Source organism: Indicator indicator, chromosome 1, assembly GCF_027791375.1.
Source record: "Indicator indicator isolate 239-I01 chromosome 1, UM_Iind_1.1, whole genome shotgun sequence".
NCBI classification, from domain to species: domain Eukaryota; kingdom Metazoa; phylum Chordata; class Aves; order Piciformes; family Indicatoridae; genus Indicator; species Indicator indicator.
In genome coordinates this window covers 126,962,369-127,034,091 of record NC_072010.1, presented here as the reverse complement: position 1 = coordinate 127,034,091, position 71,723 = coordinate 126,962,369, and the positions used below count along the sequence as shown (strand labels likewise).

The following is a 71,723-nucleotide window of genomic DNA, read 5'->3' as shown; positions in this document are numbered from 1 at the left end:
CAGCTGTAATTGCTCAGCAGCCTCAGTCTCAAAGGTCCCAGCACACCAGCACTCACTGAGACACCAAAAGAGGCTGGAGTTTATATTCAAATATAGTTCATCCCCATTTCATTTATTCTTATTTTAGAGGCTGTAGTACTATACCTCGAGAAGGAACTGAATTCTACTCATAAAGTCAAAATCATTGTATTTGAGATCATTCTGCGCTCTGGTTAGAAAGAAAGAAAAAAAAAGGAATATGATAAAATAAATGTGTGTCACCCCCCTCCTTTTTCCACATTTCTTCATAGATGAGGAAGTGAAGGCAACACCCAGACGGCATGGCAGTTATCTCACAGATGACAAAAAGATTGTCACTGTTGAATGCTCAGTGACTCCAACAAAGAACAACTAAAGGCTGAATCCACTCGCTCTTACCTTCTCCAATAACCAAATCACCAGCAACTGCGGTTGAAAGTGTTCAGTGTAACATCTGGGACCTGCAGATGTTCTGGAAAGCACAAACCCCTCCTATGTGCAGGCGCTGCAAGCAGTGACTGATCCCTAGCCAGTGCTCAGGCCAGCAGACGCCAGTCACTAGATGGCACACTTAGACTACTCACAGCATCTTCTCACCTTGCTCTACAGGTGCTGGGGTCTAGCAGAGGGTTACTCCCGCGGGAGACAAGGGATGATGCATAGTCTCGTTCAGTGTGTAGTGTATTTTTACTGCAGTTTCCTGCCTTCGCTGGGAAGCTTAAAAATCGTTATTAGCACAAAAAGCTCAATTTCTTCACCTTCACAGCTACAGTTAAATTGAGAGATTCACAGATTGCATTGGGTTGGAAGGGACCCTCAAAGGTCATCTTGCCCAACCCCACTGCAGTCAGCAGGGACACCTCCAACTAGAGCAGGCTGCCCAGGGACACATCCAGTCTGATCTTGAATGTCTCCAGGGATGGGGCTTCAACCACATCCCTGGGCAACCTGTTCCAGTGTTTCACCACTCTCATTGTAAAGAACTTCTTCCTGATGCCCAACCTAAATCTCCCCTGCTCCACTTCCAAACCATTGACCCTTGTCCTATCACTCTAAGCTCTTCTAAAACAGTCCTTCCCCAGCCTTCCTGCAGGTCCCCTTCAGATACTTATGTGTAGCTCTAAGGTGTCCCTGTAGCATTCTCTTCTCCAGGCTGAATATCCCAAATTCTTTCAGGGTCTTTAAGGCCTCTTCCAACCCAAACCATTCTATGAATCTGTGTGGCAGTTTCAGTTGTTCTTGTTCAGACCCTACTGTATTAAACCTGACAGTTGGGCACCACTCCTTTACCACACAGTACCCCTTTGTGTTGCAAAAAATCACAAATTCAGTGAAATTACTCCTGTCACATCTTTTGCTCTGACCTTCAGCCTTGCCAACACAAGACTGTGTATGGCACATGAAGCTATATAGACATAGAGCTCTTGAACACTGCCCTCCACATGGAGGCACTGGTACAAGGACCTTGGGCTGGTTCTCCAGCTTGTATTGGGAGTCCACAAAGCAAACAACTCCTGGGGGTGCATTTTTACAGCTTGCTAGACAGGATGTATCTACAGACACGTTTTAAATTGGATTACCATTTGTGAAGCAAATCTCCTTATCGTGTTTCTAATGATGCTTTGGGCTGCCCAGGAGGCTGATCTCCTAGCACTCAGGAAGGATGTCTTTGTGGGAAGCTCAAGGGGAAAATGTTCTTCAGGAGTGTCCCTAGTGCTCCTCAGCTGCCAGCAGGCTTTCAGCCCATGGGACTAGTCTAGAGCTATGCCAAAATGTGAATAATGGAGACACCAAGTCCTCAAAACAACCTGTTGCACTGTACAGATATACCCCTGTGGTGCCACACTACCTGCCAAATGTACATGGAGACACTGTTCCAGTCTTCCCATGAAAACAGTCTTTGCATTTGTCCATCAGCAATCTCTATACTGAATGTTGTTTCCTTCAAATTAAAACTTGCAGAGAATTTTGCTATCAGTTAGTAAGAACATGTCTACTATGTGATTTTTTTCTTTTCTCCTTTCTCCTTGCCTCTATATGAAGTAGCAGTCATGATTGTCACAGAATCACAGAAACATTCAAGTTGGAAAAGACCTTGGGGATCACCAAATCCAACTGATAATCCTAGTCTACATGGTTCACCCCTAAACCATATCCCCAAGCACCACATCCAAATGACCGTGTCCCATGTGTTTGTTCTTCTGCAGTGTTGATGGGCATTGCACCAGACACAGGAAAAATTGTGTTTCACAAGTAGCACAACCCACTGTCCTACTCCACAACTAGCAGTGCCTAGGGGTTGGTGCACTTTAAAGGCATGCTGCAATCTGCCATCCAGGAGGATTCAGACATACAGCGGGGCTGTTTGCAGCCTTGTTGTTTTTCTATCGTTCTGGTCTGGAATAGGATGCATAAAACCCAAGCTCAATGTGCCCTCTAGTGAGAACCTATCCCTTCCTTCTGGTTAAAGTGGCACTGTCAGCATTTAAGGTCCTAGTTTATTCTCCCTTTAAATATGGCTACAGAGAGCCTGCTGATACCACTTACTAGTGGAAAAAAAATCTTCTCAGCACCCCTTTTTGTTAGACAGCAATACCATCTAGTGATGCATGTTATCCATCTCCATTTTAGTTGGTAGTATCGACTTCAGGCCTTCAAGTCTTACAGTGTGGCAAGAAGAAATGAAGAAGGGGCAGAGGGTGAGGAGAAAGAGGACAGTACATAGGTACAACACACAGGATACTCAGCTAAGTATTACTTAAGCACATAAGTACAGGCTACTCAGGTTAAGTATCAGAAGCATTACCAGGCAGGCAGACAGCTGTTGGTCAGGAGGGGAAGTTGCTGTCTACTGAGTTTCTCCCTTCTTTCTTAGGATACTACATCTTTCCCTCTCCCTTCCTCCTCCTCCTCTTCCTCCAGCTAACTTCTACTATCTCTACAGTTTCACTTCTGCCTGTGTACTTACTTTCACATGGCTTTAGCTTACAATCTTTCTTGCAGCTGGACAACAACTTTATAAGCAAAACTCAGCCAAGGCATCTCAGCTGTGCCACTGTAAAAACCAGCCTTGGGTCACAGGCAGCTGAACAGCTGAGAGAGTTGGGGCTGTTCAGTCTGGAGAGGAGAAGGGTCCGAGGAGACCTTCCAATATCTTAAGGGGGCCTGCAAGAAAGATGGTGAGGAACTTTTTAAGGATGTCAGGTAGTGATAGGACTGGGGGGAATGGAGCAAAACTAGAAGTGGGTAGATTCAGATTGGATGTTAGGAAGAAATTCTTTACCATAAAGGTAGTGAGACGCTGGAACAGGCTGCCCAGGGAGGTGTTGGAAGCCCCATCTCTGTAAGTTTTGAAGGCCAGGCTGGATGTACCTCTGGGCAACCTGATCTAGTGGAGGGTGTCCCTGCCCATGGCAGCAGGGCTGGAACTAGACGATCCTTGGGGTCCCTTCCAAGCCAGACCATTCTACAATTCTATGACCTGAGCTGCTGTTTAGCATTTGAAAGTTAGCTGCACATTCCCACCAAAACAAAGGTGCATGATACTGCTCTCTGTCATGACACTAGACTGATCATTAACACAGGGGTTTTTAATTATGACTGGGGCAGGTTAGACTACTAGCTTGTGGGATATTTTGCTACCATCATGAAGTTCAGCCTAGACAGCTCACCATAACACCAGCAAAAGAGTCCTTGAACTAATTATTGGTTATTATCACAAAAAGTCTTTCAGATGAAGACACTGGTTTTGATTACTAAAAAAAAAATATTCTAGTGATAGAAAATGTCCCACAGGCTCAGACAGATTGTCCTGGTGGTTGCTTTAACACCTTAAGAAGGACCAAGTGCACCAGAATGTTTTCAGCAAGATGTGCTGGCTTTGAAATAGGCTTTAAAAGATCTGAACAGCAGATTCCGTGGAGGAGTCTTTTGTAGAGAACACAGAGAATATTAAAATCCACCTTTTGAAAGTTCAGACACACAGGAAGAAGACCAAGGATAGCAGAGCAGGAAAGCCCCCAGCTCTCTGATAAGTAAAAGAAGGACTTCTCAGAAGCCACACACACAGAGAATGAAGAATGAAAAAAACCCCACAACAACTCTGATTTGCTGGTTAATCAGAATGTACTGCAGAGAAATCAATATAAGGATAATCTCATTTGCTATTTATTTCTGGCTCCTATTTTCACAGGCCTGGAAATATGCATTTCATCAGTCATCTACTCTGGAGAGGAATGGCATGAATTTCAACACCTCTGCTATTTTTGCCTGCAAAAAAAAAATTCAAAATTGTTTCTGCAGAAGCTATGGGCAGCAGTGGGGGACATTTATTTAAAGAAATTGGAACAATGGATCACTGGTGATTAAAATAAAAATGGAAATTACATTCTGGATGCAGGAGGCAAATGAGTATTGCATTTACAATAGTCTGGCATTTAGCATGTATGAACCACCCCTGAGTAGTTGCATTTTGGGAATTTTTAAACCTAGCTGTCTTTTGAAGGCTATAAAAAATGCAGCTTCAAGCTCCTGGTTTTATGCTAATGTGAATAGGTGAAGAATACCAGTTTGTTGAAACAAGGGAATTAGCATGTGAATGGGGCATATTGGACTTCTCCCTCTTGAAAAGGCAGCTTTCAAAGTAAAACCCAGGATCTAAATCTCACACTGTGATTTTTCTCTTTTCATATCCCTAAATCATGTTACTTGTAGTGCATTAACAGTCTTTGAGCCTGTATCCATTGGGGTTACAGGTGCTGTCATTTTAACTAACAGCCATAATCTACACATCTAACAATAAATGAACCAACCTGTTTTCTTTCCCTCTTCCTAAGTCTTCTTTTGGATCTCAGTTCCAGTTTTTAGGACTGACAGTTACAAATATATTTGCAGAGTAAGAATCTTACTAGGAGGCCAGCCTGGACTCTCTTCTTCCTCATCAGATTATTTTTTTAGAGGACTACATTATCAGCCTCACCAGAGAGATTTGCCTTCAGTGCTGGTGTATTCCTTGCAAACATTGAGGTTGCAGAAGTATGTTGCTGAGTAAGCTAGATTGCAGTGACACCAAAAGAACTGGTGCCTACTGAAGGGACAAGGGAGATAGTCTTGGGACTGTTTCCAGCAGAAGCAGCCATCCACATTTCCAGAACTGCACAGCTCAAACAATCTAGTCCATACTCAAACAAATCAAGCCACTTTCAGCAGAGACTACGATGTTCTTTGCTCACATGAAGTCAAAACCCAGGAATCTCTGCTGTGAAGGCATTCCTTCAATGAAAGCAAATTTTTGCCTTCTCATCTTCTCTCCTCCCTCTCCCCCACCTCCATTCTCCTGAACCCATCCTGCATTTCAAACACATGTTCGCATTTGTGCAATGATGTGTGCTCTCTTTCCTTCATTGCATTTTATTTGCCTTTGATTAGTTATTAAAGCTGATTTTAAGTGCCTCCTTCAGCAAAGAATAGAGCTTGCAGTAAGCCTGCTCTGGTGGCATGACTCCTGCCGCTGCTAGCACCAGAGGGGTTACTCTGGACTGCTCTTGAGCTGAATCCTGAAAATATGGCTTGATATGATGCTCTCTGCCCCACCCAGATTGTTTTTGTCTGCAAATACATTCACAAGACTTTGAAAACAACATTTTATTTAACATTATATGGAGATCTTTCTGGTTTGGTCCTCTTACTTGTTTGGGGTAATCATGTAGTCTTCTTATGAAGTAACACTAGTCTGAGCTCCATAGCAACTGGATGTTCCCACTGCAATACTAGAGAGCAGTGGCTAAAATCCACTTGTGCTGCATTGCCATTTGGAAAGGTAGCAGTAGGTGTAGTTATATTATGTAGCTTTAAAGGTTATAAAGATCTTCTTTCTCCTAGCAATGCCAGTGTTTGCCTTTCAGACTACATGACTGAATCTGATGCAATAGCTGCTTCACTCCGTAAGTCTCTGGACCTGATGGAGCAGGTCCAGAGAAGGGCCATGAAAATGATCAGGGAGTTGGAGCACCTCTGATACAAAGACAGGCTGAGGAAGCTGGGGCTGTCCAGCATGGAAAAGAGGAGGCTCTGGGGAGACCTAATAGTGGCCTTCCAGTACTTGGAGGGGGCCGAGAAGAAGGACGGAGAGAGATGATTTAATGTAAAAACACAAACTACAATAAAATAATCAAAGTCTAATCTTACACAGGTGAAAAATTATACAACAGGTGCAAGGTGACAAACAATCTGGAAAATACCACACCTTTATATATAAATACCACATGTGCCTTATGAGGAAAGGCTGAGAGACCTGGGGCTTTTTAGTCTGGAGAGGAGAAGACTGAGAGGGGATTTAATGTCTATAAATACCTGAAGGCTGGGTGTCAAGAAGTAAGGGACAGCCTCTGCTCACTTGTGCCCTGTGATAGGACAAGGGGCAATGGATGGAAACTACAGCACAGGAGGTTCCACCTCAACATGAGGAAGAACTTCTTTATTTTAAGGTTCACAGAGCACTGGAACAGGCTGCCCAGAGAGGTTGTGGAGTCTCTTTCTCTGGAGACTTTCAAGACCTGTCTGGATGCATTCCTGTGTGACCTGTACTAGAGTCTATGGCCCTGCTCTGGCTGGGGGTTGGATTGGAAGATCTCCAGAGGTCCCTTCCAACCCCTAACATCCTGTGATCCTGTGATGCTGTGATTAGAGCCAGTGAGTCAGGAGACAAAAGCAAAACATGGGGAAAATGCAGCCTTACATCTAGTATTGTTAACCTTCTGTTCACGGTGCCTGCCTCAGAAAGATTATTTTTCATGTTAACAGAGCTAGACTCCAGCTTTCACTTACATATATTGGAAAAAGATAGTGAGGAGTGACACTAGTCCCCTTATGTCACACTCAGTGATGTGAAAATATCAAGCAAAGGACAATTTCTGAGAGCAGCTCCCTCCAGCACTGCTCTATCTCTGGTGTTTGCTCATCCCCAGGCTGCCTGGATGCTTTCTGCAGAGAGGTCCAGCTCATATTTGATACCTATCTTACCTGGTGCCATGAGAGTCAACAGTTGTGCTCCTCCAAGAGTAATAGCTGTAGCACAAACCAGACACAGTCCCTAGGAGCTGTAGGTTATAGTAGCTTCAGTCATAAGTGCACCTGATGAACTTTTTTTTCCCTTTCCCTTCACTTAGAAAAATAATTTTTTACTTGCATCAGACTCATTATGCATGTGTAACATAAAACTATCAGAATTCAACACTGGCTAAATGGTTAAGGGTTGGTGAATGCCTGCTGAACGCAGCTGAAAATGGCTTCTAAAAGGTAAGAACTCAGCAACCTTAAAAATGGTCTGGGCTTTATGTTTTGCCTTTCAGTGTGCCTAGCACACACCACTCCTGGCTTGAGGCTTGACTCCTCTTGAGCCAAGAGGAAAAGCATTAAAACTACCCAGATGTGGAACTTTTGCTTATCGAGAGTGACACCCTCATGTTTAGTATTCAGTTACTTAATGAAGTGTAAAGATGACTTTGGACCACCAGTGATTCCACTCTAACCCATGTCCACATCCAAATCCATATCTAATCTTTCAAAAGTAATCCATCCCATGACATGTAGACCTGAGTGATGGTGCCACATAGAGAAAGTAAGATTTCCAGGCAGTCAGGTGTCTGCACAGAATCCATTTTTCACCTGAAGAATGGCATTTTATTACTCCTGTTATCTCAAAGCACACATCTACAAGCAAACACTGAAACAAAAGGTTTCTGTCCACCCATGAAGCTCTCAGGCTATTCTTTCCTACTGCTTCAGAATAATGTACAAAACAAACTGCATTTTATGTTTAGTAGGTAGAACACTTTAAAAAAACCAAACTTTTTTTTTTTCTCCTGCTAAACGACAGAATTTTCCAGTCATCTTCTTGGAGGAGGCTGTGTAAAGAGACCCAGGATATTTTGCCGTGGGTACTCCTGGAAAAGCCCCCAGGTGTTGGCAGCAGGCCTTCGAACTGGAACTGAGGCCTAATAGATTTAGAGGCATGGATATGCCAAATTAACATGATGAATTTACTTCTCTCTTGGAGTATGTATATAAAGACAAATTCAAATGTGGTAGGATTCTTATTTGGCATTGGTCTCAAGCGTGGTCTGAGCAACCACACTTGCATCCTGATGTGACTCCTCACTGTTACAAGGAACTAGAAACTAAAGCTTATCCTTAATCAAAAACTAGTGCTACTGTAAATCTGACAAAGGATTCTTGTATTAGCGAGGAGCCACAATTTTCCTTTGAATGTTTTTCTTCTTTCTCCTTGAAGAACGTCATCTGCTGGAAGTTAAACTTAGGACTAATTTATTAAGTCACTGCATACAGACATAACCACTGCGTTTGCCTGATTTCTCATCTAGAAAGCTACAGTTTGCAAACTACTACAGAAAATCAAGCAAAATATGTCTTGCTGTTTACTCTGCAGTGAAGAGGAACTCCAGAATCCGGCAAAAGGCAGTATCAGCAAAAGGTGCAAAAGTATATTTGAAGTCCAGGACGTTACAAAGAGGCTAAAGATTACATTCAACTTGTTCTATGCAAACCATTCCAGTTTCTGCACTGTGCATTTCCAAATCATGAATAAATACATGAAAATGGGAACAATTAGACATTTATTGACCAGGCAAAAAAATGTAGAAAAGTCTTTTTTTTTTTTTAACAGAGAAATTGGAGAAACTACAATCATTAGTTTCCACAGGCTGAAGCTAAGACTAAAAAATCCACCAATTCATGTGTAAATCTATAGAGTGAAAAAGCCTAATGAACAGTAAGAACCAAGGGTTAATAAAACATGTCAGGTCAGACAAAACCCAATACTGAAACCCACTGTAATTGTCTGTGTGTGTTATATGAAGGCGTTCCAGTGCATGTAATGCTTATTGATTTCAGAAAAGCATTTGATATGATACTGAATTATAAAACCTCCAGCATTTGATGCATGAGATACAAGGAAATATCATAATGGAGTGAAAAGGAGAGACTGATCAATGTGGAGGAACAAAGTGATGTTTCACTGCACCTTCAGAAGGCAGAGCTCCTACTGGAACAGAGACTAATCTGTCAACCCATTTTCTATTGCTCTGGAAGAGAAGGCAATCATAGAATCATAGAATTGTTAGGGTTGGAAGGGATCTCAAGGATCATCCAGTTCCAACCCCCCTGCCATGGGCAGGGACACCTCACACTAGATCAGGTTGCCCAGAGCCACATCCAACCTGGCCTTAAAAACCTCCAGGGATGAGGCTTCTACCACCTCCGTGGGCAGCCTGTGCCAGTGTCTCACCACCCTCATGGTGAAAACCTTCTTCCTAACATTCATCCTGAATCTACCCATTTCTATTTTCTTTCCATTCCCCCCAGTCCTATCACTACCTGACACCTTAAAAAGTCCCTCACCAGCTTTCTTGTAGGCCCCCTTCAGATACTGGAAGCCCACAAGAAGGTCTCCTCAGAGCCTTCTCTCCCAACTAACAGCCCCAACTCTCTCAGTCTGTCCTCATAGGAGAGGTGCTCCAGCCCTCTGATCATCCTCGTGGCCCTTCTCTGGACATGTTCCAGTACATCCATATCTTTTCTGTAATAGGGGCTCTAGAACTGGACACAGTGCTCCAGGTGGGGTCTCACCAGAGTGGAGTAGAGGGGGAGAATCACCTTCCTTGACCTGCTGGCTATGCTTCTCTTGATGAAGCCCAGGATGTGGTTGGCTTCCTGGGCTGCAAGTGCACATTGCTGGCTCCTGTTGAGCTTCTCACACCCCAGCACCCCCAAGTCCTTTTCTTCAGGGTTGCTCTCGAGCCAGTCACTGCCCAGCCTATATCAGTGCTTGGGATTGCCCCAACCCAGATGCAGGAGCTTGCATTTGGTCTTGTTAAACGTCACGAGGTTGCCATGGGCACACCTCTCCAGCCTGTCAAGGTCCCGCTGGATGGCATCCCTTCCTTCCAGCCTGTCTGCTGCACCACACAGCTTGGTGTCATCAGCAAACTTGCTGAGGGTGCTCTGAATCATAGAATCAGTCAGGGTTGGAAGGGACCACAAGGATCATCCAGTTCCAACCCCCCTGCCATGGGCAGGGACACCTCACACTACATCAGGCTGGCCAGAGCCTCATCCAGCCTGGCCTTAAACACCTCCAGGGATGGGGCCTCAACCACCTCCCTGGACAACCCATTCCAGGCTCTCACCACTCTCATGGGGAAGAACTTCTTCCTCACGTCCAGTCTGAATCTCCTCACTTCCAGCTTTATTCCATTCCTCCCAGTCCTATCACTACCTGACACAAATGCACTTGTGCTTCCCTAAAATGTATTACAAAGGGTGGATTTGGACTCTTAATTTCTTTGTCTCTTGGCACACAGATATCTCTGGAAATTGAAGCTCAGGAGCAGAAATTATTTTCTGAAGGATTTTTAATAAGCAGAAAGCTTCACAAGGACAAGCATGACAGCTCCTCTTCCCAGTTGTTTTTGGAGGTGAACTTCTACACTATTTTATTTAAAGAATCTCATGAAATGGGCAGTAAAGATACTCCTCCTAGACAGTTTCCTTCTTCCTTTCTCAGAACTAATACTTTGCTTTATCCTGAGGAAGCTGGGTCTCTTTAGCTTGGAGAAGAAGAGACTAAGGGTTGACCACATTCCTGTTTATAAATATGTAAAGGGTGAGTGCCAGGAGGATGGAGCCAGACTCTGCTCAGTGATGCCCAGTGACAGGCCAAGGGGCAATGGGTGGAAGTTGAGGCATAGGAAGTTCTACGGAAATATGAGGAAAACTTTTTCACTGTGAGGGTGACAGAACACTGGAAGAGGCTGCCCAGGGAGGATGTGGAGTCTCCCTCTCTGGAGATATTCAAAACCTGCCTGGATGTGTTTCTGTGTGATCTGCTCTGGATGATCCTGGGGGGGCTGGACTTGATGATCTTTCGAGGTCCCTTCCAGCCCCTAACAGTCTGTGATTCTGTGATCCTACCTGTTAACATTAAAGTGGGACTTTCCACCCTCACTGATATTTTTTCCTGCCACAGAGGCATTGGGTTCAGAACTCTGCTCATGCTTTTGAGGTGCTGGCAGGGCACAAGAACAAAAACAGGCTCCTGCCCAGAGCCCACAAAGGCTTGTCCTCCTTCCCCTAAAATGCATTTGAGAACGGGGCAAATACTCTGTTGGGGAAAGAAAGAGAGACAAAACAGAAGAAAAAAGCATGGCTAATGGAGTAGCATTAAATAAGAGTGGGTAAACTCATAAAATGAGCTTTCCTCACTGCTGAGAGATGTGGGTAAATTCTTTTTTCTCTGCGTTTACTCTCAATTATCTCAGTGGCAAGGATTTTTCTCTCCTGCATGCCTGAACAATTTCAGAAGACAATCACCTTCTCGTTTTTCCTTAGAGACTAAATTTTTTTTGGCTATTAAAGAATAATGTAGCTCTGTCCATTAAAATTAGACACAGATGGTGTCATCTGACAGGCAGCCAACATAGCCACCATGGTGGCACCAGCTCTACTTACTCTGTAACAAATTACTGAGGATAGCTGTGTAACTGAGGGAATGATGGAGTGACTACTCTAAAAAATCCTAACATATCTGAGCCAGTCAGTTATAAACAATTTGATGAGCCATGGTATATTTATCTACAAAGAGAGTCAAGAATTTCTTTAACTTCCGAACTCTTAGATTTGCTGAACATACTTTGTGATAGCTGCTGATGGCCCTGTTAGAAAGATTGCTGAACTTTGCTGGTCAACTGACTAGAATGAGGAATACTAAATGCAATGACTACAAGCTTTTGCTGGCAAAAAACCAACCTCAGTAAAGGAACTTTGTTTTCTTAGGTAATAGATAAAAATAGCTGAAAATTAAGACTGATAGTAACAGAACCTAGCATTACAAGTGCATTCCCAAATGCAATGATCATATTTACTGCAAACTTTGAGTGCCTTTGAGTGCTATCAATCTTCTGACCATTACAAATTTAACCCTGGGCATAAATACTAGGAAGACAGAAATTATTAAAAATAAAACCAGGTAGTTTTAACTTTAAAAAATTACCTCTTTCTAACTCCATGTATTCCCAGTGTGGCTACACATGACCCACTGCTTGAAAGCATATAACAGCAGGTAGGAAAATATAGAGGTGTTTTTGAGAAAAACAGTATTCTCAGCAGAGGGAATTTGTATGAAACATTGCACTACCCTATACCATTTTTTCCTGTTCTGTGCTTTTTTTTTTTGCTTTTTTTTTCCTGTCATCTTGTAAAATGTTCTTTAGGTCTATAATTCTCTGTGTGAATTTTCTCCAAATAACTGTTATTGGTTACTGTTAGTGTTTCACTTGTATTATACCCATTCTCAATGAGTGCCTCTGAACTTTAAGATACAGGGGTTTTAGAAAACTTCAATACAGGAGGTTTTTTTTTTGTAAAAAAAAATTAAATCACTATGAATTCTGCAAACTCAATGTGTCTAGAAAACACTAACAGCCATATTTTCTTCATTTACTGTTTAACATTCCTCTTCCTCTCATCTGACATCCATACAAAGAAGTTCATTATGCTGAATCCCCTGCAGCTAGTTTATAGAGCTACAGAGTATTCAGCAGCAAAGAAAAACAAGCTTTGTTAAGGAGGTTATGGCTCTGGTGTTTTAATGATTTGAAATGCTGGCTGTAAATAAATCTTAATTGGATGGAACATCAATTGCAAACCCTTTGATTCTGGAAAACAGAAGTGCAGATCAGAGGGCTGGAGCACCTCTCCTATGAGGACAGGCTGAGACAGTTGGGGTTGTTCAGTTTGGAGAAGAGAATGCTCCGAGGAGACCTTCTTGTGGCCTTCCAGCATCTGAAGGGGGCTACAAGAAAGCTGGGGAGGGACTTTTTAGGGTGTTGGGTAGTGATAGGACTAGGGGGAACAGAGCAAAAGTAGAAGTGGGTAGATTCAGATTGGATGTTAGGAAGAAATTCTTGACCATGAGGGTGGTGAGACACTGGAACAGGTTGCCCAGGGAAGTGGTGGAAGCCTCATCCCTGCAAGATTTTAAAGCCAGGCTGGATGTGGCTCTGGGCAACCTAATCCAGTGAAGGGTGTCCCTGTCCGTAGCAGCAGGGTTGGAACTAGACGATCCTTGGGGTCCCTTCCAACCCTGACAATTCTATGGTAAAATATAGAGGTCCAGAAAGAACAAGGTCTGAAAATGTGACAAAAATATGTCTTCTAAATTGTCCAGACCAAATTCTGCCACAAGCCGTGAATCTCTAATTGTAACTGAGGGCTAAGTAAACTCTAGCTTAGGAAGACTTCTTTTTTTTTAAACAGTAACTTTATTTTCTGACTACTAGTCACATCAGTGTCCTTTCTTCATCCCTGTGGCTCCACTGAATTAACATAGAAGAACTAGTCCTGTCTGCAGAGCAACAAAAGCTCTTCCATGTACACTCTGCCATAAGTGTACACCACCTCACCTCCCCACCACAGACAAAACACAAAACTAGGGGAGGCCAGTTTTTAAATACCAGCATTGAATTCAGTGGGAAGTAATCAGCACTCAAACTTTTTGAGAGTAGGAAACAATAAAAAGCTTTTGATTATGTAATTATGCTCTACATCAGATCCCATTTTAGGGAATCACTCTGCAGCAAACCCTTGATGTTACTACTTCTCTCACTCTCAAAGTTTCTCTGGTTTGTGAAGTGAGAGCATTGATTTTACACCAACTCCAATACAAAAGCTCAAGAAAAATAATTAAGGCAAGACTGGCTACTCACATTAAATTATCCATCTCCTTTCTCACAGTGATGACCCTACAAAAAATGATGTGTCGAGGTGCTGCAAAGGCTGAGGATCCTAGGGTGGCTGGCCCAGGGCATGAAATCAAAACAATATCCTGAAGAGTATCCAACAAAAGTTTTAAAACACTTGTCTTCATTTGCCAAAAAGGCCTCAGAATTACAGATGTTGCTTTTTGTCAGCCTTGGTTACATGACATGCCTCAAGGTGGTCATTTCTATGACCTGCAATTGGAGAGATTTTAAAACGTTTTCCAACTGTTCTAAGCTATTTTGTACGTTAGGGCAAGATTTGTCAGTCTCAAATTCTGTAAGGACAATCACAATAGGAATGATGGAGAGAGGCTTCCAGTAACTGAAAAGCAGCTGTTCCTTTTGTGAGTCTGTTATGAAATTAGAGTAATATTATCTTGTACATGATGAAGTTTATATTGAATTAATTGGAAAGAAAAAAGAGGGTTTTGTGACCAGTTATTTGTCATCGGATGCCTTTGTCACGAAGGTACCTAAACGACTGCAGAGCAAAGCAGGAAACGACAGACAGGAATTTCACTTGGTGGTACATTTCAGCTCACAAATACCTGGCTTCACTTTTGATTTTAGCAATCAAAGTTAATTTCAATTGCATTCAAGTGCTTTCTCAGATAAAACTGGACTTCTCAGGAAATGGTAAGAAATACCAGAGTAGAAACTTGACAGACACTTGACACAGGCTGTCTTCCCAGGGAGGATAGGGTTGTAAGATTCAGCAGGGCCCCCATCTACAGCCATGGTAGGCATAGCATTACAGCAGGGTGGAGTCTTCCACATTTAACCCTTGTCCTCTTCATTGCTTAAAACTTGATTTGCCATGTAAAGGGAAGGCGGCCTTTCTTCCAGAGGCCTTGCAGAAACTGCAAAATTCGGTGAATCCTCACAGCACGAAGACTAAATTTCAGGCTGAGGCCAATGGTGCGTACCCATTTCATGGCCCGGTTGAGTCAAGGCTAACCCATCAAATCTCAATGCTAGCCCAACGCTTGCAGCGGAATGAATGTCACAGGCTGGAAAGGGACTACACGCAAAAGACGCTGGGGCACCCCACCACGCTGGGACGACACCCTGCCTCATTATTTATTTTGGCTATGCCCCGCTCCCGCCCTGAGCGCCGGCTCCAGCCCGCCCTCCGCAGCCGCCTCACGGCGTGCCCGGCGCTGCCCCGCCTGCGCGTTAGAGCGCCCCACCCGGCGGGAAAGGGCGGCATGCCAACTACACGCGCCAGTCGCTCGCGCTCGCCCTGTCCGTCCCCCCGCGGGGGCGGATCCCTCCGCTCGCCCCTCCCACCGGGCCGGGCTGGGCTGAGCCAGGGCCGGGCTGCAGAGAGGCCGATGGGCGCCGTCGGGCCGGCCGCTTCCCTGGCATGAGCGCGGGTGGCTGCGGTGCCGCCGCCACTCCAGCGCCCTAGTGCCACTGCCGGGTAGAGGAGGAGAGCGTGTGCGGCCGAGAGGTGCAGGGCGGGCCGCGCCATGCGGCTGTGCGGGGCGCTCCTGAAGAGCCCCGTCCCCAAACAAATCGAGTACTACTCCCGCTTCTCCCCCTCGCCCCTCTCCATCAAGCAGTTCCTCGACTTCGGTGAGTAGCAGGGCCGTCCGCCGCCGCCTGTCCCGTCCTCCCCTACACCCGCGGCTCGGGAAGGGGTGATGGGTGAGGGTCATCCCAGCTGGCTTTCCCGCCGCGCAGGAATGGCGAGGGCCCTCCTGTGGTGGGGGGAGCGGCGGTGGAGGCCGGCGCCTAGGCCTCGTCTCCTCGCCAAGCATCTGGGCTGCGGAGCCCGCCCCTGCCTGTGCGGCCTGGGGAGCCCGGGGTGCGCAGTCACGGTGAGGGCCGTTGCTGGGGGCGGCTGGGAGATCTGCGTCGCAGCGCTGGGGCTGCCCCGGCCCGGCCTGGCCTCGCCGCGGCTTCCCCACCCCGGGAGGCCCCGCTGGCAGTTGGGGACCGTCTTGTGTGAGGCGGGATCCTATGGTGACAGCCAGCTGTGCCTGCACGTCTGCAGCCGGTGGTAAACACCACCTCTGCTCTATCTGGCAATCTCGGCCTCCTGAGTTGAGGTGCCGGGAGGCAGGAGAGGCAGGCTTACCATTCTTTTGCGTTATTGCCAAACAGCAAGCTCCGTGGGAAAGAGAGTCAAAATAAGAGTTTCTGACCTGAAAATTTGTGGGTTTAGCGAGTGAAGGAGAGATTAAGTTACTGATCTTGAATACGAACGTTTTAACCTGCCGTGAAGAGATTGGCTTAAACCTCACGTGTAAACTCTGACGACACTTACGTAGGAGACCTGTTCATGGAAGTTCCATGTGCATTGCTGATGAGTGAATAGCTTTTTTCCTGTCAGAAGCACTGGACTGAAAACTTGTATTCCTGTTAGAAAACTGACGTTTTGGTCTAGCTGACAATAAACTTCTCATATCTGTATCAGAGGTTATGCGGCTCCTGCTCTTTGACCCAATATTTCTTTACATTTTTATTGTCCTAAGAATGCTGCCAGTTGAGTAAATATAAAGGCTGTATGTAATACTGTGAAGCTGAATAGAGTATTCCTTCATTCCAGCATTACAAGAAGACAAAAATGAGTCAGAAGTGATAAGCCAGAAAGTAATGAAAAGTGGAAACAATTGCACATTTGTGGCAATGGTATTAGTGAAAGAATGCTCTAAGTATAAAGAACCAAGACTGGGCTTGCTACCACATCTCAGTGAGACACATCTTTATACCATTAAAAAAAATACCAACAACGTTGCACCTTATCCTGTGTTTCATTTAAAGGAGGACCTGACTAGAACCCATGCTTTCCTTGTATTTTCTGCTGAGTTTCTTCTCACTTTCCCATGCCTGCCTTTTCTGTTCTTCTACCCTCACTCTAGTATTTCTGCTACTTTTGCCTTGTCTTTCTGTACTGGCAGAAGCAGTGGCCTAAAACTGAGAATATCTTTACTTCAGTCCGGGCACTAAACAAATAATTTTGTCATTGTCTGTTTGAAAGTTGGGTTTGTTTCTGGGGAAACAACGCTTGTGAGACTTTTCAGTTGTGATGTGAGATATAAAGATTTCAGTCTTGATTTAATGATTTGGCTGTTCTGGCAAAACTTTGCTTTTTGGTAAGGTTTTCTACCATTCTAAGTTGCCTCTGTATTGCTGCTTGCATTTGACCACCTGTCATATGGCAGCCTTTTAATAATGCTATTTTTCTGACTTTGTAGTATCTGTATTACTGTATGGTTTGAAAAGTGGCTCATGTTTTTCAAGGAAGTAGGAGTCCTATTTGAATGATTTTAAGGCTTATTTATGTTAGTGGAAATGAATAGAGTAAGAACAGTATGTTACAGCCTGGCCAGCCTGGTTCTTTGGATGTGCTCCAGTCTGTTGTCACTGGATATAGGCTATTTAAGCATATTCATGTATTAAGACTGACAGGAAACTATATAATTGTTAACATTTAAAACTTCTAGAGAAAAGAATGCCTCTGGTTTATGCTTCTAAGATCAGGGTGGGGAAGGACTGTTTGGAAGGACTTATAGTGATAGGAAAAGGGGCAGTGGTTTGAAACTGGAGCAGGGTAGTTTTGGGTTGGACATAAGGAAGAAGTTCTTTACAGTGAGAGCAGTAAAATACTGGAATGGGCTGCTAGGAATGTGTTTGGGATCCCTGGCCCTGGGGACATTAAAGATCAGAGTTGATGTGGCCATGAGCAGCCTGATTTAGTTGGAGGTGTCCCTGCTGACTGCAGGGGGATTGGGCAAGATGACCTTTGAGGGTGCCTTCCAACTCAATGCAATCTGTGAATCAGTAGTCTTACATCACATCAGCCTTGCTAAAGCTATCAGACTTATAGTCCACTTCACACCTCCTCTTACTTTCTATTTAGTGCTTATATTGTGTTTACTTAGGAAACCTCAACTAGGAATATTGCAGCAGTTTAATCAAATAGATTAAAAGTAATGTAGGTACTTAATTTCTGGATCCTAGATGTTGACAACTTTGGGTAATTTCTAGTTCCGTTGGGGACTTCAGAGGCTAAGAGGAGAAATTGGCAATAAAATGAAAGATGTTGATGAAAAAGTTTACCACTCAAGGCATGGAAAGACTAGATAGAATGCACCCACTCTATCAGGGAGCTACATTATTTATACCTGAATTAGCCAATGAAGAGTTTTCTGGTGGCACAGGACACAATGTTCAAGAGAGCAAATAAGCACATCATATGGAGCATGATATTCAAGGTGCTTGAGTTGTACTTACAGTTGTTTTAAAGAGTTCTATTGACCTAACCTGGATGTTTGATGGGAAGAAGACAGTGTTTTGTAGTCAGCTTATAGAGGCTAACTCATGCCTCAATAAAAAATGGTATTTTTGATGAGCAATGTAAATGTAGAACTTCAGTTATGAAAACATGACAAGATTTTCATCACGTGTTGCAGAATAAGCTTAATGGAAGTGTGTGAATAATCCTCTTGTGGCAGTCTGTGATTTGGTTTCCTAATGCATGTCTCTTGCATTTCAAACAAAAAAATTGCACTTACTCTAATGCAAATTAATTTGGAGAAGATTTTTTTTCCTGCTGACAATAATGATATTACAGTATGGTCTTCATGTGCTTTTGTTTTGGTATTGATCATATTGGTTTAGACTCAACTGACTTCTAAGTTTGTCTAATTGTGAAATCCTGGTGAGCAGTGAAAGAGAAGCTTTATTTTTGTGGGCTGAAGAGTCTCTTCAAACACAGTTGATGGCAATGTATATTGACATACAGCTTAGACTGTTACTGAGTAACAGTGTGGGCTGTATGGGGTACAGTTATGTGCATAGTGGAGATGTAGAGTCTCTCTTCTTTTCCAATGATAGAAACTAATGAAGTTTATTTTGAAACTTTCTCAGGTAGCTTAATTCAGTTAATTCAACCAGTATAAAAGACAGTTTGGCTGTTTACTCACAAGCAAAAAACCTGTGAAACAAACCAGAGGTTGTCAGTTTGTTCTTACAGTTGTTTATGTCTACATAGCATGTTCTGTTATATGCCTGATGTACTTTCCATGAAGTTTGCAGCTGTCTTTGTACCTGCTGCAACTGTGCCGGAGGTTACTGTGTCACGGGCTTGGGACCTTTATGTTGCAAAGTATGCTCAGATTGTCTGTGCTGCTTTTTTTATTCTATGTTATTTTTCTGTTTGCACACTCTTCTTGAATGCTGTTCATCATTTTCTTTCTTGCAAAATGCACTTCCCAGGGTTCTTGTGCAGTCTCATTCTTTTGTAAAAGAATGACATTCTGTAGGTGTGTTTTAATATAAAAAAGTTTTGACCTTGTTTCATGGCAGCGTGTCACTCCAGGTTTATCCAGATCTCCATAACTGTTTTGGCCGGAAAAAAAAAAAAAAAGCCCTCAGCCAACCAACTGGATTCAGCTGTATACTTCCAAACTAGGTAGTTACACTGGAAGTTGTTTTGGTAGATTTCCAAGTGCAGACATTCCTAAATTAAGCTGAGGGAGAGCAGGTTTAGACGGGGTCTTAGAAAGAAGCTCTTCAGTATGAGGGTGGTGGGACTCTGGAATAGGTTGCCCAGGGAAATTGTGGATGCCTCGTCCCTGGGGGTGTAACAAGGCCAGGCTGGATGAGGCCTTAAGCCAGCTGAGTCTAGTTGAGAGGCATCACTGCCCATGGTGGGGAGGTTGGAGGAGATGATCTCTAAGGCCCCTTTCCAGCCTAAGCCATTCTATGATTCTATGACCCAGTCTGATAAAATTAGTAAAATATGGCTTCTGTAATGAACTTTCAAGTGGAATTGTAGTTTAACATTTAGGTACAAAATACTCAATCTTCAGCGGCAGCCATATTACATGGGTACCCAGTTTGGTCATGTGTGCCTGGAACAAGTAAATAACACATCAGATAGGTCCATCTGAGGAAAGCAGGCTTCCTATATCTAGGAGTGCCCTAGCATTTAAAAAAAGACAGAGAGACTTGATCTCATTCTTGCCTGTGCTACAACCTGGGTGTGAGTGCTGGGTGTGAGCCAAAACCCCTTACTGAAGCTGTACTCTGCCCGAGCTGGCAAGCTCCATGCAACTGCTTGCTCTGGGTCTTGTTGGGGTACCTCAGTTGACAGTGCAGATGTTAATGAACATTTCACAGAATGGATGGTTGTACTCAAAAGCTTACATGTAAAACAATTAAGCACAAATAAAAACACAGGTGAGATATAAATCACGTAGACCTTTGATCATGCAGGAAAGAATAATTTGAAGTGGTTCTAGTGCTATATTGTGAGTATATGCCAGTGTTCTGTACTCCTGTAATGCTCAGCTGTTGGAGTGCCTGACTGAGACATTTGTGAGCCTGAGGTTTGTGATATCAAAAGCAAATACTGCCTGCTTTTGGAGCTTGTTCACTACTAAAGCTGTCTTGCCCAGTTGTACTTGGCCATATTCTAGCCTTTTCTGCTTTTCTGTTTCAGATTAATTTTGTTCCTATGGAGTTAAAACTGCTTTTTGTTAGATCTTTTGTGCATATATAGGTAAAACTTAACAAAATGGCAGTTCCCTTATTTGTCATATGTTAGTGTTTGTGTACCACATAGTTACTAATGAGTTTGAACAAAAAAGTCATGCATATATTTCAGATAAAAGGTTGTGAATCATAGTGAGTTCTTGTTGTGGAGTGTGGCTTAGGAGATCCTGATTTCATAGCATATAATCAAAATATATGTGGCAACTGTTACAGCTACAGAGATTGAAAAATATCCCAAAGGTTGTAATTTAGTAATTTTACTGTACTGTGAAAGCTGAGCATGCAGCAGATAATTGCAGTGAGCGCACGCAGTTTGGGAGCTGTGTCCTGAGCTATATCTGAAAGAAAAGATGAGCAATGGATCCTCCCCATTCTTAAATGCAAATTTTGGTATGAAATTGCTTTGTCAATGTGGTACCTATTAAACTTAACTTGTCTTGAGAGAAGCTTGTAGGCCTCTTCCTAAACTGATATAGAGAGTAAACAAGCTATCAGCATTGCAGTCAGTTGTATGTGCAGCATTAGATCAGGTTTCTGCAAGTGTTTACACTGCATGTTGTCTTGTTTGGATCAGGCATGCATCAGCATTGGACTGAAAACCTGCCACTGAAGAAGTAGCCGGCAGATACAATTGGAATAACAAGGTGTGGGGGGTAGGGAAGTAGAGATCAAAAGCTACCTTATATCTCCAAACCTAATGGTTAGTTTTCTGATGGAAGATTTTTTTTTCTTTTTAAACTCAAAAATACAGTAGAAGTTTTGTTATTTTATTTTATTTTTTATCTAATTTTTAAGACCACATAAGTGGAGAGAAACTGTGCGTCTAAGATATTCACAACATTTAGGGCTAAAAGATACTATTAAATAATTGCCTGCCATTTGTTGTTGCCTGCAGCTCTGTTGTTTCTCTTGCTGTTTGTGCATTGACCTTAAAACTTCATGCTTGATTTAAATGCATCTTCAAAAACATTTTCCTCTTCACGTGAATGTTAACCATTCGGATGCTAACCACTGAATTGAATCAGAAAGATGAACGCTAGTCAGACAATCAAAACATGTTTTGTTTTCATCTGACTGGCTTCAGCTTCCAGACAGTAATTTTGTTACAGCTTTCATTGGGAGGTCAGCATCCTTCGATGCCTGAATTCTTGTGAGTGTAAGGTACTTGTACATTGCGATGGAGTATTTTGGCTTGGTTTTGTAAAGCTAAATACATCATTAAATGAGTTATTTTAAGCCTTATGAAAATACCATGGAATTTTTGTTTTTGGCTTTTCCAGAATTTTAAGTATTGTTTTCAGATATGTCTGTTAGAAGTTTAAATAGAATCCTGATTTTTGTCTAACATGGGAATAAAATCAATTTGCTGTTTTGTTTTTACCTTGAAAGGCTAGCTTTTTGTCACAGTGAAAGATGGATGTGCAAGCTTTTTGTCCTTGCATTATTTTTGGGTTACTGCTTTTCTGTATTCAGACCTTCATTCTCTAGGTCTGAGCATGGATAAAGTTTGCATTTCATAATATCAAAAAGGGGTGGGTTGGTGTTTGTTTTTTTTTTTTTCTTTTTCAATGATCTGTTGCACAGCAACTAGCTGGAAGCCTTTGGTTGATGCAAGTTGGTGTTATTTATAACCTGTTACTATTTACAACTCTGCCAGTCCCTGGCCGGCAGTAATATTCCAATACTATGTAGAACATTGAAGGGTTTTATAAGGCATAATATTGATTGTTGTGAAGGTCTGCTAGAGTCATTGTGGTTAGATAACAGCAGTCACTATTGAACTGTGGTATGACAGACGTTTTTTATGTGGGAGTACTGTTTAATATTAGATCATGGTACATTTAATTTATCTGTATCAGTCACCTTTGGAGGCTGTTTCAGGGATTAAGTGTGCTTGTTGAGTAGTCACGTTTTCAGAAAAGGTTTGTTTTCAGGTTTTATGCTGTTAGTTAAATCTCCTGTAGTGCAGTTCTGCTGAGTTTTCAAGGAAAATGTTAATTTCGGTTTCAATTTGTAACTGTTTAGATCATGCAGTAAAAACCCCACTCAATTTCTATGAGTGATTGAGACTTTATATTCTGAATTCAGTATTTTAGTATAGTTATAGAACAGGTTCCATAAATGGATGTGAATGATCAAACTGCATCCCCAAAACCATAGATTTATTTGGTTTTTGGCCTACTTGCTGGGGTAGGAGCAAGTGCAGGATAAAGGGAGAAAGCTTTCCTGCTGTGCAAGGAAATAGGCAAAGCCAAAACACAGGTGTACCATCAATGCTTTTAGTCACAAATCCAAAACACAGCATCTTATAGGATGCTCTGGAGAAAGCTGACTCCATCCCAGGCAGACACAGTACGCGTTTTTGAACAACATTTCATTTTTGCTCTACATTTCACTAGAAGTCATTATCTTCACAGTACTGTTCTGTGGAGAGTATTACTGCAGTTCTCCATAGCTCAAAACAGTATAATACATAATAGAATAAGCATAGTTTTAGGAACTGTTTTATCTGATTCCATAGTTATAACATGAAAGCAGATTTTCTTGATGCTAGTTATCCTTAATAGTGATTTTTAAGAGCTACCTTTTCCCCAAAAATCACTAAATAATTTTTCAGATTGCCTCTTACCCTTTAAAAAATGTTTATGATTTTTGTGTGTGTTCCTGGGATTCAGTTAAATGTGATTTTTCTTCTTGGAATAGATGAAAAGGTTAGATTAGAGAACTGAATTATGACTTTGAGAGATAAAACTATTCTTTTTCTGAATGCTTTGTATGTTCTTGCATTTGACTTTTTTTTTTTCCCTCTGGACTTTTCTGTGTAAATGTGACATTGTCCCTTAGATGTCTCTTTGCCCAATTTGTTTGAATTATTTTCTTTGCCTGGGAAGAGGCTACTCTGTGTCTGTGTATATATCTATGTCTATACCTAATCTATGTCTGTATCTCTCTATATAATACATAAATTTTTTTTAGCTGGCACATTCATTCCTATTCACTGTAAAATAAGTAACACAGTATTATAAATACTTTTACTGATTTGATTCCTTAAAATAGTAGACTGGTGCAAATTTTTGTTGGTATTTTTCAGAATTAGGTTTAAGAATGTGTAAATAGAGAAGGAGACAAAAAGTGACAAAACAAATGTTTGAAAACAAACAGAAAAATCCCACCCAAAAATATTTTAGTTGCTGCTTTGTTTTAGTCCTTGTTTATGTTTTTCTTAAGTATTTTGTAGATTTCATAAATTTGAATCCTGGTAGCTAGCAGTGGCATGGAGGAATCCTCTAATCTTTTTTTTGTCATGTGGTTTGTTAATCATCAAAAGCATTTTGTAATGAGATGTTTAGGAGTCTAAGACCTCATGGAGACTGGAAAGGGAAACTAGACCATGTGGTATTGGCAGTATTTTTACGTAATTGATATTAACTATCTGTGTCTTTCCTCATAAGTGTTGATTTTATTTATGCTGGAGATTTGTAATAACTTTCCCTTTGGCATGTTTCTGTAACAGCTGGTAGGAATTAGGGAAGTTTTCCATAAAGATTAGGGAGGATAATGTTAAAGCTGTGAGAGCTTAGAGAGAGTGTTAAAAATTTGGAATATCTAATTACAACCTTCAATGTGAATTAGGTTTTCATCTTTTGTGAGGGGAAAAGGTGATGATCAGCTCAAAGGATCAAAATTCAGTCTTTGCGAGTCTGTTTATTGTAACAGAATCTGACCAGCGAGCATTAAAGGGAGAATAAAATTTCTTTGGCTTGGTGTTTTAAGCCCCATCTACATTTAAAGAAAAAAAAAAAAAAGGTTTTAAATTAAAAATCTTCAAGTCACACCAGCACAAAACACGAAATTTGTGTTGTCCAGGAGCTCCATGTTTGAAAGCCATGGAGCCTCTCCACAGTGTAGGTGATGTGCTGCACAGTATGCCCACCTCTTTCATGGGCTCAGGCTATTCCCTGCTTAGTTCCCAGCAGTGTTAGTGGAAGAGGAGCTACTTTTTTGTGCTCTTTGTGATTGATTAGGGAAGTGAATCTTTGGGTTGCAGGGATAGCTCTAGGATCAGGAACCTGATCCCAGGCCATGGTTTCAGGCTCTTTGCCTGTCATGTGCTGAGAGGATTGCCTGTGATATTGGCAGGACAAAGCTTAGCTGCTGAAATGATTAATCTGACTTTCAGCCTACCACCAAATTGCTCCAAGGAGGGACAGCCTTGGGCTTACATGTCTTAAAAATAATGCAGCCTGTGGGTAATTGCCTGAGTGCTTCTGCATTAAACTTGATTGCTGTGCTTTTTCTCTAGGCAGATGCTTTAAAATACTGAAAAAGTTATTTCATTAAAACTGAGTGGTGAGCAGTTGAACCAAGCAGTTAAACCAAGTGCCCTTAAAACAGGGCACTTTAGTGAAAAAGATGGTAGGTGTTGGTGGAATTAGCCTAGCCTTAGAGTGCAGTGATAGAACTTGGTCTGAAGCTTAGATCTGAAATGTCTGAAAAGAAGGGGGGAGGAAAAAAAAAAGCTCAATACCCAAGGTTAGTGTGGGCTGGCTCCTTAAATGTTGTCATCTGCTGGCTACCTGTGTTTGAACAGCTGTGCAGGCTATGGTTGTTATCCTGGACCACTATGTGGTAGGTCCAAAAAGGGAATCCAGTTTCAACACACAGCTTTCTTAGATGAAGCCTGTGGTAGAGAGTATGGTTAGCAGGATTCAGCATCTCCACTTATGTATGTGTTTTTTCCTTTTGCTTCATCATTTGAATTGGGCTTTACAAAAGCCCTGGTTTTTACCAAATAAACAAACCCTGTCTGCTTTTTGTGGGATTGGTATTTTTAGTGGTGGGTGAGATGAATACCCTAGAGACTGTGCTGATGAAAATGGCTTTTTCTGTACTGGGGAATAGGAATATGTTTGGAATTGGAGTTGTTTTGGGTTTGGGGTTTTGTTTGTTGGCTTGTTGCAACTGAAATGGTGTATAATTAGTGAAATTCACTGATCCTTCATCAGTTCTGTTTTCCTAACTTCAGCAGCAATTCAATTTGTAGCCTTTGCTCAGTCCACTCTGATGCCTTGATCTTTTTGTATACCTGTTTGAAAATGTCTCCATCCCTCTGCTTCACGTCTGTTTTTTTTTTTTTTTGTTTGTTTGTTTGCCTGTACACAAGCTAAAAGGTATTCTGGAAGCTCCTGATAGTAGTTCTAGTAGTAGATATGGTTATACCTCTCCCTTCCAGTCTTTCTTCCTTTATTTTACCCTAGCTGAAAGCAATAGTAGTAGTTTCACAGGAGGTGAAAGGCTTCTGATCTTGTTTTTCTGGTTTCTGAATGGAGTCCTTCCAGTCAGACATACTACAGGTGGCACTTCGCTGCTTTTGAATCTTAAATTAGTGTGGTCTTTGCTCAATATTGGATAGGTAGGAGAGAGAGCTAGACCTCAGGGTGCAGTGAAAAGTCTAAAAAGAGCACTTACTGCTAAATTGATGTTTCTTTCATGGGCATAGTGTAGCGTGTGGGCTGATCCACAAGTGAAACACTGATACTGGAAAATTATCCAGCTGCCAGTTTAAGAAAATAAGTTTTTAGTGCTTTCCTAGAAATTAAAATCTTCCCTAACTTCTGACTTGCAAAAAATTGTCCACTGTCTTGAAATACCACTGCAAAATTTTTAATATACTTCAACATCGTTAGAAAACCAACCAAACCAAATGCTCTCCTCAAATGCTTTGCTTTTAAACATTAAAACCACACATTGAACAAACAACTTACTGTTGTGCTCTTTTATGACTAGTGCTTGAAATCTAAATTGAGGTTTTGGACAGCTAAGCAGAAGTACATCATATGTTATTACTGGGTCAGTAGGAGGAAACTGCCATGCTACCTCAGCACATTTTTGCTTGATGAAAATGAGTATTTATTTGCATTTCACATAATATATCTGGTTGGAATAAGATCATCCAGTCTAACCCTTGTACCCAGTACTGAAGGGTCAACACTGAACCATGTCCCTAAGCACCAGGTCCACATGCTGCTTGAACACCCCCAGGGATGGTGACTCTACCACTGCCCTGGGCAGACTATTCTAATGTTTGACAACCCTCTCAGTGAAGAAATATTTCCTAACATCCAGCCTGAACCTCCCCTGGTGCAGTTTGGAACCATTTCCTCTGGTCCTGTCACTTGTCACCAAGGAGCTGAGGCTGCCCCTTCCTCGCTCCGGCCTCCCTTCAGGCAGTTGTAGAGAGCAATGAGGTCTGCCCTCAGCCTCCTCTTCTCCAGACTGAACACCCCCAGCTCCCTCAGATGCTCCTCATAGCCCAGGTGCTCCATGCCCTTCACCAGCCTTGTTGCCCTTCTCTGCACACACTCCAGCCCCTCAATGTCCTTCCAATAGTGAGAGGCCCAGAACTGAACGCAGTACGTGAGGTATGACCTCACCAATGCTGACTTACATTCAGTTGACTATCAACGAATATCCCCAGGTCCCTCTCCAAGTTGCAGCTTTGCAACCATGCATCCCAAGTCTGTAACTTACAATAGGGGGGTTGTGAACCAAGTGCAGGACTCTTTAGGATTAAATGTTAACCTGGCCTTTATTTAAATGACACAAACACAGCATGAATGCACAAGTTATGAAGAAATCTGTTAGGTTATTAAAGGTTTAGCATTTTAACTGAAGCATATCCAGTATTGGGAGGAAGTTGAATCTAAAAGTTTGAAATAGTATTTGCTGGTAGGTTAGCTGCTTTTAATTGAAATGTTTTACTTACTTATATTTTTCTTACTTAATTGGAAATCATTTTACTTAAAAAAATGTAGATGAGAAGCACTAGTAAAGAAGGCAAGACAAAAAAGGCAGGAGAGGAAGTGAGTCTCTTCTGCCAGAACTGCTTTCCAGTCTAGTAGCTTTTGTCATCTGCCTTGCACAAACCCAGAAGCTATCTGTGAAGGGCCCCCATAGCCTTTCACAGGCTCCCGCAGGCTGTGGGTTCTTGGTTCCTTATTCTCAGTCTGGGCTATCTTTCCTTTAGTTTTTTATTGCCTTGAAAATAACTAAGCTTGTTCTCAGTCACTCTTGAGAAGAAGCAGTTATCCCTTTGTTCCTGAGGGTTTTTCCATCCATGAAGGTGTAGAGGAGCTTGTTGAAGAGTCTTTCTTGCTGTCCAGCCTCAGTCTTCCTAAAGATCTGCTATATACAGTGACATGTGAACAAACAAGTGTCTGTCCTCTATTGTAGGTGAATTGGTATCTAACTTAATTGAAGGACTGAACCCTGCAATCATTACTGTGCTTCCCAGGAGACAACAATGGAATGTCTTATTTCCTTTGTCTAATTTTGACAGGATGTGTATATTTGTAATTGAAGATGTAAAAATGCAAGTAAGTAGAACAGGTCTAAATGTTTGCTGAAAGAGCAATTACAGAATTGCTGACACTAATAGAATTTAATGATCCACTGATTGATGATATCTAAATGAGAGGGGGGGAAAAAAATAAAAGGGAAGCCCTCATCCTTCTTCCATAATCCCCAAGCCTGTGTTGTGGTTTGGAAATGAATCCATCAGTGAATGTTACCTATGCAAAGGAGGTGAAAACTCTGCTGTTCAGCTGATTATAATGGGACCATCTTAAAAAGTGTCACCTTGATTGTGCTGGTTGCATTGTACTTGAGTTTCTCAAATTGCAAATCTCAGTGATTATGTGCCCAGCAGTGCTTTAACACTCTCTAGTTTGCTTGAACATAATTTATAGCTCTTGTATTATGCCTTCACTCATAAATTTTGTGGGCTGCTTTAGCGGTTATCGTCACAAAAGGCATTTGCTGTCTTTCCAGACAAAAGCAGATTTCTGGATGTTCATTACAAGTAAACCATGTTTTTTTTTTTAATTTATTTTTTAAAATTTAATTTACCTGGACTCTAGAAATTGGTTGTGGTGAGAAGTTCCCCTTCTTGTGTTGCAAAATACACAAGTGTATGTCAAGTCAAGTCTGATCTTCCATCTGAACTACTTGGGCAAGAGTCTCAATATATTATACTTTGAATTATTTTACTTATTTCCAGTTAATATAAAGTCTTCGGTATTTCATGATTTTTATTTATAGGAGAAGATTTTTTTTTTTTAATATAGGATTTTTATTTATAGGTAAGAGTATGATGTTGGAGAGGGACAGTTTGCAAAGGCCTGTAGTGATAGGATGAGGGGCAGTGGTTTGAAATTTGAGAAGAGGGGATTTAGATTGAATGTTAAGAGCATGTTCTTTGCCTTGAGGGTGGCGGAACACAGGAACAGGTTGCCAAGGGAGATAGTTGAGGCCTCATGCTTAGAGATACTCAAGGTCAGCTCAAAAAGGCTCTGGCAACCTGATCTAGTGGAAGATGTCTGTGCTGACTGCAGGGGAGTTGAACTAGGTGACCTTTGGAGATCGCTTCCAACCCAAACCATTCTATGAGAGGATGTGAAATGAGGAAGAATGTGAGATAGTAGAGGTTAAGCTCTAGGAAAATAAAAGTATAATGTGTGTCTTGGGAATGAGAGCAAAATGAAGATGGGTGCTGAAAGAAATTATTTTAAAACTTTTTATTTCCACAGGTGATTTTTATTTTTAATTGTTGGGGGGTTTTAGTTTGTTTGAATTTTTGTTTTAAAATCATCTAGCACTGAGAGCCTAAAATTTCATCTGCTGCAGTGGACTTAGGCTTTTTTCCTTCCAACAGGTCGTGACAATGCATGTGAGAAGACTTCGTACATGTTTCTGCGGAAGGAACTTCCTGTGCGACTAGCTAACACCATGAGAGAAGTTAATTTGTTGCCTGAAAATTTACTGAACAGGCCTTCGGTTGGTCTAGTACAGAGCTGGTAAGTTGTAGAGGGTGTATTGAAAAATGAATGTAAAACAAACACTATGTGTTGATTTACTTGCAGTTCTGCTTGAATTGTCTTGTACTGAAGTCTGTTTTCATAAACTCGTATAATGCTTTAGAGTAGAAGAGACCTTAAAGATCATCTAGATCCAACCCCCTTGCAATGGGCAGGAACACCTTCCACTAGATCAGGTTGCTCAAGGCCTCATCCAGCCAGGCCTTGAACACCCCCAAGTTGGGGGCATTGTAGTGGAAAGTGTCTCTGCCCATGGTAGGGGGCTTGGAACTAGATGATCCTTGAGGTCTGTTCCAACCCTGACAATTCTATCATTCTGTGCCCTCCCTGGATGACCTGTTCCAGTGTCTCACCACCCTCACTGGAAAGAATTTCTTCCTAATATTTGGTGTAAATTTCACCTCTTCAAGGTTCAATCCATTCCCTTTCATCCTACCACTACAAGCCCTTGTAACAAGTCCCTCCCCAGCTTTCTTGTAGGCCCCCCTTCATGTACCCTAAGGTCTGCCTTGAATTGTTTATAATCTGTGTTTCTTGTCAAATGAAGTTTCATATTCTTCTGGCTAATGTTAATTAAATACTCTAATATGGATCTTGGAGATAAGAATTTGTAACTTAGTCTTGTCAGTTAATAAAAGCATATCCTTACCTCCCAGATAATTAGAACCAGTCAATAACTTTCATGAGCAAGCTTTTTATATACTGGATTGAATTATTGAAATAGCTGTTCTTTCTCCTTTGTCAAAAATACTGAGATAAAATTTAAACATTGACTGTTCTCATTGCTAAATCTTTGAAAACATAACCTACTACTCAGTGATGGTTATGGAAGGGGACAAAAATCATCCAGTGAGTAACATTCTCCATTGTAATAACTGCTGTATATCCAAAGTGATCCAAAGTCTTCTCATCTTTTCCATAGTAAATAATTTCTAGCCTACTTGCATGTTCAGTGAGGTTTGGAGAGTTCTACCTTGTACATATTAAGCTCGAAAAAGTTATTGTTCATGGGGGTATTGATTGTCTCTACCTGCAAATACTTGATCCAAAGAATTTGTGTAAAAATACCTTTACAGTATGCAAGAAATACAGCTTGTCTAACTGTAACAGCAACTAATGTTGTAGGCTTCTTTTTAAGTTCAGTTGGAGCCTCTGAGCCAAAAAATTCCGCTGTTGACTGCACATTGCTGGATTTGGTCTCATATTTATCAAAGCCTCAGACATAGAAAATATAAATTAGGATACGTGATAGTGTGTACTTTGGTTTAAATACACTTGTCTGTGTAAGGTAATAGTAGCTGTCTTGATGACCACTTCAAACATAGTGATTAAGTGCTTCAAATAAATGTAAATGTTGAGCCACACAATAACAATCACTTGGATGTTAAGTGGCAGCTTGCAAGGTTTGAAGGCTTGTGTAGTGTGTCTGATGTTACCAGAACCTGTTATAGCACACAGGAAAAAGTGGATAATGTGCAGGTGTGTTTGTTTTCTAATCTAAATGACTTGTGTAGCTGTTTCTAGTGATATGTTGGCAGATAGGTGAATGAAGGAAAGGAAATTTTTCTGTGGTGACTCCACAGCATAATTCTTCTACTCATCACAGAATGTTAGGGCTTGGAAGGCACTTCGAAAGATCATCCAGTCCAACTCCCTCTGCCAGAGCAGGAGTACCTGGGTAAATCACACAGGAATGCATCCAGGCAGGTTTGGAATGTCTCCAGAGAAGGAGACTCCACAACCTCTCTGAGCAGCCTGTTCCATTGTTTTGTCACCCTCACAATGAAAAAGGTTTTCCTTATGTTCATGTGGAAGCTCCTCTGCTCCAGCTTGCACCCAGTGCCCCTTGTCCTGTCATTGGACGTCACTGAGCAGAGCCTGGCTCTGTCCTCCTGACACTGCCCTGCACATCTTTATAAGCATGAATGAGGTCACCTTTTATTTTTAAAACTAATGCTTTTTAAAAGCATTAGCTTTAAAACTTTCAGTTCCCAGCCTATTCCATGTCAGCATGCCATAAAATACAAAAAGCAGGTTTTATTAAACTTTTAAATTAGAGTAAAGCGGCTCTGTAAATAGATGGAACTTAGCTTTGGTCGAGTAAGAAAACAAAGTGACACAGCCTGCTGTACAGCATGGATTCTTTCCTGTCAATCCTGTGTCCAGCCAGGCAGTGGCATCCTGGATTGTGTGGGTTTCCTAGTCTCTTTTATAGGTCCTTTGGGAAGCAACCTCATCTTGGCATCTCTGAGAATATGCTTTCTGCTGCAGGCAAGCCCTGCTGTCAATTCTCTCATCTATCTTCTTGGTTGTGCTGTAGGCACTTTGCTTTCCTGTACCATGCTCTTTGCACTGTGCTGCCTAACTGATTTTACAACTGGTTGCTTGGTTGCTTTCAGGAAAGGTGCCTTTTTTTTGTTTTGTTTCCTCCTTCCTTTCTGGGTTCCTTAGCCTGATGTATGCAGCAGTGAGGATAGGCAAAACAGCTGCCCTTCCCTTTGTGTTACTCAGCTATGCTTTCTTTGAATAAAGCTGGCATTCCCCTCAGTGTGAACTATGAACAGCAAAATGGTTTTGCATTTGAGTTTGTGCAAAGGTAAAATACCAGCTCTGTCCCAGCTGGAGTTCATAACTTAGTTTCTATGTGTGTTTTGCATGGAGTAGCAAGGGAGGGAATGAAGTGAATCAAAATAACAACACAGTATGTTTCAGTTATGAACTGCAGTGAATCCAAACAAATCGACAACCAATGTGCTAGGGATTAGCAACTTATTTTCAGTTCTTCAAAAGTAATGGGCAACTTCTGTTTCCAAAGAAGTGGGCCTGTTTTTTAGGCCAGCTCTGAAGAGGGCACTTTAGACAGGTAGGGTATTCAACATGTGGCAGAACTGCATAATGAATCATCACTAATGTGATGTGAAAAGGGAAAACAGTTACAGTAAAACCTTATAATGGATAAGGTCAGGGATTGTAAAATACCTAAAGTGAGTGTGAGGTGGAAGGTGTCCCTGCACATGGCAGGGGGCTGGGAACTACATAATCTTTAAGGTCCTCATCAACATAAACCGTTCTGTGAATCTATGAATATTCTACTAGACCACAACTAAGGGCCACATTTTAATCAACCCTGACCAAATTTCTCTATTTTTCTTCAATAGTTTTCCCTGGAGAAAGCTAAAAGTTTCTATTTATCTGTTTAGAAAGACCCGTTAGAGAAGTCAGCATAGTTTGGAGATTAATAATTGGTTTTCCTCTATGTTTTACATTCAGACTATGCTAACAAGATTGTGTTACCATGGAGCTGCAGTCGTAGGACCAATGTCCCAGGAAGTTAATAGACATATCCTGCTGAGATAGATGAGATCACAATACAGCATACCAGTAATGGTAGGCAACCGACCAAATCTACACAGCACAAAAGTCAGGTGTCTCCTACCTTCAGTACCAGAAATACTGATTGCTGTTTTATCCTCAGCATTGGCACAGGATTGCTGATGCTCAACACTTCTGGCAGGAGTTCTGTAGTATAAAGCACATGCTGTGTTGCTTCTCAAGTGTGGGTGGTTGTCCTGGATCTTCAGAAACAGAACTTTGAGATGACAGATGGGGTTGAACAGCTTCCTAATAACCTCCTCTGACTGACTTTGTCACAAGAGAAGCTGCCACTTCTTTCACACCACAGATTTATGGAAAAATCTTTCACATGGGAGGAAGCTGAGACAGCTGAATGTCTCCTTAGAGATAGTCAGCAAGCCATCTGGACTGTTCAACCTGAAGAAGAGAAAGCTTGGGTGGGTGAGGGGCTGGATATTATCAGTGTGTATAAATACCTAATGGAAGAGAATGAAGATGAAGAAAGCAGAGTTTCTTGAGTAGTGCTCAGTGGCAGGACAAGGGGCAATACATACAGATTGAAGCATGTGAAATTACATCTGAATGTAAGAGAAGACACTGAGAGTTGGACAAACATAACAAGAAGGTTGCCCAGAGAGACTGGAGTCTCCATCTGTGGAGATGTTCAAAATCCAGCTGAACACAGTCCTGGATAGCCTGCCCTAACTGATGCTGCTTGAGCAGGGAGGTTGGACTAGGTGATTTGGAGAGATCTCTTCCGTTCTAAAGGATTCTATGATTGTGAATTTCCTTGCAGAGCTGGCTTGGATGTTCTAGGAGGAAGAAAGGGCTATTGTTGCCTTTAGGAGAAGTGGTGTAGAAGAGCGGGCTGTGAGTCTGTTGAAAAACACGGAGGCCAAGGGAAAAAAAATCCTCCCTGCATGAACAGGGAGGATGGCAACAGAAATTGAAGTAGGAAAAGAAGGGATTTCAAACCAAGAGGAAGGTTTGAAAGGATGAGTGAGGGGAGCATAAAAAAGTAGTGAGGTGGTTGTTCACACCTACAGTATTTTGTCTTGTATATAATGTGAGAAATGCTTTGCAGTGTGGATGGCACTTGTGACAGTCCTTAGTCTGCCTCCTGGCATGTATTGTGTCTGTGCTGAAGAATCAGAAGGGTTTGGCCCACACATTGGTTTGGGTCGTGATGGCTGCTTTGGGTTTGGTGATTCACATCTACAGCAGCTTCCAGTTCAGTTTCTTTGAAGAAGTGCCAAACTGCTTTGCAAATATAACCAGTGTGGATTTTTTGAGGAATTTATTTCAAAATCATGCTGCTGGTTTAGATGTAGAAGTAAAAATGCTAATGTAGACGTAGTAATTGAGTGGCAAGAGATCAGTCTGTGTTTGAAGGATAGGACTCCCACAGGTATTTTTTGGGGTAGACTTCTTTTCTCTGTAGAATCAAATAAGTATTTTGCCTGATTGCCTTTTACCACACAAACAAACCTGTAGCTGAGGCCCCATCCTTGGAGACATTCAGTATCAGACTCGATGTGGGCCTGGGCAGCCTGATCTAGTTGGAGGTGTCCCTGCTCACTACAGGGAAGGTTGAACAAGATGGCCTTTGAGACTCTCTTCCAACCCAATGCAATCTGTGAATCTATGATGGTTGCAGGAGGGCAAAACCACACAGAGGGACAGGAGCTAGTGTTACTGTGCTGACCATGTTGAGAACGTCAGTCTCCCTGGAGAAATGGCACAGTGACCTGTGATTGCTGCAACTGAGATGGGGGTGGAGTAGCATCATGTGGTGCTGGAGGGAATCACGTAGGCAGCAGTGCTGTCTTTAGCTTTGCTGTTGCTTGAAGATGCAGGGTGAAGTTTCATAACCTGCTTAAGCTGATCTTGACATAGAACTGCTACCAAAAGAGATTTTGTTGTAATGTGAAGTTATCCAAGCTTTACTGACTGGGACCAGTCTCATAGGCAGTGACCTTGCACATAGATCACTCTGTTGAGCTGCTCTAATGGGTTGCTGCTGCTGGATGGTGTTTTGCTTTATGGTTATCTTTTCTCTCTTGTACTAGCTTTAGCAGGTTCAACTCTTCTGTGAGTTTTCATGTCAGAGAATGATCAAAACCCCCAACCTTCTCTTTCTGTTTTGGCAGAGAGTTAGAGCTGTTGGTATTGATGTTATCATAGTGTAAGTGGCAGTGTTTAACCAGGTATAAAGGGAGGGTGAAAGAGAGAGGAATGGTTGCTCCTGGTAACCTTGAAACCCTACCTTTTACATGTCTGATTGATACCTTGCCTGATTTGTTTTGAGAAATAAGTCCCAAGTCTGTAATTTTTACATTTATACTTTTAAATGTACCTGTTTCAGTGGGTGATAGCTGGTCCCCAGGCTTAGTGATGTGAGGTGGTGCCATTTATACTGGTATTGGGCTAGTTTCCTGCAGGTTGGGCTGGCCACATTCATGTACTTTGGGCCCTGTGTAGTACTTCTGTGCCTCTGAGCCTCAGTATCTCATCTGTGCTGAATGTCTGAACTAGAGACAAGTGTGTTGTGCAAGAGTGGTGGTGTTAGGAAACCAAGGGTTGTGTTGCATGTCCTGAGGTACAACATGAGGAGATGGAGGAGTGTGTGAAGGGGTGTACTCTTCTGGAGTACTCTAGCAGGACCAACTTGGTGCAGTCTTACAGCACAGCTTTTGGGGAGTGTATCCTGGAGCTTTATTTTGGAAAGAGGATTGGGTCACTCTGAGGAATGTGGGAGCAGAGCAATGTGTACAAAGTGCATGACCAGAAACCAAATACAAAGGATGAATTAAGTTACCTGAAATTGCAGACCTACCTGAAGAGAGATTTTGTTCCTCTTAACTTCAGCTTGATTTATATAGCAGTATTCCTGAATTGTGGACTCATAAAAACTACTTTTGAATTGTGGCTCATAAAAACTACTTTTGAACTCAATATAACATATTGCAGTTGCTTTCTTTCCCTTTTTTGTTGTGTCCCACTTCATTTTGGCTTTTGCAGAGAACCGTGTACTACGTTTCTGCTGTTACAGATGATGTTGTAGTCTTAAGATTAAAAAAATAATAAAAAATAATGTAGATTTAAGTATTTTAACTCTTCCTTTATAATTTTTGCTTCTTTCAGGTACATGCAGAGTTTTCTTGAGCTTTTAGAATATGAAAATAAAAGTCCCGAGGATCCTCATGTTCTGGATGAGTGAGTAATTTGTTTTCTTGTGATGGTTCATTTGAAAATAATCTTTCATGAAACAAATGTTGTTGGTTTGCTTTTGCTTGTTTGTTTTGTTTGGATTTGGGTTTTTTTTTGACTATAGGATAACTGTGGTCTTATTCATGAGGTAGAATTTGTGCAGTAAAGGCCAAAATTGTAATCTGGAGCAGAATATAGGAATCTCTAAGTGCTTTTGAACAATGTATTTTGCATTTTTACAGTCTGATAGTTTAAGAAATGGCATGAAATGCCTCCTTAAAGGCTGTATTGATAAGACAGCATGCATGTGAGAGTATACTTCTATCTCAAACACCTAGAGCTTAGTACTCTGTTGTATATACTGTATATTAACATTAAATATTTTTATTCTTTTCATTTTGAGAACATTCAGTGTGTCAGTTGCTGTTTTTATCTAAAAGCTCTTTTGATGGACTTGGGTTATTGCTGTTCACCAACCTCACTGAATATGCTCTGAAAAGCAAGTGTAGTCAATTTTCTTTATCAACAAATCATATTAAAGTTGTCATTAGAATGTTTCCTTGAAGTTTGCATGCATAAAACAGAAAAACCGCACAGGAGAGAACAACAAATGCACATGTGCCTATGGCATAACAAGGTGGACTCTTTCTGGATCAAAACTCAGCTGGATGGGTCTAAAGGATTGTGACCATCACAGTTAAATTCAGCTGGTGGCCAGTCACAAGTGGTGTTCCCCTGGGCTTGGTACTGGGGCCAGTTCTGTTTAATATCATTTTTAATGATTTAGATGAGGGAATCAAGGGCACCAGCTTGCAGACAACACTAAATTGAGGGGCAGTGTTGAATCTGCTTGAGGGTAGGAAGGCTCTGCAGAGATCGATGGGCTGAGGTCAACAGAATGAGGTTTAACAAGACCAAGTGCCGGGTCCTGCACTTGGGTCACAACAACCCCAAGCAATGCTAGAGGCTTGGGGCAGTGGCTGGTGGTGGAATAGGATCTGGGGGTGCTGGTGGACAGCTGAACCATCTGAGCCAGCAGTGTGCACAGGTGGCCAACAACGTAAATTAGTTGGTAAATTAGATGAACTTTTGGACTGTTTCATCTTGTGATTTTTGTGTTTAGAGCCCATTTGTCCCCCTGATGGGACAAGAATTCCTGTGAGTTTTCCTATTGCTTGACTTAGGTGAATGTTTTGAATGGGATTAAGTTACCAAAATAGAGGTGTCTGTTGACTTTGGAGATGGAATACGCTGTCCCAGACATCTCAATGAGCCTCTTAAGTGTAGCACAGGTCCTGTTAAGCCTTTAATGTCCTGAATCTGGAGGTGGACGCAAGGAGGTCATGTAGCTTCTGGTACCATCTTACGTGTGTCATTCAGGGGTCTGTATTGTGGCCAGTGCTGTCCAGTATCTTCATCAATGATACTGGCAGTGAGATTGAGCAAATGTACAGACGATACCAACCTGAGTGATGTGGTTGATAAGTCTGAAGGATGAGATGTGATCCAGGGGGACCTGGACAGGCTGGAGAGGTGGGATGAGGAGAATCTCCTGAGGTTCAGTAAGGCATAGTGCAAGGTCCTGCGCCTAGCTATCTATGCAGGATTGCAGATGATGAAATTGAGAGCAGCCCCTGCAGAAAAGGACTTGGGTGTGCTGGTGGATGAGAAGCTGGACATGAGCCTCCAGTGTGCACTTGCAGCCCAGAAGGCAAATTGCAACCTGGGCAAAAGAAGCATGGCCAGCAGATGGAGAGAGGTGATTCTACCACTTTGCTTTGGTAAGACTTCACTGGAGTACTGTGTGCAGCTGTAGGTCCCCCACCACAAGAGAGGAAAGGGCCTGCTGAAGCCGGTCCAGAGGAGGGGCACCAAGAAGATCAGAGGGCTGGAGCACCTCTTCCATGAAAACAGGCTGAAAGATTGATTCTCTGATTCTGTGAACTGTATTTAGGTAATAGGTAACTAAATTTCAGCTCTTTATGGACTTAAGAGGTTTGAGCGAAATCAAAATATATATGTATTTTTTAAAAGTTGATGAACAGTTTTGTTCCTAATTATCAAATGAATTCTCTCTCCTGCCATATGGATAACACACATCCATGATATTCACAGAATCAGAAACATTCAGGTTGGGAAAGACCCTCAGGATCACCAATGATAGCCCTACTCTATGAAGTTCACCCCTAAATCATATTCCTAAGCACCATGTCTCAAGGACATTTAAACACATCCAGGGTTAGTGACTCAACCACCTCCCTGGACAGCACATTCCAATGTCTGACCACTCTTGCTGTGAAATTTTTTTCCCTAATGTCCAGCCTAAACCTACCCACTTGTAGCTTTAGGACATTCCCTCTTGTTCTATCACTAATTCCCTGTGAGAAGAGACCAGCACCAGCCTCGCTGCAAGGTCCTTTCAGGTAGTTGTAGAGAGCAATGAGGTCTCCCTTCAGCCTCCTCTTTTCCAAACTAACCATCCCCAGCTCCTTCAGTCGCTCTTCATAAGGCTTATTTTCCAGGCCCTTCACCAGCTTTTTGTTTCATGGCAATTTGAAATACTGATTGAGATGATCAATACTAGCATAATACACCAAATATTTGATGATGAACCACATATTTACTCGATCAGTATAACTGCCTGTTAAAATCTTTTCCCATTCATCGAAATCTTACCATTATTTATTCTATGTAATGAAGTACATATAATAAAGATGTTGGGAGTATTTTGCTACCTGCTGAGGGGAAGTCCAGCTAGGGATTTTGACAATAAGTCATCTTTTATACTGAGTTTGGCCTGTGGCAAGAGATGGAAGGTATTATCTGATTAAAGAAGAAATTTTTTCTTCCTGACAGTATTGGATAGGATACCCAAGATTACAAAATCAGAGTTCAGTGCAGAGCTACAAAGACGCTGAAAGGAGTGGAACATCTCCCTTCTGAGGCAAGGCTGAGTGAGCTGGAGCTCTTTAGCTTGGAGAAGAGGAGCCTGGGGGCTGCCCTTGTTCGTGTTACAAAGATGTGCAGGGCAGTGTCTGGAGGATAGAGCCAGGCTCTGCTCAGGGATGTCCAGTGATGGGACGAGGGGCAATGGGCTCAAACTGGAGCAGAGGAGGTTCCATGTGAACATAAGGAAAAACTTTTTCCCTGTGAGGGTGCCAGAGCCCTGGAACAGGCTGTGCAGAGAGGTTGTGGAATCTCCTTTTCTGGATACATTCCAAACCCTTCTGAATGCATTCATGTGTGACCTACTCTAAGTGCCCCTGCTCTGGCAGGGGGGTTGGATTGGATGATCCTGCAAGGTCCTTTTCAGCCCCTAACATTCTGTCATTCTGTAATTTACTTCCCTGCTCTTTGCATGTTACCTGTTCCTAACTTTCTGAAGGCAGTGTTGTTTAACTGGATATTGAACTGTATTTAGCTGTTATTTTACTATTCTTTGCAAACTACCTCTTTCAAAAATGCTCTTAATTGCATCCATATTTAGCTCATAATAAACCACAGGTAAGTCTTAACAAATTTCTCTGCTCCTTCTCTTCTCTATTCCTTGTTGGTGCTGTGTAGCTCTAACCCTACTTATGGTAGGTATGGTCAGAAGAGAAACACTGGCAACTCTAGTAGTTAATGAGCTACTTTTCAGTGGAATGAAAACACACATCTGAGTTCATTTGTGTTTATATAAGACTTTTATTTTATGATTGCACACGTCATTTAGCACAGAATTCGAGCCATTATCTTTGTGGATAGTGTCCTCATGGATGCATGAATAGGAACAGTACTTCAGCCAGATGGGTTTGCTTAGAAAGGGACATGTGGAAATTCAGTCTCTGAGGTATGCCTGGGCCTGTGAACCAGAGCCTTTCTTGTCCTAGTGGTATCTGCACTCTACCTCAATGAGTACCTTGCATATAGTAACATGTGAAGAGGATTGGAGCATGCTTCCTCTCTTGGTTCCTCTCAGCTCTCTTGTTTTTGCACTCAGCATGCTGTATGCATGTTATGTGTTACATACTTTGTGTTCCAGGAAAGTCAGCCTTGCATCCCTTGGTCATTGGAGTGTCTGTCCTTGGTAGTGCCCTGTGTGGTATCAGATGCCTCCCCCCCATTTCATGGTGGTCCCCATCTCTTCTTTCTTTACCTTAATTAGTATCACAAAACATGCGACTTAATGGGATTAATGGGATTGGAAGTACTTCTGCCCCAGCATCACTCCAGCATCTTTTGTTTGAAGCTGAATGTGAGAACTTACAGATCTTTGGAAAGTGCATTGAGTGCCTCAGTGGTCTTTTTGTCAGCTGAGGTGGGCTTTTGTTTCTGTTACAGCTAGCCAAGGTTAACACAGGAGAGAACAGAAACTAAAATGGTCTTCTAAAGAGGTTTGATAGTCACAGATCTGTTTTATCACTGTTGGCAGTAATTCTTCAATTAATGCTTTCTGAAATGGTTGAATGACCTGGTCAGTTGAACATAAAATGTCCTCTTACTGTTGGTGTTGTCTCTGCTTCTCTGGGGAGCCTGCTCTGCTCTTCTCACAATTTCTGCTGTTTCTAAGGTAACATTTTTACTTATGAGTCTCAGACGATTATAGATGTTATCCATGTACTGACACAGCTATCTATAAAGCCATGCAGTGAAGGGAACTACAAACTTGATTTAGAGGAAGAACAGCCCATCATGGTCCCTAGACTGTTACACCATATGGTCTACAAAGACAGCAGAGCCAACACAGTAGAGAGGGTGAGTGGTCAGGAGTGAGTGCAGAGACTAAACTAAAGCTGATGTTTTTTGGAGTGGCCCAACTTAATCTCTGCTCTTAAGGTGTGAATTTGAGGACAAGTATGTTTGTGAGTGTTAATTTTTTTTATGACAGTTGGACAAAATCCTCAGAGGGATTGTGACTCAGTGTTTCTGTGATGAAGTTCAGAGGTGCTTTGGTTTCTTTATTGCATTGTTAACTGGCAGGCCTTATGGGGACTTACTACGACGCTGCCATATTAATGTCACTGCCAGTAGTATAGACATAACATCACAGGGTCAGGTTGCATTTCAGGTAATAAAAACATCTTTCCTCAAGCTGTGGATCAGTCGTATGGAATCCTTTCCACAGTTCTGTTAAACAGTGCAGTTGCAGGAGTGTCAAGATAGGTGTCCACCCTTGGTAGAGGGTGTAAGAAATGATGAAAGTTTCCTGTGGTGTCAATATGCCTCTGGATAAACACAGAATCACAGAAGGGTTTGGATTGGAAGGGACCTCCAAAGGACATCTAGTCCAACTCCCCTGCAGTAAACAGGGACATCCTCCACTAGATCAGGTTGCTCAGTGCCTTGTTGAGCCTCACCTTGAACACCTCCAGGAATGGGGCCTCAACTACCTCCCTGGGTAACCTGTTGTGATGTTCCCCTACCCTCATGGTAAAGAACTTGTTCCTAACGTCTAGTTTAAATCTCCTCTTATTTCAAACCATTATCCCTCCTCCTATCACTGCAGGCCTTTGCAAACAGTCCCTCTGCAGACTTCTTGTAGACCCACTTCAGGCATTGAAAGGACACTATTAGGTCTCCCTGCAGCCTTCTCTTCTCCAGGCTGAACAGCCCCTGCTCCCTCAGCCTGGCCTGTTAGCAGAGCTGCTCCAGGCCCTTGATCATTTTCATGGCCCTCCTCTGGACCTGCTCCATCAGGACCATGTTCTTACTGTCTTGAGGACTTCAGAGCTGATAACAGCATCCCAGGTGAAGTCTCACCAGAGCAGCAGAGACAGAAGTTGTTTCCAAAATTGAGTAGTTTGTGAGATGTGCTGTTCACATGCCTGTACTCCGTCCCCTGATACCTCTGAGTTTCTTTGCTGATTTTGCTCTTTGTGGCACTGTCCTGGGAGGGTGTTTGTGTGAGTGTCCTTGAACTGAGAGCAAATGAAGTAGTAAGCTGCCAGTTTTTCTGGAAATAACATACACACCAGAAACTTAGCACAAGAAATGAGTTTCCTTTCTGCAGCACCAAGATTAAAATAGTGATTCTGTTAGTAATTTAAAATAAGTAAACACTGGAGTGGATTTAAGAAGGTTCCATTTTGTTGCTTTCAAGTAATGTGCAGTGCTAGTTCAGTTAGTTTTGCACTTTGAAAGTAGCTTTGGTTTCTAATACAGAAATCATTCAGATTGTGAACTTAAACCTCTCTTTCTGGTGATTCTCAACTATCAGTTACCACTTTTATTTTTAAAAAAGAGCAACTAATCAAAAACCAAAACCAACAAAACCCAAACCCCTTACTGCATACCTGTTCCCTTTAAAAGGATTTTTTTTTCAGTCTAGTCATCACTTTCCTGCTTTTAATCTTTAAGATAATACTATCCATAAGAGACATAGCAAAAATCTCCTTTGTCTTTAGCTTTCTTATGACTTCTTTTCTTGTGCTGTGCTGAGAGATTGAAACAGAATCATCTGTACAGTCATTAGGGAGTTAAATAATATACTTGTGTTCTGAGACTTACTGTCTTTGCAGATGTCTACATGCTTGCTTAATTTAACAGCAATGGTAATGCCTTAAATACTCTTTTATTAATACAAAAGCCACTGAAGCTCACTTGACTAAAATAGGTTCTTATTAATAATTTCTTATCTGTTAAACCAGCTGCATTATTTATTCATTGTGGATTTCAAAATACAGTACAGTGAATTTTGTCACAGTCATTGCTAAATAAAATTTTCAGAGCTATCCTGGAGTAATCTCCCTCCCTCAGCTAATCTCAGGAACATTTTACAAATTCCATGATGTGATCTCTCACAGTTTGAATACAGTAAACCCTTGTATTTTCCAGGGGTAAGGGGGTGCCAAGAGATAAGTGGTAAGATTAAGAGAATGTGTTTTGATTTGTGCCCTGCTGCTTTGAAAGGTAACTGTATACTTCATGTGTATGGTCACACAGAATCACAGAATGGAAGGGGTTGGAAGAGACCTTGAATGATGGAGCCCAAACCCCCTGCGCCCAGAGCAGGATCCCCTAGAGCAGGTCGCACAGGAGCTCATCCTGGCGGGTTTTGAATGTCTCCAGAGGAGACTCTACAACCTCTCTGAGCAGCCTGTTCCAGTGTTTTGCCCCCCTCCCAGGGAAAAAGTTTTTCCTCATGTTCCTGTGGCACCTCCTCTGCTCCAACTTGCACCCATTGCCCCATGTCCTGTCATTGGACATCACTTATCAGAGCCTGGCTCTATGTTCTTGGCACTCAACCTTCATATCTTTATCACCATGAATGAGGTCACCCTTCAGGCTCCTTCTCCAAGCTAAAGAGCCCCAGTTCCCTCAGCCTTTCCTCAGCAGGGAGATGTTCCACTCCCTTCAGTATCTTTGTGGCTCTGTTCTGGACTCTCTCAAGCAGTTCCCTGAGGTCCTTCTTGACCTGAGAGGCCTGGAACTGCACACAATGTTCCAGGTGTGTTCTCACCAGGGCAAAGTAGAGTGTGAGGAGAACCTCTCTTGAACTATTAACCACAGCCCTTCTGATCCACCCCAGGATGCCATTGGCCTTCTTGGCCACAAGGACACATTGCTGGCTCATGGGCATCCTTCTGTCCACCAGGACCCTCATGCTCCTTTCCCCTATGCTTCTCTCCTACAGGTCACTCCCCAGCCTAGGCTAGTCCATGGGGTTATTCTCTCCCAGATTCAAGACTCTAGTCCTTGCTGTATTTCATTGGATTTCTTTCTGCTCAACCCTCCAGCCTGTCTAATTGTCACTGAATGACAGCACCTTCAAAAGCACTTGCTTGATGGAGGCACTAGAGTGAACACAGTTATCTTTGAAGATGGAATGGGAAGTTTGAAGACATCCTTTATTGTCTATATTTGCATTCTTAGCTTCAGCTATTATTTGTTGGTCAGCAGCAGATAAAGCTCCTAGCCCTTTGTTTGACCTTTGGCATGCTATATGTATTTAAGCACTTTGGTAGTGGGATGTCAGTGAGCAGCTTGCCCTCCTGGAGAACTTAAGCTTCAGGCTGTGTTGTGGATAGTGGAGGAATTTAAAAACAAATAGCAAATCTGAGAGCACACAGCAGTTAGAAGGGAGTGTTGGCAGCTGTCTTTTAGATAAGATTTTAAGTGTTGCTTCCCAGCTCTGTTTTTAGCTAGTGTCTTGTTGCTCTGGAAGAGAGAAGCAGCATGAGCAGTGACAGGTTCTAGTCTTGTCTCCAAAGCTAGCACCAGATCTCAGTGATTACAGATCACAAACAGTTCAAGCTATCCAGTCAGCAAGATTGATAAGTAAGAGAAGAGTCATTTTGTAGTGTGATAGCATTTAGACTGGGGAATGGGGCAGTTAAACTTCCCTTTTATTATGCAACAAAATGGTGTGGAGAGATTACTGAGCTGTTTGTTAACACACAGGCAAAAAGCGGTAGACTGAGAATGGTGAAAGAACTATGAAAAACAAATCCTGTGCTTCTTTGGAGCAAGCAATGTAGAGTGGAAGAAATTATTTTAAGTGTATCACTTCTTAAAGATGCTATGGGGTACTGTCAAATGATTGTCTTGGCTGAGTGGTTATGAAAAGGAAGGAAGCATCCTTCCTTTTTGATACAGCCCTTCTCCTGTGCTGTATCAAGAGAATTGTGACCAACAGGATGAGGGAGGGGATTCTGCCCCTCTGCTCTGCACTTGTGAGAACCCACCTGGAGTACTGCATCCAGTTCTGGTGCCCCTAGCATAAGAAAGGCATCTTACTGCTGGAAGGGGCCCAGAGGAGGGCCTCTGAGATGATCAGAGGGCTGTCCTTATGAGGACAGGCTGAGAGAGTTTGGGATGTTCAGCCTGGAGAAAAGAATTCTCTGGGGAGACCTTATAGCAACCTTCCAGGACCTGAAAGGGGTTTACAAGAAAACCCAGGAAGGGACTTTTCACAAGGGCTTGTAGTGATAGAATGAAAGGGAATGTATTGAAGCTTGAGGAGGGTGAATTTAGACTGGAGATTAGGAAGAAATTATTTCTAGTGAGGGTGGTGAGACACTGGAACAGGTTGGCCAGGGAGGCTCTGGATCCCCCCTCCCTGGAGGTGTTCAAGGCCAGGTTGGATGAGGCCTCGAGCAACCTGAGCCAGTGGAAGGTGTCCCTGCCTATGATAACTAGATGATCTTTAGGGTCCCTTCCATCCTGAACCAATCTATGAATCTACCTGAAAATAAAGGTTTAAGTGGATTTTAATATGCTTTTAGGATGAGTGAGAGGTCGTTTTATTACTTCTGGTGCTCTGAATGTTCTTTCCTCTGCTCACTGCAGTGGTATGTTGGACTAGATGACCTTTAAAGGTCCCTTCCAGCTTGGAGTATTCTGTGATTCCTTCTGTAGCTGATCTTCTGTAGCAGTCTTAGAGGATTATAGATGCTATCCATGGACTGTCAGAGCTGTCTCTAAAGCCATGCATTTATTACTTTAGATGAAAATTATATTCTATTTCTCATTAAAATAATTGATGCATTTCTTTTCATTGTTCGTTATAAAATGTACCAAGAATGTTTTGTTGTTGAAAAAAATAGCTTTAGAAAGCTGTTAATCATTAATACATGGAGGGAAAAATGATGAGTGCTTTGAAGATCATAGGTGCTGAGCTGCCTCATCAGGAGGAAGAAAAATCCTCCAGACTGCTTCAGAAGTGCTTGTTAAAAGCAGCACAAGTGTAGCGATATGGTTTAGTGGTGAACTTGGTAAAGCAGGGTTAATGCTTTCACCTGATGATCTCAAGGGTCTTTTGCAACCCGAATGATTGTGTGATTCTATGCCCTAAAACTTGCCGAGCTGCCACAAAGAGCCCATCCGAGCACCCTTGTATGCGCTCTGCCATCCAGTGGTGTAAAAGGAAACTGAGCAGCAGTCACGCTGGTGATCCTTTCCTATGCTGTTCTTTCAATTTACCGGAAGAGAGGTAGAGGAAACGCATCATAAAGCTACACTGCATGGGGTGAGTTGCTGGGAAGAAAGTGTGAGGTATAAATTATGAAGGGCAGTCAGCTTGTTTTTTCCTGAATTTTCCTTTCCAATCTCCTAGCTGCTGTTGGTTGCAGAATAGGAGTTAGGATCATAGAATCATTTAGGTTGAAAAAGACTTTCGAGATTGAGTCCAACACATTAACCCTACGTCACCAAGTCCACCACTAAGCCATATCTCCAGGCAATGTCTTTTAGGATTTAAAATGTTTTACTCCTTGGAAGAACCCAGAGCACTTTTTGGATAGCAGCTGAATTGCTCAGGGCTGACCCAGTTCCACTGCTGCTGGGCAGAGCTCTCTGCCCTCAGGGATCACTTTGCTCCAGCCAAGCTGAACTGAATTTTAGCACTAAACTGCTGGAAGATGGAGCGAGAGGAGGGATCTCTCCAAGGAGAACTGCCCAGGGCATAGTTACCATGGTGCATATGGCAGCAATAACAGAGAAAAGAAAGGTTTTATTGTAATAGTGAAGAGGCATTGAAATGAATGAATGTTTTTGGGGGGGACTGACTTAATTTGAAGCTCTAAATATTTAATATTTCATTTCTTGTGAATGAGAGGTTGACCAAATATTACTCTGTAAATAGGTTTGTTTAGGTACTGCTGTTTTTATCTTCTCCCTCTCATGCTGGACTGGTAGGGATAGTAAACAGATAAAGTAGTTATGCTGTGGGTGTTGCAAACCAGAAGTGACAGACTGAATTGAATTATACTTGTAACAATCTGTTTCTAATTTTTTTTTTCCCTCTAGCTTTTTAGATGTTTTAATTAAAGTCAGGAACAGACACAATGATGTGGTTCCAACCATGGCTCAAGGGGTGATTGAATACAAGGAAAAATATGGCTTTGATCCATTTGTTAGCAGTAACATCCAGTACTTTCTAGACAGATTCTACACCAACCGCATCTCTTTCCGGATGCTTATTAACCAGCACAGTAAGTAATTGGGTTTTTTAATGTTTGAGAACTTATTGCTTGCAAACCTGAAGCCATAGCTTTGGGGCTTTGGTTTGGTTTGGTTTGATTTTTTGTTTGTTTGGCTGGGTTTTTTTGTGTGTTTTGTTTTGTTCTGCTTTTGTGGGTTTTGTTCCTTGTTTGGTTGGGGTTTGTTTTTGTTGGGGTTTTGTTTGTTTGGTTGTTTTCATATTCATGACTAAATCTTACATTTTGTCCTAATTATGGTGAAAGATACACTGACAACTGGTTAATTGGGTATTTTGCAGTTCCCAGAAATAAATCCAAACCAGCAGTATGCTTTCTTTTAGAATTGTCAGGCTTTGTCAGCTTGGCTGTCGCTTTTTAATCTTGTTGGCAGAGGCAGCATGCATAGTGATACGTGAGGTATTTTTAGGTAGTAGTAGAATAGCTGTGTTTTTCTGCTCACAAATCTCTCAACATAGTTTTGTAGAGTTGACATTCCATAATCAAATGCAAGGATACCACAGACTTTGACTAGGTTATGCACTATGAGTATCTTTATAGTTGTTTTTTTTTTCTTCTTCCCAGCAACTTCTTTAGAAGCCAAGAAAGCCTAAATAAGTTGGAAATAACTGTGGTTTTAAATTATATCACCTGTTCTCCCTTTATTTCCTGTTCCCTATTTACGATCAGATGTTAGAATTAGTTATCCTTTGTCATTAGGTTCTGTTCCATTTGTTACTAATATTCATATTACAGCATGCACAGCTCCCATTAACCAGTATGTGCAACCATGCAGAAAGTGATGTGTATCAAGTTAAGGACTGTCTTGTGATCTCTTTTAGTGTGTCTTTGAGTCTTTTAGTTCTAGAGCTTCATTCTCTGCCAAGTACTCTGCTTTTATGAGCTCTTAAAAATTGTAGTACACTACATCTTCCTTATCTAGTACATTTGATAATGCAGACACTACATTACTATAGTGCAAGGTATTTTACTACCAGTTGTGTGTCTTTCCAGTAACCTTTGATGTTACTAACAAATACCTTGCTCTGTGTGTATAAATAACTTTAATGTGGCAATAAATGTGCAGCTTATCCTTTACTCGTGCCTGGGCAGACAAATGCCAGAGATAAAACTAAGATAAGTTAAAAGTAAGTTAAAAACGTTGTCCTAATAAAATTCTTGGGCCAAGTGCTAGCATAATTTGCAGTAGTCCTAAAGTATTTATATTATTTCATTGAGCTGAAGTGACTTTTCCTATAGACACACTTAGTGATTTAGTTGAAACTTAAAAGCAGTTGTAGACATTTAAAGTTTAGATAACTTTGTACAGTTTCACTGTGCTGAGCAAAGTTAGTGGTCTGGCAGTGACAGCAAATACTAATCTTGAAGCCAGAGAAAAAAAATGCAGAAAAAGTTGTGGGGTTTTTTTTGTCTGGTTTTTTTTTTTCCTGTAGTTTCATACACTACTCACAGACTGTTTCATACAGTGCAGTTCTGCAGGGTGCAGTGTGCCAGCCTGATAGCTCACTGTGACTGGATAGGAGAAGCTTTCAGGTCTTTTCTTCTACTCAGCTCACACTACTGTTTCATAGCAGAGCTGACTAGCTTGCTAAAATAGCAGTAAATAACCTCTGCAAAGAAAAAAAAAAGGTGTAAAACTTTTCTACTTCTCTGAGAACTAAACTCTCAGTGGAGGATCTGGTGAGTGCCATACCCTTGTGCAAAGGAGAGAGTGGAGGAAGTGACTGCTGAGAGTCAGGGAGCAAGTCAAGTGAGAGAGACCTCTGTGCCAGGTGTGAAATTCAGCTTAGGTTTTTACTAGTCATAGCTTTAAAAAATGAAAAAGGAAAGGGGGAAAAAAAAGAGGGAGGCAAGTAGTGATCCTAAACAAGGATTCTGGCCATTTGTTAGAGTATCTTTTTGAAAAATGGTGCATTATCCAGTAAGTTTCAGGTACCCTCAGATTTAAACTTTCTGAGCTGTTTCAAATGTAATAGACAATTTACTGCCATCTGTTTTTCCTTTCAGCACTTCTCTTTGGTGGAGACATTAATCCTGCTCATCCCAAACATATTGGAAGTATTGATCCTAATTGTAATGTGGCAGAGGTGGTTAAAGGTAAAGTGAAGTTAATATTTTTATTGATTGAAACCTTCTCACAATTTAGAATACACACAAATATGTTACTGAGATACAAGATACTGAAGGGGATTTAAATTCATTTAATAAAAAAAGAAGAAATGGAAGTTCTGCAGTTGTTCACAGTAAAGCCATCAGCTTACTGAGAATTTCTAATGACTTCATTATTTCGAATGGAGAAAATTTGGGTTTAACAGAACTAATTAAAAAACTGGACTTATTTAAATAACTTTAACCCATGCTTCTCACCTTCACTTCTCTCAGCCTTTGGTAAAGAGGGAAACCTTTCTTATGTAGACTTTGACCTTTCTGATAGTTTGCTTTGTAATGTGCATACCTCTTACTGTTATGAAGGCTTGTTGGCTTCTAGCTCTTTGGCTCTAAGGCCAACCTTTTCTTTCAGCAGCTTTCTTTTATTTTTGTTTTCTTCGGAATAATTCTACCTTATTTTGACTGCAGCATTGTATGTGTTGCAGTCACGGTATTTGTTTAGATACTCTCTCTAATAGCAATGTTTGAATATGTTTTGATCATCAAAATCATAGTTGCTGTCTGGGATAAAGGAGTACATACTGCCAGAAGGTGCTCAGTCCAGTTTTCAAGCCAGTAGCTAAAATAGATCTCTCACATTTGAAGCAGCAGTTACTGGCAAAGTGAGGGTATTGTAAACAGCACCCAGTGTTGTTTTTCAAAGAGATGAGATATCCTTGAAGCTCCTTTCCAGTGTCAAGGTGATTGAGGCTGTTTCCTTGTAGAATTGGTGGAGGGGTTAGTTTGCATTCTATATACTGTGCTAGCTCCAAAATGTTTTGGTTCACAGACAACATTCTGAGCAATTTGTCAGAGATAAGATGTTGACTTTGGCACTCTGGGGTACCTACAAGCTCTGTATGCCCTTCAAACATTGAAGAAAGGATTTAAACAGCCAGCTCTCGCTCAAGCTGCTCTACCAGGTGTTGTCTGTAACTGCCTGAGCTTACAGAGACAGGGTCTCTATTTCACTGACTGCCCTATACTAAGGTTTTTAAGCTGACAGCAAATCCAGGCTTGTTCCCAGAGTCAGGATTTCAGATGTACTGATAGATCCTTCACTCTGTCGTAACTTGGCTCCAGCTGTGACATGAAGCATGCTTTGAACACGGCGGTCTCTTTTACAGTCTTGGGACTCTGCCAAAGAGCTGGCTTTTAGCAGAAGGTGAAATGTAAGACTGCACTCATAAAATCACAGAATGGTTTGGGTTGGAAGGGACCTCCAAAGGTCATACAGTCCGATTCCCCTGCAGTAAACAGGGACATTCTCCACTAGATCAGGTTGCCCAGAGCCCTGCTGAACTTCACCTTGAGTATCTCCAGGGATGGGGCCCCAACCATCTCCCTGGGCAATCTGTTCCAGTGTTCCACTATCCTCATGGTAAAGAACTTATTCCTAACATCCAGTCTAAGTCTGCTCTTCTCTAATTGCAAACCATTGCTCTTCACTCTATCACTTCAGGCCTTCGTAAAGAGTCCCTCTGCAGCTGCCTTCTAGGCCCACTTCGGGTACTGGAATGCTGCTATTAGGTCTCCCTTCAGCCTCCTGTTCTTCAGGCTGAACACCCCCAGTTCCTTCAGCCTGTCCTCTTAGCAGAGGTGTTCCAGCCCCGTGATCATTTTCATGGCCCTCCTCTGGACCTGCTCCATCTCGATCTCTGACATGATTTTATTCAGGGCTGGATGTTTTACTGGGTCATGAAGCGATAGTGCCGTACTCTCTATCTCAGGGCTAGTAAGGTGACTACTTCTTGAAAGTGTATGAGGCTAAAGGGATTTATTCAGAGTCTCTTTGTTCTCTCAAGTCTTGCATAGTGGCTGTGCCTGTTCACATCATGTATTTGAGGGCTTTTGCTTGATTCTCATACAGTTATTGAACAGCTTTTTAGAGGCCTTGAAGTTTTTCTCTACACCGAGCATCCAACTCCTGTCCCCTGGATCCATATCTGATTTTTCACTTCTGTGATGTGGAAACTCTTTGAAACATGCTAACATGTTCCTCTCTCCATGTAGATAGCCTCATGGTCATATTAGCTATATTGTTATCTTCAGGTTTTGATGTCAAAGTTGTGGCTGTGCTTCTTGTGCCCCCTTTTTTCCTGAAGTACAGGGCCCAATGCCATCAGAAGTTCTGAGATGATCTTACAATATCCTGTAAGTGTAGGTAGTCCTGCATCTTTTTTTTTTCCCCTCCCTGAATTATGCATCTCCCTGGCTGAGTTTGGGTACAGCTTGGGTATTAAACAGGATTTTGATCTTTTTGCTAGGACACATTTTAATGAGTTAGTGACAATAACCTTGTAGAATGTCTTTGAAGCTGGACATCTTGACATGAAGGATTCCTACTGGATAGCTGGTTCTGTGAGACATTCCCAAGACTTGATCAAGAGCCCTTCCAGGGTTGATTAGTTCAATTTTGTTAGGCTTCAAGCACCTTTGTGTCAGCCTGGTGTGATGTGTCCAGCCTTGCAGATGTCAGCACAGCTGATAGAAAGTTATTTCAGATAACAGGGTACATTATGGATATTTCTGTAGACATCTTGAAGGAGAACAGTTATGGATAACCAGCCCTTTCTAGGCACTAGTGATTTCTCTTTGTGCTTGTCACACAGCTCTGAGTCTTGGCAGTGACTGTTTTCTTTTATAGTGTCACTTTAGACAGGAGGGAAGAGGTTCATGTAGAATGAGGTCAAGTATGATTTTTAAGGAACCTTAGCAAGTTTCTCTCTGTTTATCTGCTTGCTCTTAGTCCACAGCTAAGGCAGCTTCAGCATATAGCTAGAACATCTCTGGGCTTGTGGTTCTCTTCAGTCTCTTATTGCTTGTTTACAAATGAGGTACCTGTGAATATTTAGAACCAAGAAGAAATCTTTCAAACAAAATGTGACTTCAAACTTTTTTGCTGTGTTTTAACACTACATAAATCCATTAAGATGGGGGGGGGTGGGGCTTGGTTTTGTTTTGTGGGTTGGTTGGTTTTGTTTGGGGTTTTTTGGGGGGTTGGTTTTATTTTGGGTTTGGTTGGCTGGGGGTTTTGTGTCTGGTTTTTGTTTGCTTTATTTGGTTTTATTTATTTGTTTTGTTTCCTTGGGGGTTTTTGTGTTTTGTAGGAAAAAATGGAGAATCTTAAAGACTGCAGTTTTGTCTCCAGAAGGCCTTGAAAATACTGTAAACAGTATTATGTGTGGGAAAAAACCCTGAATTTATGGTTACAATGTCATCCTTTTCTATTTGAGATGGAAACAGCAAGCAGTAAATTGTGATCAGGAAATGACAAATAAGTAGATACTGTGGTCAGCCTAAGATTATACCCTCATACCCTTCTGGGTTTCAAGCCCTGAAGAACAATGAAAAATAGCTTGTCTCTAGTAATCTGCTTTTGTTTGTAGAGTTTTAAATAGAATTTGCCCTTTCTTGCCTAATGGGCTGTAAACATAAAGGGAAAAAGGGATTAAGATGGATACCAATTTCACACTTGTAAACTAGTTACTAAAATGAATGTTCTGCTTGAGGTCTTTCCCATAGAGGATGAACTGTGGTAGTGGCCTCTGGATGAATTTGGTAAATCAATCTTCTGTTCTATTGCATTACAGATGCTTATGATACTGCTAAGATGCTATGTGAACAGTACTACACGGTGGCACCTGATCTGGAGGTTGAAGAATTCAATGGTAATTGTAAAATTAGTTCAAATATTTTTAATATCTGTGATTTTCTAGGTTTGCTAATTAATTAGAATCCTAGAATTGTTAGGGTTGGAAGGGACCTCAAAGATCATCTAGTGCCAAGTCCCCTTGTCATGGGCAGGGACACTTCACACTAGATAGGTTGCCCAGAGCCACACTCAGCCTGGCCTTAAAAACCTCCAGGGATGAGGCTTCTACCAGCTTCCCTGGGCAACCTGTTCCAGTGTCTCACCACCCTCAAAAACCTCCAGGGATGGGTCTTCTACCACCTCCCTGGGCAACTTGTTATGATTTGAACTCTACACAACTCTACACTTGTTTGTATTTCATTCAGTTTCCTCCCTCCCAACTCTCTTCAATCTGAACTGCTGCTGAGTCTAAACAGTATCTAAACAAATTCTGCTGACATAGATGTCTCTGAAAATCACCATTAGAATGTGTTACTTCAGGTGACAGCAGTAACTGAAATTTATCTTTTTACTTTATGGAGCTAATCTCACACTTGGAAAATTAGGACTTCCATACTTGACTTTGCCTACAGCTTCATGTTATTCCTCTAAATAGAAATGCTGTAAAATGGTTGTTTTAAATCAACAATAATTTGTGCTTTTTTTTTCCCTTGTTTTGTTTTCAGCTAAAGCTCCAAACAAGCCTATTCAAGTAGTCTATGTACCTTCTCATTTGTTTCATATGTTATTTGAATTATTCAAGGTAGGTCGCACTTGTTAATATTTGCAAAGGTTTTAGGAATTTAAATTGCTGTTGAAATTGGAGATTCTTTTCAGTTACAGCTTTTAAATGGTATTTAATATTTTTTTTTCTTTCTTAAGCTTATTCTTAAACAAGTGAAGAGAGTTTGAAACTGTTAAAACCTAGGCTTAGAGCCTTTTTTAAACACACTTCAAAATTCTGTATTTTCCCAGCTTTTGCAGCTGATTAGTTTAAAACACTCAGAATTGTTCTTTTTTTGCAATGATGATTCACTACCTTGCAATTTTCATAAACTTCTTTATTGCATATTTGAGGTCTGGTTAGGATCAGTGTCTTTTGTTTATTGTGGAAACAGCTCATATATCTTAGACAAGTGTAAATGAAATGTGTTTGATTTTATTTGTGTTTTCTGAATAATTGGAACAACAGTGAAAATGAAACATGAGAGCTTTTGTGTGCTTTTGAAGCAGATGGTCTCTAGGTGGTGCAGTTGAACACTGGAAATTCAGGGGAGAAAATGTTTTTGGTCAGAGGAAAACTTTTCAAATTCATGGTATTTTGGGGTTGATTTCTGACATTTGTGGAGTGTGTATCCCAGGCTGCATCAAGAGGAGTGTGGCCAGCAGGGCAAGAGAGGAGATTCTGCCCCTTGACTCTGCTCTTGTGAGACCCTACTTCAAATACTGAATCCAGTTCTGGTGTCCCCAGCATAAGAAGGACACAGAGCTGTTGGAGTGAGACCAGAGGAAGCCACAAAGATGAGCCAAGGGCTGAAGAACCTCTGCTGTGAGGATAGGCTGAGGGAGCTGGGGCTGTTCAGTCTGGAGAAGAGAAGATTCCAGGGAAACCTTAGAGCTGCCTTCCTGAAGGGATCCTACAGGAAGGCTGGAGAGGGACTTTTCATAAGGGTGTGTAGCAATAGGACAAGGGGGAATGGTTTTAAGTTGAGGGAGAGCAGGTTTAGACTTCAGTATGAGGACGGTGAGACTCTGGAATAGGCTGCCCAGGGAGGTTGTGGCTGCCTCCTCCCTGGGGGTATTCAAGGCCAGATTGGATGAGGCCTTGAGCAGCTGAGTCTAGTTGAGAGGTGTCCCTGCCCGTGGTGGGGAGGTTGGAGTAGATGATCTCTAAGGTCTCTTCCAACCTGAGCCATTCTGATTCATTTAGATCTTCCCCTCTTTTGCCATTGTTAAATTAGTTCCAGGACAGAACAGGTGAGACTTTGTATACTGCTTTTGGTGTGTTTTGGTAGAAGTCACGAAAGAGTTCTGTGGTAGCTGTAAGGGATGGTAGGGTGTAAGGGACAGACTGATAGTGAAAGCTTTCTTAATAGTTATGATAAAGTCAGACTTCACAAGTATGTGACCCAGGTTGAGAAAATCAAAGCTTGTTCCTGAGGTGAACATCACTCTTGGTCCTCTGTAAGGTAGAAGTGGAGGCTGCTGTCATCCCTTGTGTATAGTTACTTGATTTCACACAGGAAAGAAAAATAATTCTTGCTTTATGTTCTCTGACTCTATATCAAATAGATAAAAGTATGTATGATGGACTTCTGGTTTGTAAGGTTGACTGGAGAAGTCATAGAATCATAGAATTGTCAGGGTTGGAAGGGATCTCAAGGATCATCCAGTTCCAACTCCCCTGCTATGGGCAGGGTCTCCTCACAGTAGATCAGGTTGCTCATGGCCCCATCCAGCCTGGCTTAAAAACTTCCAAGGATGAGGCTACCACCACCTCTCTGGGCAACCTGTTCCAGTGTCTACCCTCATGGTGAAGAATTTCTTCCTTAGTCATGAATGTGAAAGCATTTAGTGAATTTGTTTTAAATACAGACTTTTCGGTCTTGTCTTACATTTGTATGCAAAAATCTAGGTTCAAGAAAATAAATGCAAGTTTGAAGCTGTCACAAAAAGCATCTGTGGTCAAGTTACAATTGAAGACTTTTTTTTTTTCTCTTCAGAATTCAATGAGAGCTACAGTGGAACTGCATGAAGGTAAGAGAGAAGTCTATCCATCGATCAAAACCTTAGTCACTTTGGGAAAAGAAGATCTGTCTATTAAGGTAAATGTCTGAAAATCACATGCAGTTTACAAACCTGCCAGCTTTAGCATAGTATGACTTGTAATTTGGAGAAGGCAAATTAATTACTGTAGCATTTCTGACACATGCCTCATGTTCATTAGAATAGAATATTTTCGGTTGGAAGGGACCTGGGTCCAGCTGCCACGAGCCTCATGTTCATTAGAATAGAATATTTTCAGTTGGAAGGGACCTGGGTCCAGCTGCCTGACCACTTCAGAGCTGACCAAAAGTTAAAGCTTATTAAGGGCATTGTCCAGATACCACTTAAACACTGACAGGCATGGGACATGGGTTGGATCCTATCTCTCTAGGAAGCCTGTTCCAGTGTTTGACCACCCTCTTGGTAAAGAAATCCTTTCTGACAGCCAACCTAAACTTCCCTTGGAACAACTTTTAAGTCATATCAAATCTTAACACTAGATAGCAGGGAGAAGTGATCAGCACCTCCTTCTCCACCTCTCCTAAAGACACTGGAGAGAGAATGAGGTCATCCCACAGCCTCATATTTTCCAAACTAGACCAGCCCAAAGTTCTTAGCTGCTAAATATTTACCATCTCTCAAGTTGTTTAGCTAATAGTGCTTGAGTTTTGCGTGTTCTCTTCAGAACATAATGTTTAAAACTTTTAACTTTCCATTCTTTAGATAAGTGATCAAGGTGGAGGTGTACCTCTAAGGAAGATAGACAGATTGTTTAACTACATGTATTCAACAGCACCCAGGCCTAGTTTGGAGCCCTCAAGAGCTGTGCCTTTGGTAAGCAATTGCAATATGTATTTAGGTGTTCCTTTGCACTACTCTGGTTGTCCATTTCCCTTCACTGCAATCTACTGAATGAGGTTTTCCGTTGAAGAAATTGTTTATTGTTAGCAATTCCTATGTAGGTAAAACATACCAGGAGAAAATGTGTTCTGTTATGTGCTGGTTTAACACAGTCTGCTCTCACAAGCCTCTTCCACACAACCCAGTCCAACCCTCAACCCAGCACTGAAAGATCAACACCTAAACCATGTCTCCAAGTGCCAGGTTGACACAGTGCTTAAACACCCCCAGGGATGGTGACTCCAGCACTGCCCTGGGCAGACCGTTCCAATGTTTGACAACCCTTCCAGTGAAGAAATATTTCCTCATATCCAGCATGAACCTCTCATGGCTCAGCTTGTAACTATTTCCTCTGGTCCTGTCACTTACCATCAAGGAGAAGAGGCTGCCCCCTCCTCACTCCAACCTCCCTTCAGGTAGTTGTAGAGATATCAATCCTTCACATCTCCTATTTCTGCAACATATCTCAGTGGTGTGTTTCAGACTTCTTCTTTTTCATAGAAAATCTTGAGTGGGATGAGTGATAGAGAGCAGGCCCTAATTCAAATACAACATTCTTTCTTTATGTCAAGAATGGTAGAATCTTTCTTGGATCATAATCTGCCTTTGTTCTGTCTGGCTTTTCATCAGCAATTTAGTTTATCAGCCTACAAGGATTTCCTGAAACTTGTTCTCACTATAAACTTGTACCTTGATTACCAGTTGTATTCACTATTAAAATGTCTCTTCCTTTGTGACTCCCTGATTGTAGAATGTGTTCATTTTAGGATTGACACTATTCTTTGGGGGATTTTTCCCCATGCATCTTTATCAATGCGTTCCTGTGTTTATTTCCTCATCTTCCAAGACTGCTTGATTCTGTGGCATATATATTTAGTATTCTTCTACTGTACCCTATTTTCAGGCCTTGTTTTCCTTTTCAGTCTATGTAGTCAAATCTGTAAAACATCCCCCTCTCTTGTGAACCTGGCAGCTTATGCCCTCTGAATCTGACTGATGCTTGTACATGGCTGAATGTCCAGAAGTGTTAAGCTCTGTTATTTGTGTGTGTGCAGAAAGAATCGTAGAAGGGTTTGGGTTGGAAGGGACCTCCAAAGGTCATCCAGTCCAACCCCCCTGCAGTCAGCAGGGACATCCTCCGCTAGATCAGGCTGCTCAGAGCCTTGTTGAGCCTCACCTTGAAGATCTTCAGGGATGGGGCTTCAATTACATCCCTTGGCACCCTGTTCCAGTGTTCCACCACCCTCATTGTAAAGAAATTGTTCCAGAGATCCAACCTAAATCTACTCTCATTTCAAACCATTGCTTCTCATCCTATCACTGCAGGCCTTTGCAAACAGTCCCTCTGCAGTCTTCTTGTAGGCCCCCTTCAGGTACTGGAAGGCTGCTTTTAGGCCTTCCTGGAGCCTTCTCCAGGCTGAACACCCCAGCTCCCCCAGCCTGTCGTCTTAGCAGAGGTGTTTCAGCCTCCTAATCATTTTTGTGGCCCTCTTCTGGACCCACTCCATCACGTCCATGTCCTTCCTGTGTTGAGGTCTTCAGAGCTGGACACTGCACTGCAGGTGTGAGTACTGGGTGTCTGTGATCTACCTTCCCACTTGACACCACTAAGAGGTGGAAGGACTTGGCAGTAAAGCTTGACATGTTAGGTGAAGTGGCCCACATCCAATTATATGAACAATTATGCTGTACTTTGTCAGTCTAGGAATAAAATTATTTCAGGAATCCTTCAAGTTCCACAAAATCCCCTTCAAAGTCCCTGCAAAAGGAGGCTTTCTTTATTGTTTAGTGTCAAAGACCAAACCATCTAGGCAGCTAGGTCTGTGCTTGGGTCATTCCTGACTTAGGTAATTTTCTGAACTAAATCGCAGTGCACTTGAAATATTAGACATTTCTCTGTTGTGAATCTCCATCCCCTTGCTGTGTGATCCCTTTATGAAACATACATGGACTTGCAGAGTGGGAGAGAGGGATCTTTTTGTAGATTGGTGAAAATCCTTTCTCAGTGCTACTGGGAATGTTGTCTAAAAGCTGCTGAGAAACCTTGTTACCATGGCAGCAATCAGATTCTAGCAGGTCTGGTATTCATCTGTACTGCTGTAAACACACTGGCAGTGTTAGAAACACATGGTGGTGTTTGATGATAATTAAGTTTTCTTACAGAATGTAATGATTCCATCTCTGGCAGCATTGGTTTTTAGTGGGAGAAGTGTGGCTTAAATTAGGTTTCATTAAACCTGCAGGCACCAGTAACACAGAAATGTAGTACTTCTCTGATTTTATAATGCATAGTGTAATATTTAAGGAGAAATGGGCTTTGAAAAGTATTCCTTTCTCAAGGCAGATGTGCCATCATTGACTGTCCTCTAGGGCAAACACAGACCTGAGTAGCAACTTGTTCTTGTTAATCCTCTTTTGCAAGGTCTAGCCTTAAGGTAGTCACTCTTCTGGAGTCTGTTGTCTTCATATTTCTTGCAAGTTATCTGGTTTAGAAAATACCCTGAAGGCAATGTAGAGACTGATGGGAAACAGTTGGAAGGAGGCAGTATGAAATAATTATGTGGGCCAGGACAGAGCATAAAAAAAACTTTCCTAGGTGGAGGAGGTGGCAAGCAGAAGTTTGGCATAGGTTTTGAGGAGGTATAATTCTGGGGAGATGAAAGAACAGTAGAAATATTGTTAATAATAATAGAAATAGTGTTAATAATAATAGAAATAGTGTTTATGATAGAAATAATAAGAATAAAAATAATCTGTGTTTTCAGGGTTGCTTGTTACTGCCCTTTACTTGGGCTGTTCTGAGGGGTATGTATTGTCTACAATTTGCTTTTCAGTTACTCTGCTTTTTGATTTCTATTGTCTATTTATTGTTTGGTCTCCAGAAAAGATACAAGTCAGCTTTTGGAATTTTTTTTTTTTTTTTTTTAGTTCTTTCTTAAGTCAAATTACTTTCTTTTTGTTTTAAAGGCTGTGCAAGAAATTCATCTAGTTTCAAGACTAGATGTTTGAAAGATGTCTGTGATTGGATCCTTTTGAGAATTATGTTTCTGAATCACAAAATGTTAGGGGTGGGAAGGGACCAAGAAAGATCATCCAGTCCCAACACCCTGCCAGAGCAGGAGCAACTAGAGCAGATCACACAGGAACATATCTAGGCAGGTTTTGAATGTCTCCAGAGAAGGAAACTCCACAACCCCTCTGGGCAGCCTGTTCCAGGACTCTGGCACCTGTCTTGGTTTTTAGCAACTTTTTCTGACAGAAGGAGGTTGGGAAAAGTGCCAAGTGTTGACATTGTTGCAGCTATGGCCATGAATCTCCATGTGGTCTAATAAAAATGTCAAATTAATAACAATCAAGTCTATTATGCTTTGGAAATTGTGTTGTCTGTACAGGGGTTAGGTCTTCGATCATCGAGTGCTTTGGAGTCCTGGTCTTTTGTTAGATGGGGTAAACATCAAACCCTAATTAGATATATATCATTCTGCTGTAGTCTTCTGGTCTCTATTGCAGTATGACATCAGCAATCACTTAACAGTGAGCCCTAGATGAAGTAAACAGAGTTGCCTCTGTCTGGCTTTTTTTGTGTAGTCTCCTAAGCCTGGGCACATTTGAGAATAGGAAGCAGTAGAGAGCGTTGGTTTGCTTTGATGGTTGGAGGCAGCATGTGCTGTGTGCTACGCTTACCTACCTCTTCAACAAAATGCAAAATGGACAAGGTAGTCACAGAATCTCAGAATTGTCAGGGTTGGAAGGGACCTCAAGGATCAGTCAGTTCCAGCCCATGCTGCTATGGGCTGGGACACCTTCCACTAGATCAGGTTGCTCAGAGCCACATCGTTCCTGGCCTTGAAAACCTCCAGGGATGAGGCTTCCACCACCTCCCTGGGCAACCTCTGCCAGTGTCTCACCACCCTTATGGAGAAGAACTTCTTCCTAATGTCTAATCTAAATCTTCCTTCCTCTATCTTGGATCTATTCCCCCTAGTTCTGTCATTATCTGACACCCTAAAAAGTCCCTCCCCAGCTTTCTTGTAGGCCCCTTCAGATACTGGAAGGCTACAATAAGATCTCCTCAGAGCCTTCTCTTTCCAGACTGAACAACCCCAACTCTCTCTGCCTGTCCTCGTAGGAGAGCAGCTCCAGCCCTCTGCTCATCCTTGTGGCCCTTCTCTGGACACCTTCCAGCACCTCCAGGTCTTTCTTGTAATAGGGGTTCCAGAACTGGACACAGTACTCCAGGTGGAGTCTCACCAGAGCAGTGTGAAGGGGGAGAATCACCTCCCTGAACCTGCTGGCTACACTTTGCTGCAGCCCAGGCTCTGCTTGGCTCTCTGGGCTGCAAGGGCTCACTGCTGGCTCATGTTGAGCCTCTCATCCACCAGCACCCCCAAGCCCTTTTCTTCAGGTCTGCTCTCACGCCAGTCACTGCCCATCCTGTATCAACACCTGGAATTGCCCCAATGCAGATGCAGGACTCTAAGAAAGGACTCTGCTTTTTTTTTTTTTTTTTTTCCCCTTTTTCTGTACTTAAAAAAAATTATGCCTAGGGAAAAAAGATGATTGCTCAAAAAGCTGAGTTCTAACTTTACAGTGTAGGCTGAGTAATAAAGGAAAGCTTGAGAAGTCATTTGATGCAAGTCTGAAATTCAGGTATCTCCTGGTTTATAAATGATTGCAGTGATCATATGCATTTTAATTTTTATTTTAACTTTACATCATGTGTTTTCCCTCTTGTTTTCTTCTGTTTTTGTAGGCTGGGTTTGGCTATGGCTTGCCAATTTCTCGTCTGTACGCTAGGTACTTTCAAGGTGACCTTAAACTCTACTCAATGGAAGGTGTTGGTTCAGATGCTGTAATTTATTTGAAGGTATGAATCTGACCCTTTTAACCTGGTAATGCAGTGCAGTTTGTCCCTAGTATGCTCCATAAGTCAGCTTTCTTTTTACTCTTCAATTTATTTTCAGATGTCTAATTGGTATCTTTGGTTGTATTTTACGTAAGTCACTTACTGAGAATCCCCTAAAGCCCCCAGCATTATAAATATTAACCTGACACCAGTTAGTTTGCTTTGATTCTTGGTGGTTTTTTGTTTGTTTTTTTTCAGTCCCCTGTGTTGGATCTTCCATTTTAAGTGCTATTAATAACTACACACCACCATGCAAAGCATATAAAATACACAAAATCCATAGTCTGGGCTTAACAGAGAAGCCCCTTAGGCATCTAGAGACAGGTCTTGAAAGTCTCCAGAGGAGGAGACTCCACAACCTCTCTGGGGAGCCTGTTCCAGTGTTCCATGACCCTTACAGTAAAGAACTGCCTCCTTATATTTAGGTGGAACCTCCTGTGCTGTAGTTTATATCCATTCCCCCTTGTCCTATCCCAGGATGCAACTGAGCAGAGCCTGTCCCCTCCCTCTTGACACTCAGCCCTCAGATATTTATAAACATTTCTTAAATCCCCTCTCAGTCTTCTCCACTCCAGACTAAACAGCCCCAGACACTTGTAACTGTAGAACTCCCCAGAGTGTCATCCTGCTCTTGGTATCTCTAATATTAACAGTTGGTTGGTTTGTTGTTTTTTTATCTCCACAGGCCCTTTCAAGTGAATCATTTGAAAGACTTCCAGTTTTTAATAAGTCAGCGTGGCGACACTACAAGACCACACCTGAAGCAGATGATTGGAGCAACCCTAGCAGTGAGCCAAGGGATGCTTCTAAATATAAAGCTAATCGATAAATTGCCACCTTTCTGTCTCTGTTGGAGATGACCTCTGCATTCAGTATAAAGTCTCAGCTTTGTTCCAAAATCCTTTAAACCACGATAGCTCAAACACTTCCAAACAAAGATCTAATCAGGGCATTTGGAAAATCCTAAAGAACAAAGTGATGATTGGGACTTAAAAGGAAGGCACTAAGCACGTTTGGTATGTGAATCCCATCTGCTCCACCAGAATATGCTTGGTTGCTTCAGTCATGCATTGACAAAAGGGGGTTGCACTGTGGTTGCACTTCAGAATACAATGTTGTAACAAACAAACAAAAAAAGATACTGTTTGAAATGGCCAATTTTTGTTCCAAGGTGAGGATTGGCATGAAGTGCAGAATCCCTTGAAATGGTGAACAGCATCTTGCACAGCAATGTAGTGTAAGAAAAATTTGTGATGTAGTTAAACATACACTTGGGAAAACCCACTCTTTGCTGCATTTCATATTGCACAGTGTCTCACCTCTGACAGGGAATCCTTTGGAGCTCTTCAGATCTTCTGTCTAACGAGCTTAGTAATAAAAAAAAAAAGGGTTGTGCAGCTTTTAAGTGATGCTTTCCCCAAAATTCCCAAATCCATTTGTCAAGTGCATACAAACATGGTGTTCTTGTAAGACATTGGGACTTCCACTTCTTGGGATGCACCTTAAGGATTTGCTTGACACTCAAACAGAGAAACGAATTTCGATACATTTTTTTCCTTGTTTTGAGGAAAGAACAGAAAGAATTAGCTCATTGCTCCATACAAGAAATTCTCTCAATACAGGGGCAGGGTAATTCCAGTTCATGTTTATTGCCTATCTTTTTTTTTTTTTTTTTTGAGGGGGGTGGGGAGTGAGTTGGGGAGGGAGAGAAATACTGAGAGGCTAGCCAGCCAGTCATACAAAATGAATTTTGCCTTAAGAGTGTTGGTTGCTTGGAACCTGATTAGTTTAAAAACCTTGTAAATAGTTGGCAAAGTTATTTATATATTTAGTGTCTTGATGATTAGAGTCTGGTAATCTGAATTTGTAGTGTGTATATAAAGATGTTGTACACCAGCTTTTTGGAAAAGTGTCTTTGGTTTAAATACATCAAACTGGAAATACCACAGAAAGGGTGGGAGGGAAAAACGGAGCTGGTAGCTAATTGAAGGGAAAACAAAGCAAAAGAGGTGGGAAAAAACCCCAAACAAAACAACCCAAACCATTTTCCCCTTAAATTTTTGTAAGGGTTGTGCTGATTATTAGCAACCCTTTGCCAAATACTGTCTCTGATACTACAGTTTTCAGGAAAATCTGTGAAATGTAGGAGTTGTGCTGAAAAATCCTAACCCTGGGAATGAAGTAGATCAGTTGTAAGCAATTCTGATGGACCCTCAGGTGTGTTCTCTTAAGGTGTTTTGATATTATTTTTTTTTTGAAAGATACAGCAGATTTTAGCATGGAAAAATGGAACTTGTTTACTAAAATTGAGGGAAGTGTCCCTTTTGTCCTCTCAATATTTATTTTTATAAAGAGCTGATCTGTCAGGGAAACAGGGAACTGTTGAGAAATTCCTGGGTATTTTTAGAAGAAAGAAAAAAAAATCTTAGTTTGATTTCATGAGAGTATTTGATTTTATGAGAGTACTTTGCACTTACATAGAACATCTCATCAAAGGATTACAGAGTGCTTGGAGCAATAAACTTCATGTAGCCCCCATTTCTGAAGAGTCTGAGTCCTTAACTTGCATACCTTCAATCTGTTCAGGAGTGTGTGTGTGAGCAGTTGCTGAGCTGGCAGGGCCTGAGGTTCTGTGGGCTTCACTACACCGTGCAGATGCAGTCACATGGGAGTGCCAGCGTGGCTTAATGCTCTTTCATACGCATCTCTGTGGAGTGCTGCTGTGCTGTTCAGAGGTGCTGTGACACTGGGACAACTGCTGAAGGCTGTCTGGCCAGCTAGCTGGTAAGTGGTGCCCTTCTGAGCCCTCCTCTGCCAGCAAATAGGAAAGAGGGAGTGCGGGCATGGGGTTGGCCTCTGTTCCAAATGAGCCCCTGGTGAGGGGAATCTTCCCATGGCACAAAGAGGGCCTCATGATACCTGTGGCTTCCAGAGCAATCCTTTCCCATGACTGCAGGCAGTGCAAATTGGTATTCAAGCAATGCAGCTGTGCTGCTGGGGTGAAATCAGAGTTGTAGTTTGACTGAAACACCGGTTTGGGAGTCACAGCTGCTCACATTTAGTCACTTCTGCCCTCACCTCTAGCTTCTTGTTGGTTTGTAAACTCAAGCTGTGTATGTTTTCTAGTAAATCATAGAGGAATGATGTACATTTCTGATTGAAACTATGATTTTCCTAGTTGTGTGTGGTCAGTTTTCTCTGGAACATTACCTAAAACGTTCCAAGTAATTAAAGTAGTTTGTGTAAGCAGCTGAGTTTTGGCTTCTGTTAGCAATTGTGTTTTGAAGTTTTAAATCCTGAGCTGGTGCTTCTCCTTGGCTGTCTATTCATACGTGAAGAGAAGAAGAATGAAGGGATATTGAACTTGTTTTCAGTAAGGACATAAAAAACCATGGAGGCCAGTGAAAGGAATTTGAAGACACCATTGAGGATGTTATGGTCTAGTAGTAATTTCACTTCTTTATTCACAAAAACACCCCAACTGGCTGGCTTTCAGGATTGAAGTGATCTGGTTCTAGACTGAAGTGGTCTGAAGTCCCCTGAAGTGGCACCTCTTTCCAAGAAGCATCTACAAAAAACTCAGAGCAGGAAGGTGAAGCACAAGGAGTGCATTTTTTTTCTACTTCCCCAAGGCCATCACAGTGAAAATGAGCAAGAAGAGACTTTTCTCCTCTTCAGCCTGTGCTTTAGTGGAGATCTCAGGTATGCCATAAATTGTCCTTCACTTGTCCTCATGCCATGTTTCTACATATGGGTATTAGTCTGAAAACTTAGGAAAAGGCAGCAGGCCTTCAATTAGAGGAGAGTTTTTCAGTGGGTATGCCTGAAAGGTGAGGGTGGCTGGAATTTTCATGTGGTTAGTTGAACTACAGATACTGATCTTTTTTCACTTGCTTCCACTTTTGGTTGGACTCTGTTACAACTGTTGGTTTTAATGTCTTGGGGCTGTTAATTCTGAACTTACTGATGATACAAAATTAGATTTCATTTTATATGGATTTCAGATATATGGCCTGCTAATGTTATTGCAGACTGTTTGACTTGAGTTAGAGGACATATAACAAGTTGTTGGTTTTTTTTTCCTGTCAAAATGCTTCATTGTCTGTTGGTTTTAGTGATTAACAAAGTGAGCAAGGGATGTTTGCTCCTCAGCTCTTCCTAAGAACTCACGAACAACTTCTGTAGAGGGCTGGAGCACTTCTCCTATGAGGACAGGCAGAGAGAGTTGGGGTTGTTCAGTCTGGAGAAAAGAAGGCTCCAAGGAGACCTTCTTGTGGCCTTCCAGTATCTGAAGGGGGCTACAGGAAAGCTGGGGAGGGACTTTTTAGAGCGTTGGGTTGTGATGGGACTGGGGGGAATGGATCCAAGCTAGAGGAGGGCAGATTTAGATTGGATGTTAGGAAGAAATTTGTCACCATGAGGGTAGTGAGACACTGGAACAGGTTGCCCAGGGAGGTGGTGGAAGCCTCATCCCTGCAAGATTTTAAGGCCAGGCTGGATGTGGCTCTGGGCAACCTGATCTAGTGGAAGGTGTCCCTGCCCATGGGGAGTTTGGAACTAGATGACCCTTGAGGTCCCTTCGAACTCTAACAATTATGTGGTTCTGTGTGATTATGTCTTAGTGTGACAAATAGTTTAACTGTTTGGGTGTTTTTGTTGTTGAGGGTACATTTTTCTAGTGTCTTGAACAAAATCTTCTTAATCCACTGCTTAGTTCAATATTAATGGATACTGAAGTCTCTCCCAATCACACATATTTGTGCTCCATCTAGGCATTGTTAGCGAGGGGTCTTTCAGAGTCAGCACTTGATGAGAAATACTCAGAAGATGCAGAAATGTTTCTTTCACAACTCAGGTGGACTCAGTCTTTGCCTCTGTACCTGACTGGGGTGAGCTAGGATAGTACTGAGAGTCCTTGTCCTGCTGCAGTTTGTGCTACCTCTTGGGCAGTGCTTAAAGCAGTCCCTTGGTGTGTGCTTGAAGAACAGAAGACGGATATTAACTGTAGTGTTCTTGCAAAACTCCAGCTGCTTTTTGGCTGTGTAAGCTACACCTGCTGCTCCAACTGGGTAACATGCTTTTGGAATGTGAAATTTGCTTTCAAACAGCTCTTCACTTCCTCCAAAGAGTGACCACAAGTGATCTTTGAGGGTAGAGCAATCTCCTTTTCACCTCCACCCTAAACTTAACTATTCAGGGTGAAATATTGACCTCAGTGACATGAAAAACATTTCTTCCCTTTCACCCTTTAAGAAGCACTTCTAGATCCTTATGTGATAGGGGCTGCAGAGTGGTCTTGAAAGATGATTAGAGGGTTGGAGCACCTCTCCTTTGAGGAAAGGCTGAGAGCGTTGTCTGTTCAGCCTGGAGAAGAAAAGGTCCTGGGGAGACCTTATAGTGACCTTCTGGGACCTGAAGGGGGGCCTACAGGAAAGCTGGAGGGGGACTTCTTATGAGGGCATGTGATGATAGGACAAGAGGCAATGGTTTTAAACTAGAGCAGGGTAGATTTAAGACATTAGGAAGAAATTCTTTACTGTGAGGGTGGGGGGTTGCCAAGAGAAGTTGTGGACACCTCATCCCTGGAAGTATTTAAGGCCAGGTTGGATGTGGCTTTGAGCAACCTCATCCAGTGGGAAGTGTCCCTGTCCACAGCAGGGGTGCTGGATTATCTTTAAAGATCCCTTCTAACTGAAGCCAGTCAATGATTCTATATATGAATAATTTCTGTAGGAAACAGCCAAAATATTTACTGTTGGTATGTCTCTCTTGAGGCTAACCACGTGTCCCTGCCTGTATCCCCAGCTGCCACAGGGATGCTGTGGTTTCTAACAGCTCTTCAGCTCTCCTCCCTGACACACTGGCCTACCTGTGAATTAACAGACATGAATCTGGTTTTGCAGCACTTAATGTGATGCACATGGTAGAAGCGTTGCGGAGGTCAGAGGTGAGTTTATTCACAAATAAGGAATACAGTTAACTATTTTTGTAGCTACTTCAGGACTGCAGATAGTTGCACGAGTAAAGAGTCTGTGAGAGTAATCTCACTTCAATGGAAGTGTTCTCAGGATCAGAACTTAAGCTGCTGACATTAATTGGAAACAAATGAAGGTTTGTTGTAACTGGAGTGGCTTTCTGATTAAAAATAAATAAGAAGCTTTAAAGTCCACATGCTTTAATTGCAGTATTTTGTTGCCTTAAAAGATCTCAGCAATTGGCCTAGAGAACTTGTTTGTTTCTTTCAATCTAGAGATCTTCTTATGCACTGTCGGTAGGATTAATGTGTCTGTGACAACGCTGATGCTGTCAAATTATTATTATGTTGTCATTAAAGTTTTGCTTTGATTGAACACTGCAGAGGTGCCAGATTGCCATCCCTGGAGCTACTCAAGGTCAGACTCGAGAAGGCTCTGAGCAAAAGCTGATCTAGTGGAGGATGTCCCTGCTGACTGCAGGGGGGTTGGGCTAGATGACCTTTGAAGGTCTCTTCCAACTCAAACCATTCTATGATTTAGAAGAACCAAATACCAAATGCTGAAGGTAGGGATTCAGCTTCCTATCTTGGCACTGCTGACCCTTCCTCTGAGGTGGATAAAGAATGGAGAGTGACATTTCTCTTAATGTTCAATGTCATCAAAGATTGTCTCCAACTCATCTGTGCTGCTTTGCAGGCTTTGATCTCCTGACCTGCAAGCAGCAGAAGCCCTACAGCAGTTTAGAACCAGAAGCAACTTATTTCAGTGGTCACAGTAGTTGGGTTATGGTTGGGCTTGATGATCTTAAACTCTTTCCAACCTTAAGGATTCTGTGGTTTGGGATTTTTGAACCTCTAGTTTCCAGTTGTTCTGGGTACATCAGCATGGTTTGTCACCACCATGTTTCTTTGAAGCAGGTGAGCAGCTTCTGGGTTCAGCTTTTTTCCTGCTATATTAAATCTCCCTAGAGCTAATTGCTTGGATTGTTCTTGCCATCTGAAATACCTGGTACAAAACAACACCTGAGGCTTCTAACTTGAACTTCGTTCAGCTTTCCAGAAAGTTTTCTAAATGTTCATAACTTATTCAAGAAGATGAGGGGAAAAAAGTTTCTTAGCAAGCAATTCCAGAGCAGGAAAATGCCTGGAGACTCGCCTGACTCATTAACTCCCTTACTGAGTAATAAATGAGGCTCCAGATGGTCAGAATTTTGCTAGAACTGAGATAATTTTCTTCCAGATGAAGAATTTATTTTAAACCTTCAGATGAGAAGAAATCTGCCTGCTGCATTTTCTTCCTGCTTCCTATTTGCCACGATAGAATATTCACAGGAGCTGGGTGGCTTAATTAAGTAGCTCAAAACTGCAAAATCTGTCAGCTTGTACCACATAATATTCCACATCTAGTTGCAGCAGCAAGCAGCATAATGAATATTTGTGGCCCTAAGACACAGGCTTATGTGGCAGAACAATTAGTAATAAGGGGATCAGTTTCTCATTGTACAATCCATGTCTTTTTTAGACTGTTGAACACTCAGTTTCAGCACTTAAGAGTTGTTACTTTCAAGGGAAAGAGAAGTCTTGCAGCAGATGGTTTTGAAGTCAGGTTTTTCACTACTATGTCTCTTAAAGTAGTAACTGCCAGGTGTTACTGCCAGTCCTCAGTGCCAAACAGGATGACATTGACTTTGTGCTTGCTTCTCTTTTCCTGCAAGTTGTGAAGCAGACATTTAGAGTCTTTTCACAGAATCACAGAATATTAGGGGCTGGAAGGGACCTCCAAAGCTCATCCAGTCAAACCCCACTTCCAGAGCAGGGTCACCTAGAGTAGGTCACACAGGAACACATCCAGGTGGGTTTGGAATGTCTCCAGAGGAGACGACTGCACAACCTCTCTGGGCAGCCTACTCCAGGGCTCTGGCCGCTGATAGTAAAAGTTCTTCCTTATGTTCACATGGAATCTCCTCTGCTCCAGCTTGTATCCCTTGCCCCTTGTCCTATCATTGGACATCCCTGATCAGAGCCTGGCTCTGTCCTCCTGACACTGCCCTGCACATCTTTATCAACCCCTCAGGCTCCTCTGCTCCAAGCTGAAGAGCCCCAGCTCCCTCAGCCTTTTCTCATAAGGGAGGTGTTCCACTTCCTCTGTCATCTGTGGCTCTGTGCTGGACTCGATGATGGCTCCTGTCCCTTGGTTTAGATCAGACCTGTGTGCACAGTGGTCCCTTCCCAGAGTGCTGGCAGCAGTGCAGGTTTGTGTCTGTGCAGAACTGGCACCTAGGCTTTTGGCAATGAGATCATGGGCAGGCATTAGTCAGATGTGGTCCCTCTCCATAGGGCTGTGGAGGCAGCTCAGTGGCAGAAGAGAAGCAGGTCTGCAGCCAAGCTGACTTTCCTGCAACTGGAAGCATACAAGGATATCTTGTGTAGCTCCCAAGGGATGCAAGACACTGCTCAAAGCAGCCCCTCAATCATTTATTAGCAGGAAGCATTTTGGTGTGGCTGTTGTGCCTTTAAAACAGTTTTTCTGCTCTGCTGAAGGACACTGAAATTTGCTTATCCCAGAATTAAAAATATCTTAGCTAGGAAGTCTTTAACTCCCCATCTGCTGGTTCAGCTTCTCTCTGCCTGGGGCAGGATTGTTCAGTAAATAAGCAATCTCTTTTCTACAGCTGCTGCAGTAAGAACTTTGTTCTTAAGGGAAAGACAAAAGGAAAAGAGGGAAGCAGGAACATTCAGGCATTAGACTGACTTAGCTGGAGGAAGTCAAGGCTAAGAGCCAGTGTTGGGATTCATCCCTGTGGCTAACGTTTGCTGCTGCAGTTTTATATGAGTCTGGCACAGCTCTTGCCACTCTCAGGATCATCACAGCTGCAGCTGCTGGGGATGGTTTGCAGAAGCAGAATGCCTGCCTCCTTCCTCCATCTACAATAAAGAATTAGGAGTGGCTCCTGACTCCACTAGGCTGCGGCCTTGCCAGCTGAGGCAGCATTTCCCCATCTTTACCTTGCAACCAGAGAAATGTGGGTGAAGGCGAAGAAAGAGGTGATCCTGTCAGAGCAGAGAGCAGCAGGACTGTGGGCAGGCTGGTGAAGCTGATCTAATGGTGTTTGTGGGGGGCATAAAGCCCTGTGGTAGCAAGGATGGGGATACTAAACACCTTGTACAAAGGATGGGGATAATAAAGCATCACTGTGCTGTCAGCGGGGCTTAAGATGAGTGTGGCAGGTTAAGGTCAAAACCAGGACATGTGGGGGTTGTGTGTATGTGCCCAAAGGTGCTGGAAAAGGAAGGTGGGAGGCAGCAGTAGCTGTTGTACACTGTTTATTTTTCATGTGGAGCTTGGCTGATAAGTAGGACTGAAGTAAAGCAACACTCATGAAAAATAAAACCCAAACCATGACTCAGAAGTGCAAAATTGTCTTCCATGTGTCCAGAGACAATGAGGTTCTGGTTTCCTGGAGACAGCACATGGATGTTGGTGTCTGTACCAGCAGGGCAAAGGCTTCAGCTTATGGGTATCCTACGTGTGAATGGACGCCTGGTACAGTCTATGGCTTTGTTGCTGGGTAGCCACCTGTGCCTCTGAGAAACAGCTTCTGTTAAGAAGAGGTGACTGGTGAGGTTTGTTCCAGCTCCTATTTACAAGTCATGGTGCTGTCTTCCACTCAAACCACTGAAAAGGGGCTGCTGAACAGTTAAGTGCTATGAAACCAAAGCAAAATAAACAAACTTGCCTACCTCCGTCACATTTGGACTTGGCTCCTCAGATAAACAGCACCAGTGGAGTGCAGACAGTTCCTATGGTGGGGGAGTGGTTTGTGATGGGAAGACTTTAGACTTGCTAAGGTTCAGAAAAAAGAAGTGCATCCCAGGTATGAAATTACAGTAACAGGTTGCCTAAGGCTGAGAAAGGTCTTAATTGCATCGTCCCATCAGGTGCCCAGCTGGTGGCAGCTAACTGGCTGTGGCTCTCCCTTTGAACTTCCCACTGAAAGCCATAGGTTACCCCAGTCCCTGCTCATCTCTTTGCAGCTTGCTGAGGAAGGAACTGGCTTGACTCCAGGAGACAGAGCCAGCAACAAGATGTCATGGACTCACTCTTGTGGGAGTCAGAGGCATGTGGAAAAGCATTCCCAAAGAACCATCAGTTACCCAGTAGTGGGTAAGGGATGAAAGCTGTAGGGAGTGAACAGCGTGAGGCTAATTTGGTGCCTGGTACAAAGGTCTGTAATTGATCTGCCTGGAAAGTTACCTAGAAGGGAAGAACTGAAAAGAATTCACCTACTAGGTCACTCAGCCAGGCAAGTCTGGTGGCCTGGGGGGAACTGCTGCCAGCAGGAACTTCCAGTCCCCATGCTCAGAGGGCTGTTCCTTCACAGTTGGTTTCTTTTTTCCCCTTGTTATTCTTCTGAGAGGCACTCAGAGCCCTCCCTCTCCCAGCTGCCTGTGCAGGCAACCAGCAAAGTGCTGACCGGTGCTGCCCACAGCAGCCTGGGCTGATGGGTTTGCAACTCCAGGGAGCAGTGGCACAGAGGCCATTTTGCTGCTGTGCCACAGGCTCAGGCTGCTGGTGGGACAAGCAGGCAGTGGCACTCTTGACCTCACTGACTTGACACCAAAGCTGATCCTGGGCTGGAGAGCCTCGATGTGCCCAGGTGCTGAGGAGGCTTCAC

The 71,723-nt window shown here is 42.3% G+C and overlaps 1 protein-coding gene across 1 annotated transcript; it reads left to right on the top strand.

Annotated features, from left to right (window-relative positions):
• The first annotated feature begins 15,325 nt into the window (after positions 1 to 15,325).
• On the top strand, positions 15,326 to 62,749 carry PDK3 (pyruvate dehydrogenase kinase 3). The gene is made up of 11 exons (XM_054390686.1): positions 15,326 to 15,431; positions 29,074 to 29,215; positions 35,735 to 35,806; positions 46,529 to 46,713; positions 48,727 to 48,816; positions 52,461 to 52,538; positions 53,188 to 53,264; positions 55,225 to 55,326; positions 55,991 to 56,101; positions 60,921 to 61,034; positions 61,759 to 62,749. The coding sequence occupies exons 1-11, from the start codon at positions 15,326 to 15,328 to the stop codon at positions 61,900 to 61,902; spliced, it is 1,221 nt and encodes a 406-aa protein (XP_054246661.1). The 3' UTR covers positions 61,903 to 62,749.
• The last annotated feature ends 8,974 nt before the right edge of the window (positions 62,750 to 71,723 follow it).

Bases quoted from the DNA above. Each gene is read 5' to 3' on its own strand.
- PDK3 (XM_054390686.1), top strand. From the start codon at position 15,326: ATGCGGCTGTGCGGGGCGCTCCTGAAGAGCCCCGTCCCCAAACAAATC. The intron at 15,432-29,073 runs GTGAGTAGCAGG...TCCTTCCAACAG, and splicing joins CAAGCAGTTCCTCGACTTCG to GTCGTGACAATGCATGTGAG. The intron at 61,035-61,758 runs GTATGAATCTGA...TTATCTCCACAG, and splicing joins ATGCTGTAATTTATTTGAAG to GCCCTTTCAAGTGAATCATT.